Source organism: Lathyrus oleraceus, chromosome 4 (genome assembly GCF_024323335.1).
Source record: "Lathyrus oleraceus cultivar Zhongwan6 chromosome 4, CAAS_Psat_ZW6_1.0, whole genome shotgun sequence".
Classification (NCBI taxonomy): Eukaryota; Viridiplantae; Streptophyta; class Magnoliopsida; order Fabales; family Fabaceae; genus Lathyrus; species Lathyrus oleraceus.
In genome coordinates, this window is record NC_066582.1 from 497,874,562 (window position 1) to 497,946,650 (window position 72,089).

Sequence of the window (72,089 nt, forward strand, 5' to 3'; positions counted from 1 at the left end):
ACCGCCATCTCAGAACTTCCAACACAGACAAGACAGGTCGAGAAGACAGTTTACCAAGATCAATATGACTTTAACCCAAGCACTGCAGAGTATGTTAAAGGCCAATTTGATTACCCTCAGAGGCCCTCCTGCAAATCCCAACACTACTTCTCCTCGTTATAATCCCAACGCCAGGTGTGCCTATCACTCCGATAGCCCCGGGCATGATACGAATGATTGCTGGTTGTTGAAGAACAAGATTCAGGATATGATCGACGCTGGAGAAATTGAATTTGATCCTCCGGCGACCCCCAATGTCATCACAGCACCTATGCCTAATCATGACCAGAATGTTAATGTTGTGGACGACAATTCTCACGTTACTGACGTTGCTGATTTAGCATCTCCTCTCCTGATCGTTAAGAAGAATTTATTGCAAGCTGGTTTATTTCCAGGTTGTGCTGAAGATTGCGATCTCTGTGTACTCCGACCCAATGATTGTTTGAAGTTGAAGAACGGCATTCAACGGCTGATGGATGATCGTACAATTCTATTTGAAAGGGTTCCTAAGGTGGACAACTCTATTGAAGAGGTATCTGTGATTGCTAGGTCCAAAGCTCCAGTGAAGATTACCGCTACTAGAGTGCCTGTGAAGATTACCGCTGAGCCCAAAGTGGCTCCCCTGATTATTACCGCACCTGGCCCCGTGCCATATTCCTCCAGCAAAGCTATTCCGTGGAACTATGGAGGCGACGTTTACATCCATGGCATAAAGCAAGTTGGTAGTTCTGCTAATCCTAATGATATTGTGGGGACTAGTAAAGTTACTCGAAGTGGAAGGATCTACTCCCCAGAAATCTCACCTCCCGCTCCCGAAATTCGAGGAAAAAGACCAGTCAATCCTCCTCAGTCAGAGACATCGGTCGAAGTTACTTCTGAAGATGTTGCCAAACAGGAAATGGAAGAGATGCTGAAAATCATCCGTAAGAGCGATTTTGATGTAGTGGAACAATTGGGGCATACTCCGTCTAAAATCTCAATGTTGTCTTTATTGTTATCCTCTGAATCCCATGCCAATGCATTGATGAAATTCTTGAAGACCGCTCATGTGCCTCAAGAAACATCCGTCGATCAATTCGAACATTATGTTGCTAATTTGACTGTTGACAATGGCCTAGGCTTTTCCGATGCTGACCTGACGCCAGCAGGAAAGAATCACAATAAAGCTCTGCATATCTCCATCGAGTGTGAGGGGATCACCCTGGCTCACGTGTTGATCGACAACGGCTCTTCCTTGAATGTGCTCCCGAAAGCTGTACTCGATAAATTTGACTACAAAGGCATTGAACTGAAACCTAGTGATGTTGTGGTGCGTGCTTACGATGGTGCGAAGAGTGTTGTCTATGGTGAAGTGGTTCTCCCTATCAAGATAGGACCTCAAGTCTTCAGCACTACCTTTCACGTGATGGACATTCGTCCCGCCTACTCCTGCTTGTTGGGGCGCCCTTGGATCCATGGGGCAGGTGCGGTAGCTTCGTCGCTTCATCAAAAGCTGAAGTATCCAATAGCAGGCATGGTCGTCACTGTATGTGGAGAAGAAGAGTATATTGTCAGTAGTGTGCAAGCCTTCAAATACGTCGAGATGGATGGTGAATTCTTTGAGACTCCTTCTCAGTCATTTGAAGTGGTTCCTCCACCCAGTCCTGTCCTTAAGCCAACTCCCCTTGTGCCCAAGGTTGTTCGTGCTCCCCCTGTCATGATCTCTCTGAAAGATGCTCAAGCCGCGATTGAAAATGGTGATCGTGCTGGTTGGGGTCAACTGATCAATGTACCGTACAAGTCTGATAAAGCTGGCCTGGGGTTTAACTCTGGAAAGATAGTCAAAAATCAGATTAATGCTATGGAAGATGCTGATAGTGATTGCGACTTGGATAGCTGGATTTTCCCAACAATTGGTGACGGACTCAACAATTGGAAGACTGAAGACATTATCCCGATTTCCTTTAGTCAGGAGTAATTGTTATTGTTTATTCTAGAATTGCAAATTTTAATTTTCTTTTACAATCAAACTTCTTAAAGCATTGTGTCTATGCCCGAGGCACAATGGCTAATTTGTTAGGGGTTTTGTCATTTTCATAAGCATATTTATATTCAATAAATCAATGGACGTTTTGCATTCAAATATTGCGCTCTTTGTCTTTCCTATTATCTTTCAAACAAGCTATGTTTTCTTACACACACGCACGTAACGAATTGCAGATCCCTATCCACTCTGGATCCTGTTGATAATAGTTCTACTACTGTTCATTATGACTTTGAAAATCCGATCTACCGAGCCGAAGATGGAAGTGAGGAAGATTGTGAAGTACCTGAAGAACTTGCCAGACTGTTACTGCAAGAAGAAAGGACTATACAGCCGCATGAGGAGTCAGTTGAGACTGTAAATCTGGGTACCGAGGTGGACAAGAAAGAAGTCAAAATAGGAGCAGGCTTGGAAATCAGTGTCAAAAGAAGATTGATTCAAATGCTACATGACTATGTGGAGATTTTTGCTTGGTCTTACGAAGACATGCCAGGGCTGGATACCGATATAGTAGTGCATCGTTTGCCGACGAAGGAAGATTGTCGTCCTGTTAAGCAAAAGGTTCGTCGCATGCGTCCTGAAATGTCCGAGAAAATCAAAGCCGAGGTGATGAAACAATTTGACGCTGGTTTTCTGGCTGTTACTTCTTATCCTCAATGGGTTGCTAATGTGGTACCAGTGCCAAAGAAGGATGGTAAGGTGCGAATGTGTGTGGATTACAGAGATTTGAATAGAGCGAGTCCCAAGGATGATTTCCCACTGCCACACATTGATGTTCTGGTAGACAACACCGCTCAACACAAGGTATTCTCCTTCATGGATGGATTCTCGGGTTATAACCAGATCAAAATGGCACCTGAGGACATGGAGAAGACTACGTTTGTGACGCAATGGGGCACCTTCTGTTATAAAGTAATGTCGTTTGGTTTAAAGAACGCAGGAGCAACGTACCAGCGTGCTATGGTGGTTTTGTTCCATGACATGATCCATCATGAAATAGAAGTATATGTGGACGATATGATAGCCAGGTCTCATACTGAAGAAGAACATCTCGATCATTTATACAAACTGTTTGAGAGGCTGAAGAAATACAAGTTGAGATTGAACCCGAACAAATGCACCTTTGGAGTAAGATCTGGTAAACTCTTGGGCTTTATTGTCAGTGGTAAAGGTATTGAGGTTGACCCGGCCAAGGTGAGAGCTATTCAAGAAATGCCAGTTCCCCGTACGGATAAAGAAGTCAGAGGTTTCTTGGGACGTTTGAATTACATTGCCCATTTATTTCCCATTTGACCGCTACTTGCAAACCCATCTTCAAGTTACTGAGAAAAAATCAAGAGATGATATGGAATGATGAATGTCAAGAAGCTTTCGACAAAATCAAGAAGTACCTCCAAGAACCTCCAATTCTGGTGCCACCAGTTGAGGGAAGACCTCTAATCATGTATTTAACCGTTTTAGAAAACTCAATGGGGTGCGTGTTGGGACAACATGACGAGTCCGGTCGAAAAGAGTATGCCATATACTACCTTAGCAAAAAGTTTACCGACTGTGAAACAAGATACTCACTGCTCGAGAAAACTTGCTGTGCTTTGGCCTGGGCTGCTCGCCGACTAAGACAGTATATGTTGAATCACACCACTTTGTTGATTTCTAAGATGGATCCTATCAAATACATATTTGAGAAACCCGCCCTCTCCGGAAGAATAGCAAGATGGCAGATGATTTTAACAGAGTATGATATCCAGTATACCACCCAAAAAGCAATCAAAGGAAGCGTGCTAGCTGATCATTTGGCTCATCAGGCAGTGAATGATTATCAGTCTATGAATTTTGAGTTCCCAGATGAGGATGTCATGCTTGTTACTGATTATGAAGAACCTGGACCAGAGGAAGGACCCGAAGTGGGATCCCGATGGACTATGGTTTTTGATGGATCGTCTAACGCATTGGGCAACGGTATTGGCGTCGTGATCATTTCCCCCAAGGGTGGCCATACGCCTTTCACCGCTAGACTATGTTTTGAGTGTACCAACAATATGGCTGAGTATGAAGCATGTATTTTGGGACTCAGAGCTGCTATAGACCTGAGAATCAAGTTTTTGAGGGTGTATGGAGACTCAGCCTTAGTAATCAGTCAGGTCAAAGGAGAATGGGACACTAAACATCCGAACCTCATCCCCTATCGAGAGCAGGTGTTGACATTAATCCCATACTTTGAAGAGATCACATTCGAACATATTCCACGAGAGGAGAACCAGTTGGCAGACGCATTAGCTACCATGTCATCTATGTTCAGAGTCAGATGGGACAATGAAGCTCCCCGGATTACCATTGAACGACTAGACGAACCAGCATATTGTTATGAACTTAACGCTGATGAAGTAGAAGAGAAGCCTTGGTACCACGAGATAAAAAGATATTTAGAAGCTCAAGAATACCCTGAAGGGACATCCATCAATGACAGGAAATTTCTGAGGAAGTTCTCCGCTAAATTCTTTTTGAGTAATGGAATATTGTACAAACGTAACCATGATTCGACTTTGCTTCGCTGTGTGGATAGAAAGGAATCAGAGAAGATTATGGAAGACATGCACGACGGTATCTTTGGGACTCATTCTAGTGGACATACGATGGCCAAGAAGATTCTGAGATCAGGGTATTATTGGTCTACCATGGAAACTGATTGCCACCATCACTCCAGAACTTGTCATAAGTGCCAGATCTATGCGGATAAAGTACATGTGCCTCCTGCTCCATTAAACGTGTTGACAGCGCCTTGGCCCTTTGCAATGTGGGGCATTGATATGATTGGCGAGATTAAACCTACCGCCTCTAATGGACATCGTTTCATCCTTGTTGCTATTGATTACTTCACAAAGTGGGTGGAGGCAGCCTCATTTGCTTCTGTTACTAAGAATGTGGTGGCACGATTCATCAAGAACAGCCTCATCTGCCGATACGGCGTCCCTGAGAGAATTATCACTGACAATGGCACTAATTTGAACAACAAGATGATTACTGAACTCTGCACGCAGTTCAAAATAAAACACCATAACTCTTCTCCGTACCGGCCAAAGATGAACGGCGCTGTAGAAGCGGCTAATAAGAATATTAAGAAGATTATACAAAAGATGACGGTAACATACAAAGACTGGCATGAGATGTTACCATTTGCTCTTCATGGTTATCGTACTTCCGTGCGAACTTCGACAGGGGCAACTCCTTTCTCTTTAGTCTACGGAATGGAAGCCGTTTTACCAGTGGAAGTTCAGATTCCCTCTCTAAGGATCATGAAAGAGGCGGGCTTAGACGAGGACGAATGGATTCAGACTCGACTCGATCAGATAAATTTGATGGATGAGAAGAGACTTGCGGCTGTATGTCACGGGCAGATATATCAGAAGCGCATGACCAGGGCATTCAACAAAAAGGTCAAGAGACAAGTGTATCAAATTGGCGACTTGGTAATCAAACGCATCATCCTACCACAAACTGACCCCAGAGGCAAATGGACTCCCACATACGAAGGGCCATTTGTAGTTAAGAAGGTATTCTCAGGTGGAGCCATGATACTCGCTACAATGGATGGTGAAGACTTCCCACATCCCGTGAACGCGGACATAGTTAAAAAATACTACGCATAAAAGAGACCCGCTAGATCGACGTATCTAGGCAAAAGTAAGGGCATCCCGGCGAACCAAAAGGGTTCGGGCAAAAATTAGGGATATATAAAAAAAAATGTACACCCGGCAAGTCGAAAACCTGAAAAGGCGGCTTGGGCAAAAAAGGGTATCCTGGTGGACTGAAAACCTGAAAAGGCGGTCCAGGCAAAAATTAGGGATTAAAGCGTATGACTATGTCCCGTTCTCAGTCAACTTTCATCCAAGTTCGAGGGACTGACCAAGCCAATCACTTCTATCCGACAGCAAGGGATGAGATGCTCGAAGACATAATGACAGTAGTAGGCTTAAAATCAATAGGACTTCTTCCACATAGCTTTCTCTTTGTTTTCGACAATTTCCTCTTACTAGGATTTCTGTCTCCTTGTACACAAATTGCCTGTTTATAGGCCTCCTTTCAAAATCAATACAACCCTCTTTCAAAAAAAAGATGCTTTTGTTTTTACTTTTCTGTTTTGGTTGCGTAAATGTCCATTGATTTAATTTGAATTAATATGTGCATTTGAATATGACTGATGTTTACCAAAAATACATGCATAGAATAGCAATAGCAATTACTACCCGACTTCAGGATCAAGGAAAAGGTCTAATCATGCTTCCAATGAATCCGCTACCAATTCTCTTCCCCGGCAAGCCTTTTTTTTTCCTCAGAAAATGGCAGTATCCCCAGGCACAGCCAGTTACTCCCCAACAGAGGTCGGCATCATCAGACAGATTGATCATCTCATCCATCCTCAGCCAAGATCTGTGGAATATTTCTACCATCAGACAGAATCAAGAACCCCCTGCCGAGAAAGGGTCATCGTTACAAATATCTCCAATCAGTAGATGGGGATTTATTTTCCCCAGTAGAGTCCCCAAGCAGAACTTCTCATACGCATAACTCATTCATTACATCATTTCACAGCATACGCATGCATACAACATTCGCATTTATTTTAGCATAACACGAAACATCTCATACATCATGACATAGCATGAAGCTAACTTTTCTTTGCAGGTTATTTATCCTCCTGATATAGTCAAAATAAAAGGTTCATTCAGACAGACACCTTTATCAATCACATTCAAGATTCAGATACATATTTCAAATACAGTTCATGGGAACATTCATTCTGACAACACTTCGATATCCTCCTAACGATGGCATCTCTAAGCCCATCCTAGACATTTATTGAAAGTACAACATATACAGGTTATCAGATACAGCCTAACGTACGGTTCATTCTGATTCAGCCCAACATATGACTTCTTCAGCAACTCCAATGCGGTCTAACGTACGACCCATTTGGACCTTCAAATCCTCAGATGCTGCCTAGCGTACGGTACATTCAGGGGTGTAGTCTAGCGTACGACTACTTTCTTCTTCGGATATAGCCTAACGTACGGCTCATTCTGCAACTCAGATACGATCTAGCGTACGATCCATTCTGAACTCCAGCAACTCCAACGCGGTCTAACGTACGACCCGTTTGGATCTTACAACCCTCAGATGCTACCTAACGTACGGTACATTTCTGAAGTGTAGTCTGGCGTACGACTACCGCTTTCATCATCAGATGCGGCCTAACAGACGACTCATTCTGCGACGGTCTAACGTACGACCCGTTCGGATGTCCATCCCCTCAGATGCTACCTAACATACGGTACATTTCTGAAGTGTAGTCTAACGTACGACTACCCCTTTCGTCATCAGATTCATCCTAACGTACGGCTCATTCTGCAACTCAGATACGATCTAGCGTATGGTCCATTCTGATCCTTTATCCCCAACAGCATATGACACACTCCGACTCCCCAGCGAAGTCGGCAGCCTAATGGATGACTCATTATTCGGTCTAATGTACGACCCAGTGTGGCACCCATGTCTTCAAATTGGCCTAATGTACGACTCGATCTGAAGCTTTCGTCATCAAACCTCCCGGATGGCATCTTTAAGCCCATCTCCATCAAGACCAACTGTCGATTCTCAAGTGCAAATTTTTGGGGCATTCTAGTGTTCAATAATCTTCCACCTCCAGACCACGAATGGCATACACGCCATCCTAACTCTCTCGGTTCAAGAATATTGAACAGGGGCAGCTGTCATACCCCAAAAATTACCCATCATTTTTCCTAAAAAAAAAAAAAAAAAAAAAAAAAAAAAAAAAAACGAAAAAAAAAAAATAAATTTAATTAATTAATTAATTAATTAATTAAATAATTAAAATAAATAAATAAATAAAATATAACAAATTATTTTGGACTTGGGTCTCCCTCATTCCAAGCCCATTACCCACGAAATTAGTCTATAAATACTGAAGTTTCAGTAGCGGGAGTTGGACTGGGAGTTTACACTGGGAGATTCACTGGAGAAAGAAGGAAGAGAAGCAAAACACTATGAGGTTTCCTTGAAACAAAACCTTGAGGAAAAAGAAAGAGAGAGAACAGAGAAGGACGGATAGAAACTTTGGCATAGGAACCCTGCCTACCCGGAGAATTCAGAGTAAAGAAACCCTGAAGGCAGCCCATCTGCACCGAAGCCATCGCCGTCCAATTCCCGCTGCCTAACTTATTCCGATACTACAAGTGGTCAATCCCTTCAGCCTTGAATTGGCAAACAGGTTTGCGTATCTCTATTGTTTATACTTTCAATTGGCCATATCTACATATATAATGCATCATGATTAAATGTTGATATATAATTTGCTTTCGTATGGGAATTTAAATATGCCTGAATACCCTGAATGTTTGACCATGTTATTCCTGTGATAAAATGCCATAAAATTCAAAGTTCCTAACATGGGGCTGTTTTCAAATTCAAAATCCGTGGCCTTCGCTAGGCGAGGCAGAGGCGAACGAGACAGTACCTGATTCTTCTAGTCTGTTTTTTTTTTATGTTTTTATCATAGCCATGCATTATTCATCCTATCCTATTTATTGTTGTGATATTTCTCCGGTGTAATCTTCGAAGACCCTGATTTGGTGTTCTGACATGTTTCTTTTTTTTGAGTTTCGTAAAGGTTCACATATCCCAGGAAAAGGTTATTGGCTAGGTATTCCACTTTATTTGTGGGATACCCTTGTGGAGTTTCACCCTAAATTAATTTTTAATGTATTAATTTCTAATGTATTAATTTTTTAATATATTATTTTTAATAATTTTAATGTGGAGTTTCATCCTAATTATATAATTAATTGTAAAACTTCGCCTTTGAATAAGTGATCTTGGACCTCTCTTTGTTGCCTTACGATTACGATATTACGGTCATGTCCCGCGAACGTGGGGATACCCTTAGCAAAGACCCTTCGGTTAAATCATCATAAAATAAATTATAGTCCCTCGGATGTTGCCTTCGAATATACAACTTTGTCCCTCGATGACCCTCCGATGTTGCCTACGGTTAAATGATGATAGTCCCTTCGAATGCTAAGGTATCCTCATAACTGTTGCCTTCAATGACCAATCGATGACCCTACGATGACCCTTTTACATCCAAAGGATAAAACTACTTATTTCTCAATAATAAGGACAGTTTTACCCTCATAAGGATAGGAAATACTCATAAAGACCTTGGGTCGGTATAACTCTTAATTGCTGGCTCACAACCTAAAACATTTTTTCACACCTCACACCTTTCAAAATATCTTTAGAAAATCACCACTTGGTATACATTCATACTAGAATCATTACCGAGTTATATTTTTCTAAACAATTTTCAAAACTAAACGAGATAATCACTTTGTATACATTCATACAAGAATCATTACAAAGTTAAATTCTCTTTTCAAAACAATTTTTCTAAACAATTCACAAACACTTTTTTTCAGACAAAAATAATATAAGTGATCGAGCAATTAAGAGCCCATGGATAACCATGGATACAAAGGGTGCTAACACCTTCCCTTTGTATAATGTACCTCCCGAACCCAAAATCTAAATTAAGGTCTTTCCTGTTCTTTTCCACCTTTCCTTATTGGATAAAAGAAAAGTCGGTGGCGACTCTTGCTAACCGCGACATTGCGATAAAAAACACAAAAAGTCCAGTTCACCATATGACACAACCCATGCGTTTGATTTCTAATTTATTTCATTCTTTTTCTTTGTGTGTGCTAAAATTTTGTTGTAGGTGAGAAGGAGAATTAGAAGGTCAAAGTCACAAACACCTCGAAATGGAAGGAAACCGCACAAGTGCAGTAAAATAACAAAACAATTTTCAAATATTGAGGGAGCCAGATCAGCAACACGGGTGCCCGTGTTGATCAACACGACCTGTGTTGATTGCCCTGAACCAAAGAGGTGGGCGTGTGCAGAAAGGAAAAAAACAGATCACCAACACGGGTACCCGTGTAGATGCACACGACCCGTGTTGTTTTGTACGGGATGGTTTTTTGTTTTTTTTTTGTTTTAAGTGGTGGGACCCACTTGACTTATAACTCATCTCCACCACTTATCCTTCATTATTCTGGTTTTACAAGACTCTCGTCCTCCCTTCCTCCATTGTTAACCTAGCCTCCACCACCAAAAGCTTCACTTTTCACCACTATAAACTCCATAAAACCACATCTCCCTTTCACAAAAACTGTTCTACTCTCCGTCCTCTACGTAGTGACGGTGATCGTTTTTACTAATTCGTTATTTGGGTTTTGAGATATTTTGTAGGTACCCATTATGCCCCCGAAGAGAGCAAGCAAAGGAAAGGTTGTGGCAACATCTTCCAGGCCAAAGCAACGTGCGAGACGCAACCCGAATGCACATGGCATTCTGTTTGAGGAACCAGATCACCATGAAAGGTATGCGATACTTGCTCAAGGAAGACTCATTCCTACAAGATATGTGTGTGATGCAACACTAGATGAGCTAGGATTAAAGGAAGAAGTGCATCGAATGTTTCACAATATAGGTATGCTAGAATTTATGCAATTTGAAGCACCGACTTTTGCACGCATCACTCTTGAATTTTTTAGCACTGTTGAGTTTAAGATGAGACGCATGTGGACTGGTTCCGAAATGGAGTTTTATGGTCAATTGACTTTCAGATTGTTTGATGATGACCATGAGTTGTCTGTGGAGGAACTTGGGGGGATTCTGAGACTTCCAGTATCTGGACCCGAAGCACCCCCAGACACTTTTTCAGCGGTTGATTTCTAGAGGGTCATTACTGGTAAAAATGGTTACAACCCGAGTTCTGGCAAGACTTCTGGGATTCATAACCCTTGTTTCAGGTATGCACATAAGGGGTTAGCTTACACCTTGTTTGGACGGGGTGATAGCACCGGGGTGGCCGCAAAGAGAGAGCTGTTTTTCTTACATTGCATGGCCAACAATGAGAGAGTCAATGCAGCCGCTTTTGCTGCTAATCATTTGAAACAAGTTGGCTATGCAAGTACATGTGATATTTCTGTGGGTGGCATGATCACTCAGATTGCAGACCACTTTGGTTATGGTCAGCTCTTGATGGAAGAATCAACAGTGGCAGGTAAGACAAAGATCGACATGAACACTCTTGTCAATCAATAAATGATTGCAATCATGCCGAATTATTATTCTCTGGTAATTAATAATATGGAAGTACTTGCGTTACCAGCACCTGATTCTATTAGTATTGCAAATGTTGCTAACTGGCTTTATGCAGCTTCTGCCCCATCTGTAGGGGACAATGTTCAGAATGACCAGGATTTTTCAGGTGATGAGATGGAGGAAGATGATATACCAGAGGAGCAATTTGTGCCACCCCTATAAGATTCGAACCGACAAGGTGAAGGATCCTCTTATATGTCTCAGGACCTATGGGGTTGGATAAAAAACTGAGATGGGTGTCCTCCGCACCGAGCAAACTAGACAAGGTGTGTAATTGTTCCGACAAGGGACGGTTATGGATGACATGCAAGCTATAATGCAACGTCTAATGTTGCATTTCCCGCATGATCCTCCACCTCCTCCACAACAGTAGTCGTTGTGAGTCCCCTTTGTATCTGGATTTAAACATTGAGGTCAATGTTTAGTTCATGTGTGTGTGTGGGGGGGGGGGGGTTCCTTTCATGTTTTATTTCGTTTTCATTTTGTTCATGTTTTCCTTCATCGTTTTTGCTTCTGTTGTCGTAGCATTTTATTTTTATTGTTTATCTGTGTGTACAGAGTGATAAGAAATTGTTGGACGAATCCGGGATCGATTGTAGTGGATGAAAGACACTCCTCATACTTGTTCTGTTAAGGAACCCCGAAAGTTGATGCAACCGTGAGAAAGTAAAAGTCGGATACAATTTGGTGACACTGGACCGAGAGAGCGGTATGGTAGAACCGAATCGGAAAAGAAACCACATGACACTATGAGGCTTCAGAGCTTGTAAGTTTAACCAACATGGTGAGAATACAAAGGCCAAACACTAAATATCAGCATGAGAGTTCAGCCAGGTATGACTCTATCACTCTGACTTTGCGTATGTTCTTTGACATTTCACAGCATGACAACACACACTGAGGCAAGTTGTTTGTTTAGCCCAGAGTCTTTCTAGCCATCCCTATTTGTATGTTTACCCTTCGTGAACCCCGTTGAGCCTTAGCCTTTTTGTTCGTAATAAACCCCATATTAACCATTAATCATTCATTTCTTCCATTAATCGGCATGATTGTTGTAAGTTACAAAATGTGCAAAAAACTAAGTTTGGGGTGGTAATCTTGAAAGAAAGGGCAAGTGCATAAGAAGAGATCTAAAAATAATGCAAAAAGAAGAGACGTGTGTATGTCCTAAAAGAAAAAAAAAAGAAATGCACTTGCCAAGACTTAAGACTCTAACACCTGTAAAACGCTCACAGAGAATTGAGTTAAAAAGAGTCAAAAGTGAATAAACCCCCAGAGTTATGAGTTAAGCACGGAAATAAAATAAAATCAAACAACATGAATGTCGAGTTCAAAACCATTTGTTATCCATTTCTGTGTCTATCCTACCGTACCCAAGCCCTGTTACAACTGAAAAGACCTCATAAAGTGTGTAGAATCTGTTGTTGTAGTGAAATTAGAATGTATTCAAATATAAGAGTTCGGTATTGCATGATGTGATGTGAGTGTAAACACCCTAACCATGAGAGATGTTGTGAGTATGTGAAAAAACTTGCAGGTAACGAGGCTTCTGATGTGGAAAGGTGGTGAACAGTTTGAGTCGGGAAAACTGGAAACTTGATTGGAAAGGAAGAACACAAGTTGTGAAGGACAAGGTTGCATTGTGGAAAATGAATTCGTGGGTGACCTTTGTTTGGACTCAATACATCACTTGAGGACAAACAATTAAACAAGTTTGAGGTTGTGATCGGTCACCATTTTCATTGAATTCCCACCTTTTATCCGACATATTCTCATCACTTTGGTAAGATTTGTGGTTGTTTTTAGTTGTTTTAAAGTCATTTAACATGTTTCGTTAGTTTATTATTGCATTGCATTTGGTTACATGTTTGTGTCAAAAAGTCTCTTTTATGCTTCGATTTGGTAGTGTTAGTGTTGCAGGTTGTTGCATAGGTTCAAAAGGACTAATAGCTGAGTGTTGGATACTCCGGAAGGCCAAAATATGAAGATGCAGCAGGTCAACACGGGCTCCTGTGTACATCAACATGACCCATGTTGTTTTCCAGGAAGGAGCACTCAAAGAGGTAAAACAGAGGGTTAACACGGGCACCCGTGTACATCAACACGGCTCGTGTTGATGCCTCTGTAGCTTGCTATAAAAATACAACTTTTGAAGAGCAACACGGGCACCCGTTTGAACCCATATAGCCCGTGTTGATGGGCGCGGCTGGGAAATTCTACTTTATGTTGTGTGGATCTGCCCTGTTCATTAAGGGTATTTTGAACTTTTTGCTGGGAGAAAAAACCATCTGAGGCTATTAGAAGACTTTGGAGAGAAAGAGAAGGGTACTTTTTGACGTACGAGAAAAAAACATTGCACTGGAGAATAGAGCTACTACGGAGGATTTGAAGACGACGAGATTCAAGGGCATCAACCATTGAAGATCAAAATCTCCTAATTCTTTGTAATGTTTAATTTCCACACTATGATTTCTTTGAATACTATGAGAGACTAAACCCCCCAATGCTAGGGGGTGGTCCTGATTTGATCTGATGTTATGAATTCTAACCATGGATTTTCTTATTACTATGTTACGTATTTCAATTCAATTGTGTGATGTTATTATGCTTTTGTATCGGAAATACAATTAGATCTATGACTATCAATAACAGGATTGTGATTGTTAGGGTTTTCACACAATTGGGTTTATAATTGCACCACCTAGGACTAGGAACTTTTGTAAATCACCATAAACCTTGATATTATTTATGATTAAAACCAATGATTAGTTGAATGAACATTTGAGTAAGAATTGGTAGTTTAATAGTTTCTTCATTAAGGACTTAAGGAATAACATTCTGAGGTTAGGTAATTGAATGTTTCATGTGTATTGAGGAAATCTTGACTTGAATTCATAACTAGTTAAATACACCACTCACCATAGCATGTTTCATCTTAATTAATTATTCTTTACTATCTTTTTGTGTTCATTATTATAAATTCCCAAAACCAACCAAACCATTGTGTTTTTGTTCAAATAGAATCAGAAGTAAAATAAGTATTTCCTACGCAATCCCTGAGATCAATACTTGGGAATAAAACTCCTTATTACTACATCGGTAAAAATAACACACTTGCTATTTTTCCGATCAGGAGCCTTGTGTTAAGAAGTGCAAATTTTGGGGGCCCTATCTGATGAAGAAATTCACCAGACCTAAAATGCTGCTAAGCTTAAAATGTTTATAGATACTTTGTAAGCCAAAGTTGTAACTTGTAACACGATCAATACAACTTCATATTTTATTATCTACTATTTCCTTACTTTGCATTATTGACATGATTAAACAAATTCGTACAACGAGCTTAGAGAGGTAAAGCATACATCTGAAAGTGTACAAAGGAAAACACCCAAAAAACATCACTAAGATGGCATGAGAGCCTCGCTCGAGCAAGTTCACCGTCTATGAGATGAGAATTAGAGTTTGTCTTAACTCATCTCTACAAAACTAACTTGTAAGGCAAGAGGTGTGTTAAGGGTCAAGTTGTGTTGATTAATAGTATAATTTAAATGACTCTTATTAGCTTAATTCACTGGATTTGTATACCGATCCCTAAACTTTCGTGTAAATTTAGCTTTTTAGTTTAATCATGTAGGTATTATAAAGAATAATCATTTTGCATCGAAATATGTAATTTTGTTGCATTGGAGCAACTTTGGATGTTAAGAGGCAAGACAAGTGCTTATACATGCACTTTTGGATCAAATGCATGCCAAAAGATGGCGCTTAGCACTGTCAAAGCGCCATGAAATGTTCCAAGGCAATGACTTTCATGCTAAGCGCGGTCTGGTGGCGTTAAGCGTAACTTAAGACAGTTTGATGGGTTTTGTCCTTTAGTCGCGCTAAGCACAATCTAATGGGGCTTAACGCAGTCTACTTTTTTAGATTTGTATAAATAGCTCTGCAGTTCAGATTTTTAGATATATTATATTTTGGACAAAGAGAAACTTAGAAAACAACAGGAAATTGTGCTTCTTGAAGATCAGAAGTTGGGTTCACATCAATAATTGGGAAATCATTATTGATGCATGTTCATCTTCATTATTCTCTTTGTATCAAGCTACTATGAGTAGCTAAATCGCTTTCTTGTTAAGATTGGATGTAGTTCACCGTTACAGTATGTATTTTTATTGATCATGAGGTGATTTACAGTCTATTCATGCGTTAGTAGTGATGTTATCCTTGTTTAATTGTTTTACATATTGATTGGAACTGTTTTGTTTTACATATTGATTGGAACTGTTATTGAGAAATACTCTTTAAATATCGATAGAGGATAATCATCTGTTAGATACGAAACTCTAGACATGAATTTAGTTTTAACATTCACTTTAGTATAAAGTCTTAATGATATCGTATTGTTTAATAGGTTGAGAGATTGTCGATTCAACAATACAATTGAACTCTTGTCAGAAGTTTAAACATAAACACTGTTGTTGAGCGATACAAGATGATATTGATAAATGTTTAGGTTGTGTATAACTGATTGGTAAATTACATATTTTATCGATGGATGAAATTCAATCCTGGCAAGCTCTCATCTCTCTGAAATTTTATTTATCATTCATCCGTTTTAAATTTTGTAGCTTTAAAATATCAAACATCTTGCAAACTTACCCTTTAAATCATAGTAACGATTGAACGATATTAATACCGCACCAATTATGTGAATACGATAAAACAAATACTTACCCTTGATAGAAATGCTGCAATCAATAGGGTGTCACTCTATATAAACCTTTTTTCATTCTACATGTCTAACCAATGTGGGACTTGATATTTTCTCAATACACCATTTCACACCAACATTATATGGCTTCAGGCATGGATATAAATTATGGGTGGGCTATTGTCTGATCGATAGACTCTAATACCATTTTAGAAAATAGAATTTGTCCTAACCCATCTGTCGCACCTTGATAAATAAGAACACGACTTAGCGAAGCGCAATTGCATGCTTGCCACTGAACTTTATTTAGTCCTAAAAAGAAAAAGGGAAATATCGATAAAACCTAAGAAAACATGATAATGATTATGGTCGTCGCAACCAAATCAGGGTTCGGGAGTCAATTACGCAAGGGGATGGTACTAGCGCCCCTCACGTCTGTTGTGCTCAACGGAAACCATTAGGTTTATTGTGCGCGTTAGTGTTAGCTTAGAAATGTTAGGATTTCTCAAGTTATTATGAGGGAAAGAATAATAGAATCAAAAGAAAAGAGAAGATGTTTTTGGATTTTTTTGCAACGAAGGAGACTAAACCTAAGTTTTTTATTAATGGGTCTGACAAGATTTACAAATCCCGCTCCTACGTATCTCCGGGTGCAATAGAGAACTCAAGACTTACGTAGTTATGGGTAGAAAAATGTTTCTTTGTTGGTCGATTTTAGCGAAATCTATATTGTATTAATCGATGAAAAACATTGTTTTACCCAAAACAGATGAGGAGCGGACGTATATCACACATCGAATGGATTTACAAATTAACATTCGGAAAAGCGTCACTTATCTTAACTCAACAATTGTGACCGAAGCATTGCTTTACATCACCTTAAGACAAGGTGTCTTTCGTTTATGAAAAGGTTTTTCTGATCAATCACACGACGGCGAAAAAAGAGTTTGATTGGTTGAATGTATTTTTGGACTTGAAAGACGAGTATTTATGACTTGCAAGTGTAACACCTCAAAATTTGCCCTCCTCTCTTGGGACTAGCTTAACATATTGCATTGCATTTCATAGGTCATTAGGCATTGCATAATTGCATATCATGTGGTAACATAGAGCAAGTCCTCCTCCCAAGTCTTGATCAGAGGATGAAGAGGTTGAAAGATGCAAGCTAGGGTTTCATTGGACTGGATCATTAGCCATCTGAGGGTGTGTGATTCAAATTAGGGTTTCATGTTCTTCAAGGAGATTGATCTTCATCTTGGGTGCAATGGTACATCATCATCATCATGGTCTTGATATCATCCAAGAGGTTAAAGAGATTGATCAGATACTTTGAGATTAGGGTTTTGACCACTGGTCAACCCTAATCAGTTGAATCAGTTGCATTGGGCCAATCAGGGTTTGTGAAGGAGATGGGGTCTACAATGGATATGGGGATCATCATATGATTATATCGAGCTTATGGAAGCTAGGGTTTCATCCTTGAGCCATTTCATCAGGAGTTTGGGGCTTAACTTGATCAGTGCATTGCCAAATTCATCTATCAGTTGAAAAAGTCAATTGTGGTCAACTGTGCTTGATTTGATGGATTTGGAGGTGGGAGAGGGTTGGATACACTTCATTCATGTTGAAACAAGTTTCATTTGACATTTCAAACATTAAGAATGAAGAAAATAATGTCAGGAGAAAAGATTCCAAAAATGGAAAGTGACTTGTAATGAAAGTTTCCAAAAATGGAAAGTTTTTCACCTCAAAATTACATGTCCAAAAATGCTTCAAATGAAATTTTGTTCAACATGAAAGTTGTAGATCTTGCTCTCACCTTTCCAAAAAGTCCAAGAACACTTATTTCTCATGCATGGTTGACAAGTTATGGTCCAATCATTTTCCAAAAATGCCTAAATTCAAAGTGGCATAACTTTCACATGGAATGGCCAATTTGGTTGATTTTCCTTTGAGCAAACCCCATTTCACATGTACTTTCATGATGTGTGGTCAAAATTCATCAAAAATAAGCATGGCAAAAAGTCATTTTTCAAGTGATCACTTTGAAAATTGGTGGGAAAATAAGTGACTTTGTGAAATACAAGGATTTTGCACACAAGGCCTTTTCTAACACTTCACAAATACCATTTAGAAGTTGTGTGGACTGTCATGTGCTGTCATATTGACCTAAAATGCAAAAGGACTTTTTGGACTTTCACTTGAAAACTCATTTTTGCTAATCACTTTGATTTTGATAATTTGGATTAAGAAGTTGATTAAGCAGTGGTATAAAGCCTTAACTGTAACAGAAATTGCTAATTAGATTTCATTTTTCAAGATTGCAACAACTTTTCCCTCCAAATTCTCTCCAAATTCTCCAAAGCTTCTTCAACATTTTTCATCATTTCTTCAAGAGTTCTTCATCAATCTTGTTGATTCTTGCTTGATCCATGCTCCATAAGCCTTGGTGAAGGACTGTTTCATTGAATTCGTGGCCAAAGCTTGCTGAATTGGATTGTTGAAAAGCTTGATCTACCATGGTGTTTTGCTAATTCTTGCATCTGGAGCTGTTTTGAGCTGAGCTGATCATTCTAATCAACTTCCATAGCTTGGATCTTCATCTGTTTTTGCTTCTTTCACGTGGAAACATCCAAATCACGAATTGCCATCTCCAAGAGGTAAATTCTCGATCTCCTTAATTGCTTAAATTGAGATGTGGTTTTGATAGGTCTTTGATTGTAGATCATCATGATACTCGTGGTTTTTTATTTGATTAAGTATTGAGAGAGAAATCTGAGATTGAAGTTTGATGCTCATTTCTTTTTTTGATCGATCCGGTTAACATGTTTAGAATTAGGTTAAAATAATTACATATTCGTGATGTGCATGCTTAGACGGTTCCAATGATATAGAGTTTGTTCATTTTGGTGAGAAATTGTTCTTCATGATTTTCTGGAAGTGTGTTTGCTGTAAATGGTGAAGCAACACGCTTTTGATCTTCGTTGCCTTGGCTTCATTTTCAAATTCTGTTTACCGCGCAGCCTAGGCCAATTGAAACGCGCCACTGAATTAATACCAACGACGTCGTGTTGTGCTTGTGGTTAAAATTTACGCTTATGCCATTATTTCAATATTAATTCAATTTCATTTCATTTTCTTTTTCATTTCCATTTCACTTTGATACATGAACTTAGAAAATTCATAGGAGATTCATTTCTTGTCAAAATTTTGTGAGATTTTTTGCATGATTCTCCTTATGATGTGTAGTTTTTAATGGTGATTTTTGTGATTTTTGTGCACGTGTGAAAATTAAAAATGCCTAGGGATTGTTTGGATGTATGCAATTTGTACATGCTTTGCCATTTCATTCATAACATGATGACGCTTCCATAGAAATGCTTGAAATTTTTTGTGCTTATTCTGGACTCTTTGCTGGTGATTTTGATGTGTAGTTTGTAATTTTTGGATCCCTGGTTGATGAGATATGAATTTTTGATTAGAGGTGTGACAATTTGTGTCACACCAAGCATTGTGAACTTCATGATTTTATTTGGTGTGCTTAGGGACATTGGATTGAGCCAATTTTTTGCATGATTGAGCATATGTATGTTGAGATCACATGTGAATATTTCTGGATTTATTTATGACATTTCCTATTTGATTGGAATTTTTCCCTCTGCTTGGTCATTTGCTGATTTTTTGTGACACATGTTGGCATTTGATTTGTGAAATTCTGGTTGTTGATTGTATGAGTGTGAAATTTGGTATGAGCATTGTAGACACATTATAGGTCATTATGGTTTTGATCCCATTCATTTATCATATTTCATTTCTTCTTTATGATTGATGGAAGTTGATGATTGTTTTGATGCTTTGTGTTGGCTTGCTTGAACTTGTCTGAACTTTATGAATTTAGTTTCCATACTTCCATTGATCCAAATGAGCGGAAAATTGATATGCTACTCATTGAATGTGTTATGTTTAGGCTGGAATTTTTGTGGAATTTATTGAGCTGTTTTGATATGGATTTGATTGTGATCATTCTGTTTTGTCTTTTGAGGTTGCAAATGGCATGCTTTGTGATATTTTGTTTATGAAATGATGATAATGAATGATATGAGCATGGGACCAATGGGATTTGTTTCTAATTTGTTGGATTGTGATTTTGATTAATTTTCACTTGCTGTTTTGGATTTTTCATCTCCTTTGGACCCTAGGCTTGGCCTAGTGGTCTTGTTTCTCACTTTTGAATTGTGTTTCAGGTTGAGATGCAAATGCCTTAAAGGAGAAAAAATGCAAGTTGATTAAATTGAGTTTGGTTGCTTGTTGTGAACTAACTTGTTTTATTTTGTAGGATGCTTGGCTCACTTGAGTTGATTGTGCTTTGCACATTGCATTGTTTGATTACATTGACTGTTGATTCTTAATTTGTCTGTTTTGACTTTGTGACTTGAATACTGACTGTGCTTGATTGATTCCAGGTACCATAGTCGCTTTAGTTCTTTAAGAACTTGCTGTGCTGCTGCTTGGTTGTATAAACCAGTTGAGGTAGACTCTCTTGTCTCCATGTAGTCTGGAAGACCTGGCCTGTTACTTGGCCAGGCAACTGTCTGAAGTCCTCCTTAAGAGGCGATGTTTGTGATTGTTTACTTTTGTCCCCAAGCAGGTAAAGACCTCTATGAGGCAATTGGCGGAACCCAAGGGATGTGCAATCCATCCCTCGCTATTCTTGTTAAGTCGTCCCTCTGCTCACACCACTGTGTTGACGCATTGAGACATTAACCCAAGATCGTGTACATTTGTACAGTTGAGTCAGAGTCTTGAGTGTAGAAGGGTTCCTCCATTCTGAACCCACGCTCCTTTGTCTGAAGCTCTCCCTGGCCAGGGATAAGAGATGTGAAGTCTAATCTTCACTCACCTTTCATTTGCTTCACCCTGACTCTCAATGTCAGGGTTAAGAGCAAACACTACCCTGTACAGATGACTTGCCTCGGCAGTCCACCATTGTTTGAGCCTCACTTGACTGGATATAGTGTGTGCTATGTGAATGTTTGCTTTATTTTGATTGAGCATGTGTGTTTGCTTTTCCTGGTTAGGATTAGCTTGCTGTTGAGCAAGTTAGGATAGAAACCATAACATAGGGCAATGATGCATGATAACACTAGGCTCGAGTACAGCTCCCTAGTAATGTGTCTCCCTTTGTATCTGGTTAGAATTTCTTTCCCGTGCAGGGGAACTACGTCGCCCTGATCCTCATACCAGATGAGGTACGTAGGCAGGAGACCGTGCGAGGTCTCTCCGGGCACTTTTTTTCTTTTTTGTGTGTGTTTGCTCGACGGTTGCTAGGCTCGAGTTCCCGACTCCTTAGCGACTTGTCGTTTGTTTCTTCTTGTGTGTCAGGATATGGATGTAAGCCCAGCGATTGGCTGTCCGTATCCTGATTGTGTTTGTTTGGTTCGGAAGCCGATGTAAGTCCAGCGATTGGCATTCGGGTTCCAGGTTTGCCTGCGTTTGTGTGTGTCCTGTTTGGCGTGCGTGAGCCGAACTACGGCAACTCTGATTCTCGTTCCAGACGAGATACGTAGGCATAGGACGCGATGTCCTAGCGAGCCCCCTCCTCTTTTACCCCACCTGTGTGGTCTTCAGTGTGTGTGTGTGTGATGTTTGTTTAGCAACCTTTTTTTTCTTTAGAGCGTGGATCCCGTCGAGTACGACGGACGTGAGGGGTGCTAATACCTTCCCCTTGCGTAACCGACTCCCATACCCTTTCTCTTTGGTCGCGAGACCATGCTTTTTCCAGGTTTACTCTGAGCATTTCCTTTCCCTCTTTTGGGATAAATAACGCACGGTGGCGGCTCTGTGTTGTTTTTGTTTCAGCCCGCCGGTTGTTTTTCGCGGATGCGACAACAAGCTCTTACAACTTCGGTCTAATACTCGAGACTACGTCTGGACCTTTCACCCAGGTAATATTTTTCTTCCAATTTTATTGAGAAAAGAAGTTTGAATAATTACGAGTGTTTTGAAAAGAAGACGAATACATAGGGCTTACAAGCTCTTACAACTTGGGCCTAATATTCAGGATTATGACTGAATATTCCATCCAGGTAATCTTTTTCTTCAGATTCACTTATGAAAATGAATTGAATATTAAAGCGTTTTGAAGAGAAGACGAATACTTATGGTTTATAAGCTCTTACAACTTGGGCCTAATATTCGGGATTACGACTGGATATTCCATCCAGGATAATCTTTTTCTTCAGATTCACTTATGAAAATGATTTGAATATTGAAGTGTTTTGAAGAGAAGACGAATACTTATGACTTACAAGCACTTATAACTTGGGCCTAATATTCGGGACTACATCTAGACCTTTCACCCAGGTAGTATTTTTCTTCCAATTTAGTTATGAAAATGGTTTGAAGAGATTTGAATTGATAATGGTTTGAAGTGATTTGAGGGTAATTGAAATACAAACAAGTAAGTATGAGCATGCAAAAAGAAAAGAGTTCATTGTAAGAAGGCCAAAGAGTAAGCCACGAGACTGAAAGCCAACCGAAATCGAGAGCAAACTTAATTTAGTTTTAAGCTAACTTAGAGTGGATTCATGTAAGAACCACTCTATAAGAAGTTGAGTCAACTAAATCTATGCGTCAAAACAATTTTCGAAAGTTAAATTGAATTTTAACTCTGAAATCGTAACACAATAAGAGGCGATTGATCAAACAATCACTTAGAAAATTAAAAGCGGTTAATTAAATCTAAAAATCAACTAATTATTTAAAATCTAAACAACTAATCAACTACTAATTTATTAATAAATAAAAAAAGAAATAGATTAGAATAAACAACACAAGAGTGTAACATAAATACGAGGCTGTAAACAAAACTAGGTCCAACCCAACACCAAAACTAACCTAATTAACTATTAATAATAATTGATAATACAAAAAAGTAAAAATAAAAAAAAAATAAAATAATAATAATGACAAGGGGCTGCGCCCCATTCTCTAAACCCATGACCAATATTTCTCAAAATTTGACGATAGACTATCATCTTCAAACACATGGCGTGGCAAAAATAATAATAAAATAAAAATGACATGATATCATAAAAGCCACCCTCACTTTTTTTCTACATAAAACACATTTTCTTTTCTCAAATGCAAAAAAGGTAGTTTCTCTTCCATGTCACTTACCCATGTTGACTCCATATCTCATATAATCATTTATATATACTAATCCAAAACAAGTCAATGTATGGTATACATAAACCTCACATATATGTTAATCACATTTCACATTTTCATATATCTATGTAGTAAAAGATTATCATAATGAAACATGAGAGTCCAAAATTGACTCTAACTCAATTTCTATAGATGGAAATGAGATGCTTAATGGTGAGAAAATAGTTAAAAAGATAAAAATATCATTATGTACATACCTAAAAATAAAATATGGATTAAGCTATGGAGGGGTGTGTTTGAAGAGATTTATTGGAGGTCATTTGGAACATGAAAGGAGGAGGTTAAAAAAAATGAAAAAAAGAAGTAATACTTCATTTCTGTTTGTCAGAGACAAAGTGAGCTCAAAGTGACATTAAATAGTGAAGATTCAAAAGAAATAGAAAAAAGTAGCATGTTTTCTATGTTCACCCTTTTTTTTCTTTATGGATCCAAAATTAAAATGAAAAAAGTAGAGAAAAAATGCACTACTGTGCCGCATGGATACTTCTTTATGAACATCCCCCTTTAACTTTCAGCAAACCCATTATATATATGGATAGGTTATGGTTCTTATAATTTAAATAGTACTAAAATGCCCTTAATGAGTTGATTAGTATAAAAACGAGTTAGAAATAAATTAAATTAAATAAAATTACATTAGTTTAAATAATCGAAATTAATTCGAAACAAAAACATCGAAAATTTTATTTATTTATTTCAAACATTTTGACAAAGAAATAAAAATAAAAGGTTTCAAAATGAATAAAAATCGGGCGCGAAAGTGCTCAAAAAATTAAAATGAACGCACAAAAATGACCAGTGCGAAATAAATTTATTGAAAAAATATAGCATTTCTTTTAATTTTGAAATAAATTTTGATTGGTTAAACAGACTCGAGTTGATCAAAAAGTGGCCAAAAAATTAGCTGGAAAATAAATCGAGTATACCAGATTAAACTACGCGAAACGTAGATTAATAAAGCTGATGTTTGGAAGCTTGATTTTAAAAATTTTCGTCCACTGATTTGACGCACATTTGATAATTGATTCAACCAGTTTGTCTGTAAATCCGAAAATTTATTTCGACTGACATTCTATGTATTATGTAGTATGGAATGCATGTTATGATATGCAAAGATGTAACGACTATGACAAATATGTTAATTGGTGATTTAGTGTCAAAATTGGGGTGTGATACCATCCCTACAAAATCGATAGCACCCATGGGTTTTAAGACGAGCGTCAACTGTTTTGGTTGTTCCTCGATTTGTTGCAATGTGCATTTGCATTTTTGTGCCATAAAAAGCGGACAAAGTATAAATTAGAACATCAAAAGTATAATAGCTATGTATATACATACATTGATCATGTTCGAACTATAATTATCTTTGAATTTAATGAGACCCGAACGGAGGTGTGCTTGGCGAGATTGGACCTGTGACATCGCTTGGCAAAGGGCGACATAACACCAGACCGACCCAGGATTTGCAAATATGAATCTGGATCTGAAGGCGTACACTGAACGACTTCCCCCAATGTTTGAGGTTGATTCCATAAGTCGACAGGGATGTTCCCATATGGGATCTCGATCCGAGGCTTCCGTTGTCGTAGTTTTGAGGTGGCTCAGAATCTACGTAATTGCTTGTTCGGTGTCGAGACGGAGCTCAGTGGATCCAAACAACACATATTTGAGATTTTTGCTTCGTGAAACTTCAACTTCTTCATTGGAGATCTCTTCGAAGCTTATATCTGGGGATCGATCGTGAAAGTATGGAAATCGTGAGAATCAGAAGTCGATTCCCACTAACTACACCATTGTTTCATTGCACAATTAGAAATGATGTTGATTATTGAAACTACGGTAGAACGGAAATTTATTTGCACTACGTCGATGTGACACAGTGGATCGAAGGTCACGATCATAAAGCTTCTTGAACTAGAGATACCGATCTTGATGCAGTGTCGTTAATTAGTGTTGTTATCTCCGATGTGGTGGACTCAAAAGGGATATCTACATGATTAACACTCTAACATCAAAATCAGTTTAGGGTTCAAGACAGTGAGAGTGGAAATGAAGTTTAGAGATTGTGTACCTTAGAATCCTTTACAAAGGTATTTATACATTGGGTTTTACGGAGTAATCTATATAATGGGCCTCGTCTTACTGAGCTTATGACCAACGCAGAGTAGTGGGTCCCAGATCTTTGATCGACACATAACTAATATGTTAGAATACTGAGTATCTTGTTGTTGTTTTTATGCATATAATATTTTATTATTACAATTAAGTGTTTGTTTATGTTGTTATTATTGTTAACTAATAATGCAAGTGAGTCTAATGAGAATAATCTAGTGTAAGAAATATTGATTTTTTTTCATGTTTATTTATTTAAATATTTTAACAATGCAATTTAACAATGCAATTATCTTAATGAAGTATGTTTTATTATTTATTTATCTATATAGTATGTTTTATCTTAATGAATACATTTAACAATGCAATTATTTTGATAAACCCCATATATTTTACAAATTTGCGAGAAGGGGCTTGAAACCCCCCATAAAACTCTCAATTATTTGAACAATGTACCAATAATCACTCAAATCCCACAAATAGATTATGTCAATCATATAAGTGACAATTTTCATAACTCATACAAAATAGCTCATGTCAATTAATAACCATCGTAAAATGACTTAAAATCCTTGCAATTTAAGGGCGTTGTTGTAGTGTTGTGTCACCACCTTTAATCATTTGTACTATTATTTATTTTGAAAAAATATTTATTACATAAAATATTCACATGTTCGGCTGATTCTACTTTAAAAGTATATATATTTGTAATTAAAACTCACTTATGATGAATTAATAAATTTTTAATTTGATCATACATTGTTGTTGTTGTGTATCATGTTGACGTTAACATCTTCAAATAGTCGCATTGAATTCAAACATAAGAAAATAATACTCTCATTTGTTATAACTTTTACCTCTCACATAATACATTACATCTTCCTCAAATTCCATCTATAATTCAAATATTCTTCCATCCATATAACTATAACACAACGATATGCATAATAAAAGAACGTGTACCTCCATATCCAAATCATTATATGCTAATAAAATATTCATTGGAGAAAAAAATAAAATATGATTTTTATGTTTCTGCTATTAAATACTCCCTCCGTTCTTTTTTAAGTGTCATTTTTTGACTTTTTACACATACCAAGAAAGTTAATCATTATTGTTACTTTTTAAACAATAATTCTCCTTTTACCTATAATATCCTTAATTATATATTACATTCATTTTACTTTTTCTCTCTCTATAATAATTACATAGGGGTAATTTTGACAAAAGTACATTTAATACTACCTTGAATTTTGCAAGTGATAATTAAAAAGAAACAAAAATTTATCAAAAAAGTAATACTTAAAAAGGAACGGAGGGAGTATATGATTTGAGACGAAAAAGAAAAAGAAATACCCAAATTTCTATTTTTTTATAAACAAAAAATGAAAAGTGGTTCAACCCCTTGAACCAAATTAACTATTGACTTTCTTGGTTATCGTTGTTTACACAGAGTTTTCCTTTGGTACCTTTACTCTATTGCAATGCAATATTATGGTTAATTGAATTAGGCACACACCTAATTCTCGATTAAATCAATTGATTCAATTTTTATTATAATATTTATAACATTATTTACTCAAATAATTGTATACATGACTATATAATGCTATATGATTAAATGTGTATGTAAAATTACTTAGTGTCAGTTTGCTTTTGCATTATCCATGGATAAAACCTACACTATGACACAAGAAATGATACAATAAACCGATATCCAAACAGACTATTAGATAAAATAAAAAATCAATAATATTCGCGCTTTACTAAATACTTAATATGTTAATTGTTTCTTAATCAATTTTTTAAATTAATGTTAAATAATTGTTAACAACACATAAATTATATAAGTATTTAATTAAATTCAAGTGTCATATCTTTATTATTTATTTCTTCAGATTTTAAAACATCATTAAAATCATCAAACATACTAGTTAAATATGATCAAATTGACTCCTAGAAGAGCATTAATTCTTAAACAAAAACATCATGCGTCTATTATTAGTTATATAATCTAATCGTATACACACATTATATACCCTTTTCAAGCAATCTTCCATCCAAATACATCTCTCAACCTTAAACCTATTTAATTATAACACAACGATGTGCATAATAAAAGAAGGTGTACCTCCCTATCAAATCATCTTATGCTAATAAAATATTCATTGAAGAAAAAAATAAAATAGAATTTTTATGTTTCTGCTATTGAATATATAATTTGAGAAGGAAAAAGAAAAAGAAATACATAAATTTCTATTTTTTTATAAACAGAAAATGAATAGTGGTTCAATCCTCTGAACCGAACGAACTATTTACTTTCTTGATTATCGTTGTTTACATAATTAAATGAGATCAAATCGAATCCTTGAAGACCATTAATTCTTAAATAAAAACATCCCACATCTATTATTCGTTAACTAATCTAATCGTATACACACGTCGATACCTTTTTCAAGCAATCTTCGATCCAAATACATTTCTCAACCTCAAACCTATTTAATTACGAGAAATAAATATAAATCCAAATTAGAAACATTGCCACAATTCTATTCTTTCGCCACAAAAACATATTTTCATTACAGAGTAAGCGTCCATAATCTAGATAATTTATCATCATCAACTACTTTATTTTTACAAGTGTTTATATGAAATGATAAATTTAAGTCAACACACACTATGATAAAAATATAAGAAAGGAATATGATAATCTAATGTGATAATAAAGTATTGCATTGCATGTAGTAAGAATGAATTGGAAGGTTAGAATAGTATGATATTGCACAATAATAATACCAATTGAAAAAGGCCCAATCTTAATGCCAAAAATAAAATAAAATAAAAAGGCTAACAGAATCCATTTTCAGACCCAAATCTTGACTGAAATCTCTCTCTCTCTCTCTCTCTCCTCTCTCCTCTCTCTCACTTCCGATCGCTTCCTCTGATGACTCCCGGTTCCTCGCGAATCATGGCCAATTTTTCCTCCACAGCTTCCAATCAGATTCGGTTCCTGCTCAACTCCTTGAACGAAGTCAACTTTGACTCCGTTCTCCAGCAACTTTCTCAGGTTATTTCATCTCTTTTTTTCTTCATTCTATTTTTCTTTTCTTGTAACCCTATTTTTTTTGATTATGCGTTCGCGTTCAGATTTTAGAAATTCAAATGCTTGTGTTTGCCGTTGTTTTGTTTTTGATCGGTAAAATTTCTTCTTTGTTAATGTGGTGGGGTTTCAGAAATTGCGATTTTAGATACAATTCAATTCTGGGTTTGTGTTATATATTAGGGAGTGTGTGTTTGAAATGTGTTTGTGTTAGTTTTATGCTTTAATTTTGTGATTGTTTAGTATAATTGGTCAAGATTTAATTGTGACATGGGATTAGGAGCAAACCATTTCCTGTTGTTTGGGAGGTGATGATGGAGACGTTCTTCTGTTTCATGTCAAGTTATTTGCTATTGTGTTATATAAAAGGCTAGACTTAGTGTCAAACAGATCATGGTGGATTTTCTTTGCTGTGCTATTTAATTTTATTTTGACTGGGTTGTTTATCAATATTGACAGTTCACTGAATTTGGAACCGTTGGATGCATTTTGCTGCTCCAAACTTGCTTGGATCACTTAAATTATGTCAGAAGAGATAGAAAAGATATGCAGCATGAGCCAATTCTTGGGGCAGTAGTTAAGTACCTCTTGGACAAACCAAACTTCAGCACAGTATTTTCTGAGTCAATGAAGAATGTAGACATTAATGAAAGCTTTCTCGAAAGCTTTTGTAATGGATTACAGCTGTCTTTACTGGAGAAAATTGCCATCAGTCTTGCTTTATCTGATTCTGAAAATCCCGATGCCAGGCTATGTGGTGTGTATTAAATCAATTTCTCCATCTATTATTGCTTAATGTTATTCTTACATCCATTTTAACTTGACAAATAACGTTAACTTCTTCTTGCACGTTTAGTTCTATGTCAATTTTCATATTCTCAAATGCCTCAACTTTGTCAAGCAATGCTACTACTATATATTTGACCTGAATTATCACTGTGTTGTAGGCAAGAATTTTTGCATGGCTCAGATTGAAGAGTTGTGTACGAATCCTGGTTCTCTGAGTTTCCATGAGCAAATTCACAGTGTTATCATGTTCCTCAAGCAGTCTGAGGGTCTCTCTGAGCATGTAGATTCCTTTATGCAGATAATATCGCTGGTGCAGTTCAATGACACACCACCTTTTGTTTTGACCCCGATGCTACCTGACGAGATGCATGGGGCTGATTTTTTGAGGTGGTAAGTAATTTAGTTATCCTAGTCGTGTGCTTGCCTAGAAGACAATTGAGGAAAAAGTTTTGTAATCACTACATACTTACTGCTTACCTTTTATTAAGTCAACTAGTTCATTAATCTATCCTAACAAATGGAATAATTGGCTAAGATGAAGCCTCTGAATTGTTCATTAAATTTGAAGTGCAGGTGAATTAAACCTAGTATCATAACCACTTTGAATATTATTGTATGTTTTTGTATTAATTGAAGCATTATATTAGATTACTAAGGTGCTGCATCTGCTGTTGGTGTATTAATTACATGTCTGCTTAGTTGCTTTTCCTTTCTTGTACAGGAATATGGAGTTCATCCATGAGAGTGAAGAAAATGATTTTGATGCTATTTTGGCAGACATACAGAAGGAAATGAACATGGGGGATCTTGTGAAGGAACTAGGTTATGGATGCACAGTTGATGTCTCACAGTGCAAGGAAGTATTGTCACTCTTCTTACCTTTAACGGATAATATGCTCTCTAAATTACTTGGTGCTATTGCACACTCTCATGCTGGGCTGGAGGATAACCAGAGCACATTCTTAACTTTCGGCGCAGCCCTTGGATACAATAACTTGTCCGAGTTACCACCACTTAACTCTTGGAATATTGATGTGTTGATAGATACGGTCAAGAGTCTCGTGAGTTTTCTTGAATAAAAGTGCCTATTACTTTGCAAGGTTTTATTTCAGTTATTGGAATTGGAATCAAAGAAGTGAACGTTTTCTTTTTCCCATGCTTTTTCATATCTTATACAGGCACCACAAACCAGTTGGGTCCGTGTTATTGAAAATCTTGATCATGAAGGATTTTACCTTCCCAGTGAAGAAGCATTCTCTTTTCTTATGTCTGTTTATAAACATGCCTGTAAGGTAATATATTAGAATTGTAAATATGATTTTCCTGGTGCTTAACTGATGAACATGCAACCTATATGACATGAAATTTGGAATGTTTGTAATTGCGCCTTGCAGGAACCATTTCCGCTCCGCGCTGTCTGCGGGTCTGTCTGGAAGAATACCGAGGGTCAGCTGTCTTTCCTTAAATATGCTGTAACCGCACCGCCAGAAATGTTTACATTTGCACACTCTGCGAGGCAACTGGTATTATTCTCATTCTTTGCATCTGTCTTTTCTTTCTCTTTCCATTCAAACTCCAAATTTTTACTTTAAATTTCTATGCAGGCATATGCTGATGCAATTCATGGCCACAAGCTTCAAAATGGACATGCAAATCATGCCTGGCTGTGTATCGACCTTTTGGATGTCCTCTGCCAGCTAGCTGAGAAGGGTCATGCCAGTGTTGTTTGGTCAATCCTGGATTATCCCCTAAAACACTGTCCAGAAATATTGCTTCTTGGGATGTCACATGTTAATGTAAGAGTTCATAGATTCATATTCATTGCTCTTTCATAGTGTGCCTTTTCCATGTCTTTTCTTGTAATGAAGTTTGCATTTGTTCTTGCAGACTACTTACAACCTCTTCCAGCGAGAAGTATCTCTGATTGTTTTTCCCATGATAGTAAAAAGTGATGTTGGTAGTGGAATGATTCTACACCTTTGGCACATAAATCCCAATCTGGTCCTGCGAGGCTTTATGGATTCTCAAAACGATGATGTAGGCAGCATTGTGAGAATTGTAGACATCTGCCAAGAGCTTAAGGTGGTTCTCATATTAAGTTTGAACTTTTCATCTGGGCCATTTTTGTAATAGATAGTTTGCTGTCATGATTTTTCCTCTTGGAACTTAAATTATGCTAAAATGAGTAATTCTTACTTTCATCCAGTTACCTTTGCAGTAATCTTTCAAACTTGTCCTTTTGGATGCTGCCTATCTACTGACTTTGTTGTTGTTTTCCTTTTGAACTGTTTGTTTTTACAGATTCTATTACCGGTGGTGGAAGTTATTCCCTATTATTATAGTATAAGGTTAGCGTCTGTTGCTTCAAGAAAAGATATTCTTGATCTTGAGAAGTGGTTGAGTAACAATTTAACTACATACAAGGATGCCTTCTTTGAGGTAATTTTGCTACCCTGTTACTGTGATTTCTAATTTTTATAGACACTAGCAGGACAAATTTAAGCAGTCATCTCATGTTGTGCTATTAAGTTATACTCCATACTCATGTATAAACAAAATACTCATTTTTACGAATATTAAGTGGATGGTAGTTACGTGCATCTTCTCCTCACAACATAAGAGTTAATTTAACAATATTTTTGAAATAGTAACATTAAATGTTGATAGATCAGTTGCCATTTGCTTATATTTCAGTCCAACTATTCAATCATTTTTTTGGCTTATAATCAAGTCCAGAGTAGTCCTCAGGATTTATATAAGCAGAGTAGTGGCTGACATAGATAGGCTTACTTTGCAGGAATGCCTAAAGTTTTTGAAGGAAGTTCAATCTGTGGGATCACATAATCTATCTGACCAATCTTTTCATCTGTCTGGTGGTGTTCTGAATTTCTTTACCGAAACAACTGCTACATTTTTGAAGGTTCTACTTGGATCAATTGGTTTTTATTCCTATGATGGCTCCAACAAACTTCACTTTTATTCGGGATCTAACTTTGTCAAAATACAGGTTCTCAAATCTCATACTGACTTGGTTACCTCTGGACTACTTTCTGAGGAGCTGGAGAGTTTGCATATATCTATTATAGATTCAAATCCAAGGCTTCAAAATAGCGAGACTACTGATTCACCTACTTCTACACAATTTCCGAATGATGTTGAAGATAAAGCAAATGCGATCTTCCAAGAGATGTTTCATGATAAGATATCTGTACCTTCAGTGGTGCAAACACTAATCCGATTCAGCGGGTCTTCTGTGAAGAGGTGATGTCTTTTAAACGTTTTGCACGTGACCTATTTGGTATTGTAAGCAATGTTCTAGTGTTTCATATTTGTAAGCTAACTCATCCAGGTGTTTTGTGAGCTTTTTTTTTTTGGATTCAAACCCTGCCTTTTTTCTTATTTGTACTTTATTTTTTGGAGATTAGACACATTTTATCAAATCTGCAATAGCCTTAAACCTTTCAATTGCCATAGGTAAGAGAAATGACTAGTTTTCAATTTTCAAGGTTAGAGATTAAGATTATGTTGTCCCTGATTTGAAACCTTTCTCAGTGACAACTTGTACCCTGTTATCTCATGGCTACAACTTAGGTTATTTATATCTATTAATGTTTAAAGGAAAGTTTGCACTTTGCAAGAACTTATACTTGACGAAAATATGTGAGGAATGATTATCTGGTCTATCTGTTCTTATGTGCCTGATCTGAAAAACTATTATGTGATCTATGGCTAAATCTTAATATCCCACTAACATTTGTCTGTTTTAACAGAGACAATATGATTTTTGAATGCATGATTGCAAACTTGTTTGAGGAGTATAAGTTTTACCCAAGGTATCCAGAAATGCAACTCAAAATTGCCGGACTTATCTTTGGTAAGTTTTTCTTTTGGTACTGTAAATGATGAAATTTGATTCAGTATTATTTATCGACTATATGGGTTTCCATTAGACAACATTATATCTGGGTAGTAAGTTGCATATTATATGGAAAGCATGGGTGAACAACAAATTATACTTGATATTGAGGCCGAGCTAGAATTACTGAATGAATTTGAGCTCGGGATTGGTTTCTAGCTCAACTCTGATTTCACAATGGAGCTGCATTTGAATTTGAGATTTTCCTATAGGTCAAGCTAATTTAAGATGTTTCACTGAGGTCGCGTCTGCTTCTCTACTTGTGAATCATATCATATAATTTATATATTTTTACCAAATTATATAATTTTTTTTGTTTGTTTTTCGGGTATATAATTAAGAAGATTTCGCAAACTCTTCATGATTCTGGTGTATATTTATAAAACTTCAAAATGATGTTTTTGAGTGTGCACAAATTTGAAACTATATGGTAACATATTGTTTTATGACAATTACAATGTTTTTTTAATGTATCAGGTTCTGTGATTAAGCATCATCTTGTGACACATCTCTCGCTTGGGATAGCTCTTCGATATGTTCTTGATGCATTGCGCAAGCCTGCAGATTCTAAAGTTTGTGTTGTTTTGAAGACTGGATTTCTTTTAAGGTCCATTTGATGTTTTGCTTAACTGTGCCTTCATATCTTACAGATGTTTATGTTTGGAAGTTTGGCACTGGAGCAATTTGTGGATCGTCTTATTGAGTGGCCTCAGTATTGCAATCACATTTTGCAAATTTCCCATTTGCGCAGCACACATTCCGAAATAGTTGCTTTCATCGAACAGGCTCTTGCTAGGATATCCTCTGGTCATACAGATGTAGATGGGACGACTCATGCTTCCGCTGTTATCAGTAACCATAGTTCTGCACAAGCTACATTAGGTCATGTAGAGGTAAAAATAAAACTGTTTCCCATCATTTTGTTATAGCTATGCTATGGCTTGGATTTATTTATGGAATGTCAGTGCAGTTAATATGAGCCAGACAATTATAGCTATATTTTAACTCTTTTTGTGATGACAAGCTATTTATTGTTAGTTTAACATGTAGCCACACGTCAATACAGTTGCCTAAGTTGGTTGTTCTTGACCTGCTTGTTTTATTCTGAACTTTCCTATGTCTTAATATGATCTTACTTTTGGCTGTACTTAGGTTATATCTATTTTAGTTGGGCAGTCAGCAACAAATTTTATTGAAAGTGTAGGATCATAGTATCTCCTGCAAAACATCAAATTTAGATAAACAAGCAATCTGAGAAAAATCAGAATGCACACTAAAGTCTTAGTCTTGTCCTTTCAATCTTTTATCTGTTTTGAAATAATGGTTGTTATATGCCCTGTCCCAATAACAGCTCAGCGGCTCCAGCATCATACAACCTGGGCAGCAGCATTTGTCAATGCAGCTTCAACAGAGACGTGATAATTCTCTGGATGATTCTCACAAGACCTCTGTTGGTTCTTCGACTGATATGAAACCTCCGTTAGCTTCTCTAGGGCAATCTTCAGTGATTATACCGGCTGATACTTCTAGTGGCAATAAGGTACCTGTACTTTCCGTGTTTCTAGAGCATGATGTGAATGGTGTGATGTCCCCCCTTCTCTATTTTTGTGTTTTGATGTTGTTACTCTAATGTTTTATTTTCTTGCTACTGTTGCAGTTACATAACCCAGTCAGTGCCTCATCAATGTTATCTTCTTCTCCTGGTTTTGTCCGTCCGTCTCGCGGAACCACTTCTACCAGTATATTTCTGTTACTTGTGAACAGTTCCTGTTGATTACTTGGCATAAGTATTAGGGCTTATTTCTGTTCGCATTTTCTAACATTTTGCTGTATTTCTTTGATCTGCCAATTGTTGTAGGGTTTGGATCTGCCTTGAATATTGAAACTTTGGTCGCTGCTGCAGAGAAAAGAGAAACTCCTATTGAGGTACTCAAACCATTTACAAGAAATTGATCAGATTTTCCGTTTTCTTGAGTTTTGTTTATAATTATGTTCAGTAGTTTAGACCATCAACCATTTTAATTTTGTTCTTGTGCAGAGTGTAGTAGTATGTTCATTTTGTGTTTCACCCTCTGCCTATGTCCGTTTAATTGGTTGTGTAAATGTTACTAACTTTTATTCTATTTATGTTCACTTATTCGTTTTTCTTTTCTATTAATAGGCTCCAGGGTCAGAGGTTCAGGACAAGATATCATTCCTAATTAATAATATATCTTCTACTAATACCGAAGCCAAAGCAAAAGAGCTCACTGAAATTTTGAAAGAGCAGTACTATCCATGGTTTGCTCAGTATATGGTCATGAAAAGGTATGCATAGTTCGTAATTGAATCATGTAATTGCTTTTAAAAGCTTTATCCACGTAAACTTATGTACATTGGGGTGTAATATACTGGCAATGATTATAGTTGGGGCCTTAGAAATTAAGTTCAGCAAGGAAGCTAAAGATTAACTGTTGATGTAACAGAAGTATCTTAGAAACTCTTATTTGGTTTTGGATAAGTTTTATGTTATGCTGTAGTGTTCATCAGTGTTTGATTTGGGGATACAAAACTCATTTCTTGTATGTTTAAAATAAATTATGTTGAACCTGTAAGTATTTACGACGTAGTCAATTTTACCTACAAAATTAATTGAACTGATGATCAATAACTGATCTGTTGACTTAGCTCAAACATTGAATTAGGAGGTTTTGCATGGCTTTTTTGTGCATGCATATTATTCTTTTTTTTGTTCTTTTTATCATATTTAATGATATATTTTTTATTTACTTTCTCTTGTACAAATTTATTATTTTTGGTAGAGCAAGCATTGAGCCAAATTTCCATGACATGTACCTGAAATTCTTAGACAAAGTTAATTCAAAGGCTTTGAACAGAGCAATTATCCTGGCAACATATGAAAATTGCAAGGTTTGAGTCTTGTTACTGTTCTCTGCTTGATTGAAGTGAATATGTGCAAAAAAATTTGAAATGATACATGGTGTACTCTTCAGGTTCTTTTAGGATCTGAACTTATAAAGTCAAGTTCTGAAGAGCGCTCTTTGCTTAAAAATCTGGGTAGCTGGCTTGGAAAGTTGACAATTGGACGGAATCAAGTTTTGAGGGCTCGTGAAATAGATCCGAAATCTTTGATTATAGAGGTAATATCCACAGTGAATATATGTTAAGAAATAATGGAATTTCAATTTATATTGTACTTTATGTTATTGTATTCCATTTTGTAGGCATATGAGAAGGGGCTGATGATTGCTGTTATTCCATTTACTTCAAAGGTAGAAATTCTTGGTTGTTATAATATCTACTTTGATGATTATGTTTAATTTTGTGCTGTATGTATCATTCAATTTCATGTAGGTCCTTGAACCATGCCAAAACAGTCTTGCATATCAGCCCCCTAATCCTTGGACCATGGGCATTTTAGGATTGCTTGCTGAAATTTATTCAATGCCAAACTTGAAAATGAACCTCAAGTTTGACATAGAGGTCACTATCTATCCTTCTTAAAGTGGCGTTTTCATACTTACTTTTCTCTTTTACCTATTTATTCAAATCCTTATGTTATACAGGTTTTATACAAAAATCTCGGCGTAGATATGAAGGATGTCACACCAACTTCTCTCCTGAAGGATTGTAAAAGAGAAATTGAAGGAAACCCTGATTTCTCTAATAAAGATGTTGGAGCATCATCACAGATGATTTCTGATATAAAATCCAGCCTTGTTCCTCCAGTAAATCAAGTAGAGCTACCACTTGAAGTCACCAATCCATCCAATAGCGGGGCTCATCCACATATAGTATCTCAGGTTTGTTTTCCTACCTTTATCTGGGCCTTTGGCTACTGTTTTTGTTAATTTATAAATTGTTTTTCTGAATGTTTCATGGGTGGATAGTATGCTGGCCCAATTCATATTCCCTCTGGAACATTGATGGAAGATGAGAAAGTAGCACCTCTGAGCTTATCTGATCAATTACCTTCTGCTCAAGGACTGTTACAGGCAAATACTGCTCCAGCACCTTTCCAGGTTAACATCCAAACTTGTTTCCCTTCTTTCTTGGACCATGTATATCCCCCTAATGGCCCTGTATTTTATGCATAATTGATGTTTTTTTTAAAATGTTAATAGCTCCCAACACAGATACATACTATTGGAACTCATGTTATTATAAATCCAAAGCTCAGTGGTTTTGGGTTACAGATGCATTTTCAAAGGTATGGTGTTCTTGCTATATTCTTCTGGTTCCAGTCCGTTTTTTTGTGATGGTCTAACTTTATGTATCTATTACAGAGCGGTACCTATTGCAATGGACAGAGCCATCAAAGAAATAGTGTCCAGTATTGTGCAGCGTAGCGTTTCCATAGCAACCCAGACAACAAAGGAACTTGTTTTAAAGGTTGACATTTCAGTAGAACCTTGCTTCTCGAGCCATAGTAGATAGTAAAGTGGGAAAATCAATGGTTGTTATTTCAACTAACTCATGATTTCCTACTATGTGCCTTAAAATAGCGGAGCCATGGCGGTATGGCGGATATACATGGCGGTTTTTGGGCTTGCCATAATGGTAAATATCGTCCGATTTGCGGGTTTTTCCGCCATAATCCGCTATAACGGCGTCACAAAGCAGCTGGTATGGCGGGATTTTGGCTCTCCGCCAGGGATCGCCATCCGCCATGGACAACACTGTATATTACTTTAGACTCAAAAGTTATCTGCTCGCTTTAGAGCAGCTGGATCCTTACTTCCCACTGCTTGGTTTTGCAAATCTATTTTTCGCATTTCCTAATTTAATATTTTCTACAATGGAATGTTGTGACTTGTTATTTATATTTCTAATTATGTTAATAGCTTTCTTTTTATAGACATTTGGTGAGTGAGGTGGAAATATGTTAGCTGGAAGTTAAGAATTCTTGTAATGCATCATTTTCATGGGTTGAGTGCTGGCATATAGAAACAGCTTTTGTCTTGTTTCAAGTTCTAACTGATTGCTTTAATCTCAGAAATATCTTGTACTCAAATTGATCTTTGTTGTTTTAATTTATGCATTTGCAGGATTATGCTATGGAATCAGAGGAGAAACGTATTAAAAATGCCGCACACTTGATGGTTGCTAGTCTGGCTGGGAGTTTGGCTCACGTGACGTGCAAAGTAATGCACTGAAATATGGCCATTATCCAACCCTTTTTTTTATTTTTATATGTCGAGCAATTTCTGTTGGGATGATTTCTTTTATAGGCTCCTTATTGGTTTTTATTTTCTGCTACTTGTTGAATCTATTTCTTCTAGGAACCTTTACGGACATCAATATCAAATCAACTGAAGACTTCACTTCAGAGTTTAAATATTGGAAACGAAATTTTGGATCAAGCTGTGCAACTTGTTACCAATGATAATCTAGATCTTGGTTGTGCAGTAATTGAACATGCCGCCACTGACAAGGTTAGCTCTTCTTGATGGCTTTTCCTGTAGTTGTAGTTATTTGTGGCAATGCCGGTAGTAAGGAAAATTATGCTTATATTGGTTATCTGATATATCCATGATTATTTAATTAGTGAAACTTACGGTAGTAGTACCACTAATTGGTCACACAGACATACATGTCGCTGTTACGGAGAAGGAAATACACGTTATACGGTAATGTATATAACATTGTTTTTTTGTGACTTCATGGAGGGCAAGCCTAGGTGAATTGTTAAGGTTGCTTCCTTATGATTTGGAGGTCAGGTTCAAATCTTGGAAAAATCCTCTGCTTATCTGTGGGAGGTGGATACACGGCTACGTAAATGTACCCTCCCCTGATCTTGCCTTGTGTGAGTGTACCCTCCCCTGATTTCGCCTTGTGCGAGTGTACCCTCCCCTGATCTCGCCTTGTGCGAGTGTCGCTGGGGGATAAAACTTGTAACTTCATAGTTTGGTTAAATTACTTACGGAGTTAGTAATTAGTTAATACTAGCTATGATAAAAAAAGGTTAATTGTAATCATTTCTAGGAAATTCACACGTCTTTGTCTGCTTACTGCTTGTTGACTTCGACGCTGCATGCTATTTGTAGGCAATTAACACCATCGATACAGAGATTAGTCAACAACTTTCTTTGAGAAAGAAGCAGCGAGAAGGTATGGGTTCTACATTTTTTGATGCAAACTTGTATCCACAAGGTTCTATGGGTGGTGTTCCAGAGCCCCTTCGCCCTAAGCCTGGTCAGTTGTCCCTGTCACAACAGCGTGTCTATGAGGTATTCCGTTCTTCCTTGTGTGTTCAAATATTTGATGAGATATAGATGCTTGAAGAACACTACACAGTTTAACCGCTTTTCATTTATATTAGGACTTTGTTCGGCTTCCTTGGCAAAACCAGTCTAGCCAGAGTTCACATTCAATGTCCGCGAGTGTTTCTGTTCAATCTGCTAATAGTGGTATTACTGGCACCAGTGCTCCTGCATCTGGACAGATAAACCCTGGCTACTCTCTAACCACAGGATATGAGGGACTCTCTCGACCAATAGATGATATGCCAGAACCTAATTTTACTCCACATTATAGGTGCCCAATTTTGTTCAGCATGGTGATTTATTTAAAACTCTACAAGTCTAATTTTATTTACACTCTGCATTTAATATTTCAGTGCTTCCTCAATTAACATTAGAGCAGCCGACAATGTTTCCCAACATAGTATGGAGAAAGACTCTGTTGCCTCGTTCCCTTCAACTGCTTCCACCCCTGAGTTGCACGCAGTGGATTCTTCAGATGCTGTGAAAGTGAGAATTTTATATACGCATTGCAATTGCATCTATTCGTAATGTATCATAAATGACGTCTAAATCTGCTTTTGTGTTATTGCAAGGAATCTGGATCTTCTTCCCAGCCACTGGTTTCATCAGGTGCCGTGGAGCGCATTGGAAGTAGCTTCTTGGAATCATCTCTCTCTACAAGGGATGCTCTGGATAAATACCAGATTGTTGCACAAAAGGTTGTTCCTGATCTTCATAGCTGGCTGTTTCTATCCTATTTGAGGTGTTTTATATAGCTAATATAATTCATCTCCATCTAACTTTACACACTATGGAAATAATTGTTTAGACTTATACTCCTTTTTTTGGCAGATGGTTCACTTTTTCTGATTGTGCTTTTGGTAGTTTGGGTCTGTTAAGTTTTTGTTTTGTTGCCGTATACATTATCACAGTACCCCACTTAGTCGGATAAGGCTTGGTTGTTGTTGTTGTATACATTATCACAGTATATCGTCCAGAACATTAATTTGAAAAGACTGATAGCATACTGTTTTGTTACTGACACTGTACGAGGGAAGAGATGTCCTAGCTAGCCAGGATTTTAAAATTATGTAGTTTAGAATTTTAGTTTGAGTCCTAGCTGCATTTACTATTTTTGTATAATTTTAGATCTCTATCTTTTTTTTTATTTCTTTTATAATTTGGTATGTTTTCAAATTCAAAAGAATGTGCAGCGTAGGTTTATTGAGATTTATTCTGTATTTGTTTTTCTGTAATTTTTTGTCGATGAGGATAAAGTTGTTATGCATCCATGGGGAGGTTTGCTGGGCATCTTCCAGTAGGGCCTTGAAGTTAATCCTATAGGTTTTTATGCAGTATTATAAAATAATATATGAAACAGAATCTTCTCATCAGTTATGCCATGAATTGTTGGTTGTTTCTTTTGTGTGACTATTTTCATATCGAGTTTGTTATAGATGTTGATTAACAGCATGTGTTTGGTTGTCAGTTGGAGGCTCTGGTCAACAATGATTCGAGGGAGGCAGAAATACAGGTATATTGTTTTGTTTCGCTTTTGGTACTTTCTTAATTATACATTACTTTTGAGCTAATATGTAATTACGTAAAGGTACCACTGCTATAATTTTTCTTGTTCTGCCTGGATTGTTTCTGATTCTTTCTAGGCAGGTCTTTTCCCCAAGTTTTAATATTTGTTTTGGTTCTACTTATATTTAGGGAGTCATTTCTGAGGTGCCTGAAATCATACTCAGATGTGTTAGTCGAGATGAGGCAGCTTTAGCTGTGGCTCAAAAGGTGTGTTTTCTTCTGCAGAGTTCTGTGTTTCATGAATTATACTGAATGCATGATGGGAGATATATTATCCATTAATCAGTATTTGGTTCTTCTGTAGTTGTGTATTAATTGTGTGCCTTGTGCATAACATCCCACTTTCAGTTGAATTACCAAGAATGATCATCAAAGTGTTTTCTATTTGAAAATTACCATTTATTATTTATCAATTTTCTTATATTAAAACAGGTTTTCAAGGGTTTATATGACAATGCTTCGAACAACGTTCATGTTTATGCATATCTTGCAATCCTGACTGCCATTCGTGATGTTTGCAAGCTTGCTGTCAAAGAGCTTACTAGTTGGGTATGTTTCGTTCACTGAAAGTTGCCATCAGTCAAGTAGATTTACTGGAATTTTATGTGTCAAAAGCTTAATTTTTGTCATTGCTTTCTATTTTATTTTTTAGTTATATGTACCATACACTAGTAGTTTGCATAATGAAAATTCCATGCGCTGATAATTTGTTTTGAATTTCATTCTATAATTTTGGTGGTTTAGGTTTCTTCTAATGCTACCAGTAAAAGAAGCAAAGTAAAGTTTAAGAAATTAACAACATAAATTGCAGTTACAATTTACAAATAACATTTTCTTTTGGCCCTAAACCATTCAATGCACAGTTTTAGAGACACTGATAGTACAACCAATAACCAAGGAGCTAATTACTAGTTAATTTACAGAAATAGAATAAAATACAGCTGACTTAAGGCATATATTCCAACCGAGGTCTTGTGTATAATTTATTTGCACATGTGTTGTATGATTCTTGCAGGTAATTTACTCGGATGAAGAGAGGAAATACAATAAAGATATTACTGTTGGTCTCATCCGCAGTGAACTACTAAATCTAACAGAGTACAATGTTCACATGGCAAAACTTATTGACGGGGGAAGAAACAGTATGTCCAAAAAATACCTTCCATTGTTTTACCCTTTTTATATTTTTATAATCTAACAACTTCACTGGCTAAACGCACAGAGGCTGCTACGGAGTTTTCAATCTCTCTTCTTCAAACCCTGGTCATTGACGAACCAAAAGTTGTTTCAGAACTTCACAATCTTATCGATGCTTTGGCAAAGGTTTGTATTTATAAATCTGAGTGGCTTTGTTTTTTGCCATCATCCAATATTTTACCATGTTTTAATTTCAGCTTACTACAAAGCCTGGATACCCCGAATCGTTGCAACAACTCATTGAGATGATCAAGAATCCTGTTGCTTTATCTGCTAGTAATGCTGGAAAGGAAGATAAATTGAGGCTATCTAGAGACAATAAGGTTATATGAGATTAATATTTTAACGGCTCCATTGTTTCATGTGTTTTTTTTACTTTTATTATTGTGAAACATGATATTTTCTCCATCCCCTCGTCAAAAACAGGGTCCTAGTCTGCTAGTTGGAAACCGGGAAGAGTTAAACATTGTAGATTCTGCCAAACCTGATCCTGCTGGATTCCGTGAGCAGGTATATTTGAAATTATTTGTCATGTCTTTATGTTGTGTGATAGAAATTAACACCGACAAAAGGAAATACTCCATTGATTTATGAAGTAGAGAATCTTTACTGAAACAGTGACTACAAGCCAAATTGGCTGAACAAATAACAAGTTCTATCCCTTCCTTTTCTCTCCACTCACCCTCTTTCTAGAACTACTGTTGTCCCCTCTTAATCCTAATTTCCCACCTTCCATTCCCATAAGAGACACCTTTTTCAACTTCTCTGTAAGATGAAACAGGAGAATGAAGAAGATAACTGAGAGTTCAATTTGTCTGAATTTCTGTTGCATTGAAAACTAATGAAAAGTGAACTGGCTCATCTCGAGCATAAGAATTGCAATATGGAACCAAATATTTCTGAATTTTTGGTAGTAGCTGAATTTTTTCCACTGCTAAAGACACTTGAGAAAGAGGGAAAACCTAATATTTTATATTGTTGCTTCTCGTACTGCGTCACCGTCCATATAATCCATAGATGCAATCTGGATCATCTTCAAACGGGATCACATCCTGTTGGTAATAGAGTATATTAGTGAAGTGAGTATGCATGCTTAATTGTCCTTGTAACTTGTATTATGTTTTTTTTTTGTATATAAATATCATTCAGCTCGGTTCTTAAGTCCTATTCCATCTTATTATATAATATATAATCTGTCATTTGGTATTAGAGAGATCCTAATGCCAAAGGTTTATATAGAACCAAAGAACTAGCTAAACTTGAAGCTTCTAATGATTACTTGTTATGTATTTGTTGTAGGTGTCCAAGTTGTTTGCTGAATGGTATAGGATATGTGAACTTCCTGGTGCCATTGATACATCTGCTACCCACTTCATCGTACAGTTGCATCAGAGTGGGCTGCTTAAGGGGGATGATATGACAGATCGCTTTTTCCGTCTGTTGATGGTGGCATTTCTTTCTCTATACAGCTAACTTTTTCATACAAGGCTAGGATTTTCAATTTGACTTGTACTCTTTTTTATCTTTCCAGGAAATCGCAGTTGCACATTGCTTATCCACTGAGGGGATTAATTCAGGGGCACTGCAATCTCCTCAACAAATGCTGTCAATGTCATTTATCGCAATTGATGTTTATGCAAAGCTTGTCTTCTCAATCTTGAAGGTTGTCAACTTTACACTACTTTTCTTTTTTCTTCTCTTGAGTAGTTATCTTATTAGCAGTTTGGTGGGTGTTTGTGACAGGGATCAAGCAAACTCTTTCTTCTCTCCAAGGTATGTAATAAACTAAAACATCAAATGCTGTCTGTCTCCCTTTATTAATTCTGTTACGGTGGTCTAAAACCCCATATTGCTTTCTTGCAGATTCTAGCAGTTACTGTCAGATTCATTGTAAAAGATGCAGAGGAGAAGAAGGTCTCTTTTAATCCAAGACCATTTTTCAGACTGTTCATCAACTGGCTTCTAGATCTTGGCTCACTTGAGCCTGTTACTGATGGTGCAAATCTCCAGGTGTTTGTGACTTTCATTTATCCTTTTCTCCATTAGTTTATATTTTAGAATGGTCATAATTTTGGTCTAGGTGTTGACTGTGTTGTTTGTTAAAAAACTGAAATTTATAGAAAAATCTGTGTGAATAATGGTCAAGTGTGAAATAATGCATCACATTGATGTGAATCTTACATATATTTAATTTGTTTTGATTGTCAACTGTGAAAGATATATAAACTTAGTATAAGGCAGGGACACATTCTCTAAAACACACATCTTCACACACACTCTTCTATTGGTTAAAAATTATGTGTCTCCCGCCACATTATGCAGGTCCCATGTAAAATTGGCGGGTTCCATATGAGTTTACTCAATAGAAGAGAGTGTGTTGGGATGTGTGTTAGAGAGTTTGTTGATTGCATTCTATATAAACTTAATTGGAAGATCAGAGAGTCTCAGTTCAGAAACGTTGGTAATATTTCAAAGATATTTGAGGGATAATAATACTTAGAGTGGTGAATTGAATAAATTTAAACTTGTAAATCTCATGTTATTGAAACTTGCAATCTGGAATTATGATATAGAAAATGTCATAATATACACTTGATTTTCACATGTGACTGTGGTCCTTCATTACTTTTTGATAAAATGTAATCTAATATTATTGATTTGTTGCAATCAAATTCTGCCAATTTTATTTGCTATCTAAAGCCTTCATTTTGATTTTCTACCCAAATTTGGCGGTTTATAAAATTGACATGAAATGATTTTGAAGATTGTTGCCTTCAACTCCTGTCAATTTCTATCAAAATTTAGCAGTTTATAGGATTAGTGATATAAAGTAAATTTGTATATTTAGAAGCTAGGAATTGGGTTAAATTTTGTTAAGTTTGATGGATTTTAAGATGAGGCAAGTGTTTTAAGAGAGAAAATTTATTGCAGTTTTTAGTGAAATTTGATAATTTGGTTTGGTAAGTTGAGTCATTGTTATAGATAATGGATGACTGACCATGGTGAAATGCCACTGCTATCATCCTTGACAAATTGGTCATAGCACTAGCAAAACTTAGCCTCCTCAATCTGCCACTGCTATTTGACTAATAATACTATTGCATATATTGCAGATTTTGACTGGGTTTGCCAATGCATTTCATGCTCTGCAGCCACTCAAAGTTCCTGGATTCAGGTAACATATAATTGTTTAGTTATGGTTGATAGTTGGCTGATTTGTAGTTTAATGGTAATTTTATCATTAAACTATTTGTGTTTCTGGTATGGAAATGCTGATATGGTGGAATTTATTAAGAATTCTCGTTTGGGGAAAATGGTCAAGTGAACAATTGTTTTTGAAACCTATGCATCATTCTGTCTCACTCTTTCTCTCTCTCTCTCTCTCTCTCTCCCTCTCACACACACACACACACACACACACACACAAACACATTTTTCTTCTCTTATACTCTTGTTTAACTTGTTTAATTTTATATTTAATCATACACTTCTATAGTTTTACGATATAGTTAGTTCTTACAAGGACTTTTTCTTCAGTTTTGCTTGGCTGGAGTTGGTTAGTCACCGGAGCTTCATGCCAAAAATGCTGACTGGTAACCTTCAAAAAGGTTGGCCTTATATCCAAAGGTTGCTTGTAGATTTGTTCCAATTTATGGAGCCTTTTCTGAGGCATGCCGAGCTAGGAGATCCGGTTTGTCTCTGTCTCTTGATCAGTTATTTGCTCTCAATTTGGTCTCATGTCCAATATTTCTTACTCATGCACATTTGTTTGTTATAATTAGGTCCGTGTTCTCTACAAGGGAACACTTAGGGTGCTCTTGGTGCTACTTCATGACTTCCCAGAGTTCCTTTGTGACTATCACTTTACCTTTTGTGATGTGATACCTCCAAGTTGCATACAGATGCGAAATATTATTCTAAGTGCATTTCCGCGTAGTATGAGGCTGCCAGACCCTTCAACTCCAAATTTGAAGGTCTTGGAATCCTACATATCTCTTAAAATTTGTGTTGAGGTTCAGGATAATAAAATGTCATTGCTTCATTGACATGTGTTTTTTGTATGCAGATTGATTTGCTTCAGGAAATAACTCAATCCCCTCGCATTCTTTCTGAGGTTGATGCAGCATTGAAAGCAAAGCAGATGAAGGCTGACATAGATGAATACCTTCAGGTCTCTTGTCTCGTTCTCTTTAATTAACCATGATTGATTCACTAGTTGCATTTCTCTTTAGTTTCCCTGATTTATTTCTGTATTCCTTTACTGCTATCTATTTTTTTCTCTTATAGATAAGGCTGCACAAGTGCAAATAACTATTAATTTAAAATTTATTACTATATTATAATTATTCATCCAAACTTTCTGCAGACAAGGGAACAACCTTCTCCACTTTTATCTGAATTAAAAGAGAAGCTGCTACTCTCACCAAATGAAGCTGCCTCTGCCGGCACTCGTTACAATGTGCCATTAATCAACTCCCTTGTACTGCATGTTGGAATGCAGGTGCTGTAAATTTATAACTTATATATTTGCAACCCGTTTATGATTACATATTCTCCGCTGAGATTGAACTGTTGGAATGCATGTTGACTGTGAAACATAAAACACAACGCCAGTTATTCATACTTGTAATTTTCTTCTCTTATTACATAAAACTTGGTCATAATCCTAATATAGATTAGAAATGATAATATTGGAGAGAATGCTGCGTTATAACATATAGTAGAGAAGATGGTGGAAAGTAGACGGTGGTTTGGGCATGTAGAGAAAAGATCCTTAGATTCTAAAGAGAGTAGATCAGACGGAGAGAAGTCAAGCAAAATCAGAGGTAGAGGAAGACCTAGAAAAACTATAAGAGAAGTTATTAAGAATAGAACATTAATGTGAAAGTTGATTCATGGAGCCGGCTCCACTTAGTGGGATAAACATTGGTTGTTGACGTTGTTGTTGAAGCTTAGTTATAATGATCTGATCATTCTGTAACATGGAGTTTTTTTTCTTTTACATAATCGTAGTATTAATGATCTTAATGATCTGAACATTCCGTAACATGGAATTTTTTTTAAATGTACAATGTTTTGGGCTATTAATTTACAGGCAATTGAGCAACTCAAGTCTCGAGCTCCCCATGCACAATCACCACAAACTACATACGGGCTGGCTGTATTTTCTGTTGGAGCTGCTTTGGATATTTTCCAGACTTTAATCGTTGACTTGGATACGGAAGGGCGATACCTTTTCCTAAATGCTGTTGCTAACCAACTGCGTTATCCCAATACTCACACACACTACTTTTCCTTCGTCATCCTTTACTTGTTTGCAGAATCAAACCAGGTCAGGTTCACATAGATTTTTGATCTTGCAATAAACTTCTATTTCCAATCTCTCATATATCATCTGACATGAGCCAATTGTATTGATAATAACACTTGATTTATTGGCATGACAGGAAATTATCCAAGAACAAATTACAAGAGTCTTGCTAGAACGCCTTATTGTAAATCGACCTCATCCATGGGGCCTCCTTATTACTTTCATTGAGCTGATTAAGGTATTCTTTTTTATTGGGTTGCTTGTTTAATACTTCTCTTATGAGTAGCTTTTTTATTTAACAGAATCTGTGTTTTCTTGTCATTGCCAGAATCTAAGGTATAATTTCTGGAACCGGTCATTCATAAGATGCGCACCAGAGATTGAAAAACTTTTTGAATCAGTCTCAAGATCTTGTGGAGGTCCAAAACCAGTGGAAGAGAGTATGGTTTCGGGCTGGGTCTAACTGTCCACAAAGTCTCTTTCTTGTTAACTTTATTTAGGCTAGCTATCTCTTAACTAATCATTTTAGGCTACTTGCGCACTGTCCATGATTATCTAAAATACACTGTCTGATTGTAAATGATATATTTTGTTGTAAGTTTTATACTGTCCGAACAATTAGCTATTATCAAATTTCTCTAGACCATATGATAGAAAAGAGTAGAATAGAAGATTAGTAAAATTGTGTGATATTATTAGTTGAAATGAGAATGAAATCACTATTACAATTTTAGAGCTAAGAGCTCCTCTCAAATAAAGAAGAAAACAGTTTTCTTTAACTCCAAATCTCGGGCTTATCATATTTAAAGTGTCACCCTCTATTGTGGTGGGCTTATCATATTCATTCCTGTTGAATATCTCAAAATCAAATCCCAATAATTTAGCTATTCATTCCTGTTGATTAATTTAGCTATCCATTCTTGTTGATTTGTTGTAGTAATTATTGTTGAATCAGATGACATAGACTTTTTGATCAGAGTAGACAATGAATTTCCTACCCAGAAGATAGTGCCGCCAATGTTGGATGGCCAATGTTTGATGGCCAAGACCAACACCATTAATTTCTTGTCGTTAGCAGACTTACAAAGTTCACTTCCCGAAAAAGCCTTGTTAAAGTAGGCAATCAGGTGCTTAGATTGCATCAACACTGTCCCACTCCCTTGCTCGAAGCATCCCAAATCTCAAACGAAACGTCAAAATTTGGGAGAGCCAACACCTGGGATGTAGTGACTGCCACTTTCAGCCTCCAAATTCCAATTGAAATTGTCTTTTTTTTTTATTAACTCTGTAAGTTTTGCAATCCTCCCTTAATTAGCAATGAACTTTCTATAATATCATGTCAACCCAAGAAAACCACGATCACCTTTTAAATTGGTTAGAATTGGCCAATTGATCACACTACTCCTTGTTAGGATCCACGGCCACCCCTTGTTTAGAAATCACGTGGCCTAAGTATTCAATATTTTGCTGTCCAAAGACATGATGCTTCAATACTTGCAAAATAACCTTGCAAAATAACCTATAAATGTTTCAAATGAGTGCTCCAATATGTGCTATAAACTAGAATATCATAAAAAAACACTAGCACATATTTGCGTAAGAATGGTTTAAAAATAACATTCATTAACTTGGGTGCAGTATAGGGTTGTGCCTTTTGACTTGGGATTCAACAAGTTCAAGATAAGTAGTTGGGATTAGAGGTGTACATGTATACCATTTAATATGAATCAAATTTTTATAATGGGCAGCGGTTTATATTTGGATAACAAAATGGATATCCAAAATTTTATTTTAGGATTTGGTTTGATTTTTTAAAAGTGGAACAATTTAGATACCAATTTGGTTATGAATAACCGTTTTTTTCTTCACACCCCTAGTTGGGACATTCACTAATCTAAAAGGCACAACCATATACTCATACTAATCCTCGTGAGTATGAAAAACAACCATATACTCATACCGATCCTCGTGAGTATGAAAAATTGTCTTATTGATATCTTCTTCCTTCTGGAAAATTTGGTGATATCCCAATTTAAGATCGATTTCAGAAAAGTACTCCGCACCAAAAAGTTCATCTAATAACTCATCCACCACATAAATAGGATACTTATGTTGAACCGTTACCTTATTTAAGGTCCTGATAATCGACACACATCTGCCACAAATTGTCTTTCTACTTCACTAGAATAATTGGACTTGAGAAAGTGCTGACACTATTTCTTATTACCCCTCGATGCAACAAATTTTTAACTTGGGATTTAATCTCGGTTTCTAAAGTAATTAGGGTATCTATCAGGGCACAGACTAACAGGGCCATCCCCGTGCAATAAGGGAATAGAATGAGAAACATTTCTAGTGGGTGGTAACCCCCGATTTTCCTTAAAAGTAATGGCAAACTTACTTAAAAGTGTGTTCATATGTGTGTCTCTAGGTTGCTGCAGGTATTCGGGAAACTCTACACTTGTAGGCCAACAATATCCATCCAAAGACACATAATGAGATGCATTGATCACTAAACTGCAAAGAGGAACTGAAGCATCACGATTAGATTGACCTAGCAAGGTAATGAAGGCACCAAAGATAATAAAAACTCATAGACATCTTCTTCGAATCAATAATAACCTTACCCAATGTTTAAAGCCAAACAACCACAAGAATCATATCCGCACCACCCAATTCTAAAACATAAGCATCATGCTTCATATTTAAGTCACCAATAATCAATAACTTGTCCTCACAAGTACCCAAAGTTAAAGAGAATGTGATTGAGAAAGTAGAAGATGTGATTGAAAAAGAGGGGAGTGGAAATCAATGTGACAAATAGGAAAGAGGAGTCACCATTGATCAACTAATAGATAAAACTCCCATTGAAGGAGAACAAATAAGTAGGTCTTGATCGATTCAAATCCAGAATTACCGGATTACATAAAATCGTTGTACCCCACCATTAAGAAGAAACTGGTACATGAAGATGGGGCGTGAATGTTTGAAAAATTTAAAGAAATATTGAAATCATTTAAGGTAAGTATCTCGTTTCATGTGGTTTTAGAACTAATTCCCAAGTTTGCTAAGTTTCAACAGGCATTGGTAAAGGGTACAAAGCAGAAGTTGACAAAAGAATAGGTGAACATGACAGAGAAATAGGAGATGTCAGCAACTTAGGCATTGCAACCAAAGATGAAGGATCCAAGAAAGTTCACCAACACTTGTATCATTGGTGGGGCGAATATTCCATATGCTTTATGTGATTTAGTGCCGAGCATTAATGTCATGCCGCTGGAAAAAAATTAGGGTATTGAAGATTGGAGAGATCATACAGAAAAATATGACTCTCACCTTATCCGATTCATATGTTACGCATCCGCTTGGTATTGTACAAGACATGTTAGTTCATGTCGATGGTTTGACCTTCCCTGCATATTTTTTGGTGATTGACATGAAAGGAGATTCAGGAGGGTCAGTTATTCTCGAACGCCCATTCTTGGCAACCGGGAAGGCAAAAATAGATGTAGAGATATGTGAACTTGTTTTGAAGTTCAATAGTGAAAATTTGGCGTTTAATGCGTATGAATGAACACCATATATGGAGGATTTAAAGATATGCTACCAATTGGGAGAAAAAGGTAGTAAAGTTTATAAAGGAATGACAACAAGAGCTTTGATCGGCATAAGGGTATCCTTTATGCCTATCATGTTTTAGGCATGAGACGTTAAGCTAATGACGGAAAAGAAACACTGGATGAGAGGTAACCCATCGGTTATAACCAGTTTTTTTTTTGTTTTCTTTTTGTAGGATTTACGTTATTATTATTTGAGTCCTTCCAAGAGAGGAATTATCTACTCGAGCATACCCATTCCATGACTACTTATGTTGTTTTTAATGAACAAGTTTGTAGTTGTGTTTTTTTTCTTGAGATTTGCAAGTTTAGCACTTTAGCATTGAACAAATGATCCAAAAGAAACTTGATCATCAGAATAGAAACTTGCTACTTGAAGGCAAAGGATGAGAAAGGAATCAACTGACTTCTACTCAACCTACAAATACCTCAACTAGTAAGATTTGAGTCAAATAAATTTCATTGTTCACTTTTCTTTCTTTTTGAGTGTATCCATGCATTATTATTTTATCTGGTTTGATCTATTTTCGATTAACTTCATCTGGTTTGACTGACACACACTGAGGCATTTTTTTTGTTTATAACTTTGAGCCTTTAAAACCACCATGCAGTAATAGGTATATCCATTGCTAACCACTTTGAGCTTAGCCTTTCTTACGGTAACGTAGCCTAAAATTCTTAGCCATCTGACTTGAAAGATGTTTGCTTTCCACCATCTCTTTGGAGTTAGGTAGAAGTATAGTTCCTAAATTGTATGAAAAAGATTAAGTTTAGGGTTGCTCTTGGAAGTGAGCAAAGTTTTAAGTTTGGGGTCGGGGTACTAGAGAAAATAGGCCAAATTTTAAAAAATGATGCGGAAATAAGAAGTGGAAAAAGACATTTCTTCAAAAAAAGAAAAAAGAAAAAAAAGGAATGTAAGTATAAGAAGGACTAAAGATCTCTAGCACAATAAAAAAGAAACAAATATGTATGATGATAGAAGGAGAACTAGGCACCTAACTCCAAAGGTTTAAACCTACTTTCCAAAATATATCCTACCTAAACATAAACCATGTTACAATTGAAAAAGACCTCTAACGTGTGTGTTTTGATTTTTGTGATGAACTATATTAGAATATGATCAAGCTAAGCATAATTGATTTTGCATGTTGATTGAGAGATAACCCTATCAATTGAGTGTCAAAGTGAGTTGAGAGACAAGTTGAGTGCTCGTCAACGTTTGAGGACATTTTCCGAATTTTTCAGATAAAAGTTGGAAGTTAGAACGATGGTCAGGTAAAAGAAAAATTTAATATGGTGATGTTCGATTATTATTGTGCGACTTGTTTTCTGTTGAAATGTGCAGTTGCAAGTGAGTTACATGAGGACAAGCAACTATTCAAGTTTTGGGTTGTGATGACAGTCCGTCATTGCATGAATTTAGTCAAAAAATCGGATCAAAATAAGTGAAAGATGAGCTAAAATGAAGAAGAAATACCAAATAATGTAACTTGAGGAAAAATCACGTGCACCATCGCGTATCATCGTGTGCGCGATAGTGACATAAGGAAATCATTGTGCACGATGCAAGTCATTACGCACGTGATGACCCATTTTTCTGGCCTTTTTCTTACTCGTCTGATCCATTCTGAGCTCTTTTTAAGGGGAATTCTGCACTTTGGTAAGAGTTATGGATTTTGGAGAGCAAAGCATAATTTTTAGAGCACTAATGGTGAATTTTAGGGCATTGTTGGAAGCCATTGAAGGCCATTACTTTAAGGGAATTCGCATGCTATTTTCATCTATAGTTTTTGGTATTGAATCTTAATTATGAGTAGCTAAACTCCTCTAGGTTAGGTTGTGTTATGATGAACGTATTTCAATATTGTTGGGTAATATGTTGATTTGAATTTGTATGAACCTTTGAATCTATAATCCTATTCTATTGCTTATTGTTCTTTATGCTTTTTCTGTGAGATAATTTTTAAAATTGATTCTAAGCATATAAGGAATATTGATCAGTCTATGTGTTGGATCTAGTGCAATTGTTGTACTTACGCTGGTTGAATAGGAATAGGAGATTCCGAGTAGTGGCATAGAGAATTAACGTTCTATGCATCGCTCAATCCTGCTTACGCTGGTGGATTAGGGATATGAAGCTCCGAGTAGTGATTAGTGAGTTATTTCGCGAGGGATCAGCATAACAACTTTGTTAATTCGCAGTGGGGTTATAGTGGTAACATCATTCATAGAAGGCATCAAACATCAATAATAGAGAAATAAGAGATTCTAAACACAACCTGGCCATTTTCGTAATTCTGTTTAAACACTTATTTACATTTCACATTGCAAACTCGAACCCCCCATTTTTACTATTTTTTATACATTGCATACACTTTATCTTGTTAAAAAGCAGTCCATGTAGATTCGATCTTTTTATTACTGCGACACTACTGATACACTTATCGAGAAGTCATCCACAACTATGAATGATGAGTATAAAACTCTGCTGAATAATCAAACTTGGAAACTAACTCCATTACCCTACTGATAGGAAGGCTATATGATGTAAATGAGTGTTTAGAGTCAAGCAAAGCTCTGATGGAGCTCTAAATTAATACAAGGCCAGGCTGGTGGCAAATGGGTTTCACCAACAAGAGGGGTTTGATTTCACTGAAACTTTCCCCCTGTAGTTAAGCATGTCATAGTCAGAATTATTATTACCTTAGTTGTATCAAAAAGGTGACATATCACATAATTAGATGTAAACAATGCTTTCCTCAATGGCTTACTTCAAGAGGAAGTATATATGAAGCATCCTCCTGGTTTTGAGAGTAGTGACTCAACTCACCTGGTTTGCAAGCTCAATAAGGCCATTTATGGCATCAAACACACACCTAGAACATGGTTTGAAAGGTTAAATCTAGCTCTCATGAACTTTGGGTTTACCTCTAGTAGGTGTGATCCTTCTTTGTTCACTTTGGTCACATCCACATACACTATCATTATGTTAGTGTATGTTGATGATATCATTGTTACTAGAAATTCTCCATCTCACATCAAGTCACTGATCACAAAATTGAATTCTCAATTTGCTCTCAAGCAACTAAGTGAACTTGGTTATGTCTTAGGCATTGAGGTTTCTCATCAAAAGGATGGGTCTTTATTTTTATCCCAAACAAAATACATTAAAGATATCCTATCCAAGGCTAAGCTCAGTGATGAAAAAGGATTTCCTACACCTATGATCTCAAGTCTCAAACTCATCAAACATGACACTGATTTTCTTCAGGATACTACATACTACAGGTCCATAGTTGGTGTACTGCAGTATGCCACCATAACTAGACCTGAGATAAGCTCTGTTGTTAATAAAGCCTGCCAGTTCCTCTCTAATCCTTTAGAAAGTCATTGGGTAGCTGTAAAGAGAATCCACAAATATCTCAAACGGTCTCTCTATCATGGTATTCACTTGCAAGGTGCTACTACACAAGTCCCTTTATCTATAACAACTTTTTTTGATGCAAATTGGGGGGCTAATCTAGACGACAGAAAATCCACTTCTGGATCTTGTATATTTCTGGGTCCTAACCTTGTTTCTTGGTGGTCCAAGAAACAAACTTTGGTGGAAAGGTCTAGTACAAAAGTTGATTACATGAGCTTAGCTAACTCAACCTCATAAGTGTTATGGATCCAGTCTCTTCTGACTGAGTTAAAAATTCCTTTCAACACTCCAGTTCTGCTATGTGATAATCTTAGCGTAATGGTTTTGTCCCACAATCCCATCTTTCATGCCAAAACAAACATATGGAACATGATATCTTCTTTCTCAGGGAGAAAATGTTGAGCAAAAGTCTTATTGTCAAGCATATACCTGCTTTTGATCAGTATACATATCTCCTCACCAAGCCACTTTTTCCTCTCAAGTTTCTACAACTCAAGGACAAACTTAAAGTGTAAGACAAATCCTCTCTTGTTCAACAATGACCTTGGGCTTGAGGGGAATATATTAGAGTAATAGTAATGTAGAGAGTAAGGGTATATGTGTAAAATAATTATGCTGAGTCAGCACAGTTGAGCTTCATCTATATAAGTGATGACTTCTCGACAAATGTACCGATACTGTCGAAGTAATAAAAAGATCGAATCCACATGGACAACCTTCAAGCAAGACAAAGTGTGTGCAATTTATAGAAAACTAGTAAATCGGGGGGGGGGGGGGGTCGAGTTTCAGTGTGAAAAGCAAATAAACGTTTAAACAATATCACGAAAGCGGTCAGGTTGTGTTATGGAATCCCCTATTCCTCTACTATTTATGTTTGATGCCTTGTATGAATGGTGTTGTCACTATAACACCACGACGAATTAACAAAACTATTATAGTCGATCCCTCACGAAGTAAATCACTAACCATTACTCAAAGTTTTCTATCCCTAGTCCGCCATCGTAAGCAGTATTAGGCGATGTATAGAACGTTAATTCTTTATGCCACTACTCGGGGGTCTCCTATTCCTATTATACCAGCGTAAGTACAACAATTTCGCTAGGTCCAACATATAGACTAATTGTTAGTATTCCTTATGTTCCCAAAATCAGATTAAAAAAGTATCTCACATAAAAAATATTATGAATAAGAAGTAATTGAATGAATCAAAAGAGTCATACAACGTTCAAATCAATATAGAATCTAACAATATATAAATAGGTTCATCATAACACAACATAACCTAGAGGAGCTTAGCTAATCATAATGCAATTAACAATACCATAATTGATTAATGAAAATAACATGTGAAATCCCTTGAAGTAATGACCTCTAATGGTTTCCAATACGCTAAAAATCACCACTTATGCTCTCAAAATCGTGCCTTAATCTTCCAATTTCGTAATCCTTGTGAAAGTGCAGAAAATCCCATTATAAAGGCATCATAATGGAGTAGAACACGTCATAAAAGCCCATAAAAAGTACCTACTGCGTGCATGATGCAACTTTAAAGACCTTACCGCGTGCGCGATGGTGCTCACGATTATTCCAGTGGTTGCACGCTTTTGCTCCATTTTCACTCAAAATTTCACTAAGTACACAATTTTCACACTTGGCTATTTTTTCCTCATTCTTTGGTCATTCTTCTTCATTTTATCCAAACTTTCACTTGTTTTGCTTCTATTTTTCGACTATATATATGCAATGACAAACTGTCATCAATAGGCATATCCCTAACTGTTTGGTGTATTATCTTTCTCTTTCTGTTATGAAATGAAAGGAATTAGTTACAATACTCTCTACTATCTCTCTTCTTCTCTAATCTTCAACCCATGTTCAGTTTCTAACATGATTGAACTTGTTGTCCTGTGTGGTTCACCTTCCCGAGCAGCCATGGGCTTAGGTGAACGAGGCCCAAAAGCATTGAATCCAACTTTGACTCGTAACCCTCTATTTTGGCTTGAATTATCTATTCAGTAAACTCTGCCTCAAAATCACGTGCAAGTTGCATAACTTGGTAACAATTTCTTGGCTTGAACGTGCAAACACGACAGCAAATGTCGTGGCGTAATCCCCCAACAAAATATCCCAAAAATTACATCTTCGGAAACCTACCACACTGTGATGAGTAGAGCTCGAATTCAGAGATGTAATCTTCAATGGAACTAGATTGTTTGAGTTCCTCAAACGGGTTGTCCAAGCGACCGACGCTAAAACAAATGATTAAAGACTCCTTGAGGTTTTCCCATAACAAACACTCGGTTGAATCCCTCTAAAGGTTAAACTAGTGGATAATTTAAACTTTCATATTGAGTTGGGTGAGTTGAATACACACACCTTCAAAAACACGTTGAAAGTCGAAGTAGGTCACCGCTCTACTGATCCGTGCAACTAGATCATCGTCGTTAAAAGGTGGAAACTCCACCTTCTCAGCGGAAAGGAAATAATTGTAACACCCTAAAACCCCAACTCATATTTGAAAGGATAAATAATTGCCACTCAAAATAAAATAGGCATACTTCCCAATTAGTTTCAAAACTCGTAGCAGAACTCAAAATAAACAACATAAACTTCAATTATCTCATCCAACTTAGATACTCAATAAAGTTAACATAATCCAATTATTAACTCAAAACAAATAAAGCGCCCCCTTCCCGACGTTATAGACCAGAGCATTAAACCAACTAAATAACGATAAACAGTAAAATAGACGAAGAAAATCTCCAAGGCTATCCTCTAACTCATCTCAACACTTACTCCTCATGAGTATATGTGTGATAATGTACAAAGCAACACAAAACAATAAGAAATGGGTGAGAATACACTTTAATATATTAACGCTGTAAAATAATGTAAGGGTAGTTTAAATCACATAATACATAATGCTTATTCCATCTACACAACAACACACAATCAAATTCACATAGCCTTATGTATGCAATGTGAGTCACAACTCGACGCAATGCATGTGGCACCAGAATCATACCAACATAAAGGTATCATATGTAACACCCTAAATTCGACTAATTATTTTAATTAGACTATTTAGAATTTTATTTGATTAATTGGTGTTTTAATTATTTGTTGTGTGGTGGTGAGGGTAAGTGTCCTTGAAGTAGAAGTATAGAGAGATAAGAGTTTGGCGTGATTGTTTAGAATTAACTAGAATTTTATTAATTATTAGAATAAATAGTATTTTATTTGAATTAATTAAATAAAATTGCAAATATGGAGAATTTGGAGAAATAAAGGGGAGCAAGGAGTTAGGAAGTTGGGGCAATAATGTGAATTAATAAAATTGAGAGTTAATGAGGTTATTGGGAAAAGGTGTGTAGAAAACCCTAAGTTATATTTGAAGGAAGAGAGTTTGGAAAGTTTTACGTATAAATAAATTTTGTGGTGAGAAGAGGAAAATGTTAGGGCTAAAGGAAGACTCCATTGAAGAGCTTTAAGGAACTTTTGTTGGGAAATCAAGGTAAGGAGGGAGAAAGGGCTACTAATTAGGTGTATTGCATGATGGGGTAGTAATGAGGAGTCTTTAACCTCATTAGGGTTCATAGTTTTTTCTTATTATTAATGATTTATGATGAATTTATGAAAATTGTTGATGAATCTTGTATTTATATGTGTTGCCATGATAAATCCATGATGAATTGAGTGAATTGTATGTTAATTATAGATAAATGTTGTATTGTTGAGTTAGATGTTAAGAGATGATGAATAATTGATGACTATTTGATGTTGATTCGGTATATTTGACATTGTTTGATGTTAAAATCATATTATAATTATTATATAATTAATTATGAGCCTTATGGTTTTTACGGAATCAAAATATGAGCTCCGGAAGTGCTCCAATGGGGAAAATTTGCAAAAAAAAATGTTTTTGGGTTCTGGGTACAACTACGGGGCGTAACAGTTCCTTGAATTTTGTACTGAGTGAGACGTTTTCGAGCATAACTTGAGTTTCATGACTCCAAATGAGACGACATTTGAAGTGTTAGCAGCTCCTTTAGTGGTAATACCTGTTATCGAGAGTCATGCATCTTGGTGTACAGACTTCGATTCAATTTTGGTGTGCTCTGGTCTGATGGTGTGGATCAGGAGTGAATAGCTAATTCTAACGAAGAGTTAGTGAATCATTACCTATGGTAATGGTAACGAACTTAGGTGTGCCCTGGTCTTATGGTGGAAATCGGGAGCTAGATAAACCTGAGTGTTCATGAATGGTACCACATGTATAATGAGTCAGCTGTGGAGTACATTTGCATATGTGATTGCATATGTAGTTAATTGTTCATGATGTGTTAATTGGATGTGAATGTGTAATTTTGTCATGATTTGGGTGTGAGAACATGTTGTTGATGGATGTGTAATGAATGTGTGTTTATTGTGTAATGTCTACCTTAGCATTATTTACACTGTTTATATTGGTTTGTTGTTTCTCATCCACTTTGCTTTGATGTTGTATACCATGGACATCTTGCAGATACTCAATAGTAAATTTTGCTGCAGTAAGTGGAAGTTGGCTCCCGGAGTTACTTCATTTTGTTCATCATTAGTTTAGAAGTCTTTCTATGATCCTGTAACACCGAGGTTAGGAATGTTTGATTGTTTTATTCAGTTTGTGTTTTTCTAACAAAGAGTCGTATGTTCTGCTCTTGACGTATTGAGCTTATGTTATAATGGAGATTTTTGCCATATTGTTTTAATTGAAATAAGGTGTTTTACTGAGACTTAATTATTGTGAAGCATGCTTGTTTAATTATTTTCGTTGCGATGACAAGTGTATTAGAATAGTTTACCTTATTTGACATGTGTATGGAGTAGGTGTTGTTTTATGAAGAGTAGAATCTTAAACGTGTGCATTATGATCAATGCTTGATTTATTTTATGATTTATCTGTTTCGGGGTTTAGGGTGTTACATCATATACCTTCTATCATACAAAGCCTCAAACAGTGTTATTCTAATACTAGAATGGAAATTGTTGTTATAGGTAAACTCAATCAACGATAAGTAAGTATCCCAATTACTTCCTTGCTCCAACACACAAGCTCTTAGCAAATCTTCCAACGACTGGATGATCCTCTCGGTCTGAACGCACGTCTAGGGGTGATAAGCAGAACTCAACCATAATCTGGTTCTTAAGGCTTCCTACAAACTCTCCCAAAACCTCAAAGTGAACCTCATATCTATCTCTGAAACAATACTCGCAAGAATACCATGGAAATTGGCAATCCTCACAATATACACCTCTGTTAACTTCTGCAACAGATAACTGAGCTTTATCAGAATGAAATAAGCTGATTTAGTCATCCAATCCACCACAACCCAAATGGAATCACTTCCTTTAGAAGTGTTAGACAAACTCATCACAAAATTCATAAATTTTTTATCCCACTTCCACTCCAGAATACTCAATGGTTGCATCAATCCATAGGGTTTCTGATGCTTAATCTTCGACTTGCAAGTCGATTAAGAATAAACGAACTCAACAACATCCTTCTTCATACATGGCCACCAAAACATCTTCTTCATATCTTGATACATCTTGGTTGCATCGGGATGAATGCTCAAACCAATCTTATGACCTTCCTCAAGAATTCTCTTCTTAAGCTCTGGAAAATCTGGCACAAAAACCTTGTTGTGGAATCTCATAACCCCACTCCCGTAAAGTCTGAAATCTACCAGTTTGCCTTGATTGATCAACACTAACCGGTCAATCAATCTCAAGTCGACTTTCTGACCCTCTCTGATCTATTCAAGAATATCACTCGTCATCTCCAACATACCCAACTTCACACCGTTACGAGTCATCTCACACACTAAGCTAAGATCTCAAGACTATTAAATCAAATCAAATTCTCTAACCATCATTGTCGACACATGCAAGGACTTCCTGCTCAATGCGTCTGTGTCACATTAGCCTTACCAGGATGGTAACGCAAACCAAAATCATAATCCTTCAGAAATTCAAGCCATGTCCTCTGTTTCATATTCAGTTCCTTCTAATTGAACAAATACTTTACACTCTTATGATCGTCGAACACTTCAAATCTATACCCATACATATAATGTCTTCAAACTTTAAGCACAAATGCCACCACTACTAACTCCAAATCATAGGTACGATAATTTCTCTCATAAACCTTCAGTTTTCTCGAAGCATAAGCCATAACCTGTCCATTCTGCATAAGAACTACACCTAAACCCATCATAGATGTATCACAATAAACCATAAACAATTCGCTTGGACTCTCTTTACACTGAATATCCCATACATAAGCTTGACCCTTTTGAATTAACTGAGTCAAAGGAAACGCTAACTTTGAAAAGCCTTTAATAAACCTTATATAGTAACCAGCCAAGCCCATAAAACTTCTGATCTCAGTAACAGACTTCAGAGTCTCCCACTACAACATAACGTTAACCTTAGACGGATCGACTAATATACTACCAATAGAAATCACGTGACCAATAAAACTCACTTAACGTAACCAAAATTTACACTTGATTAACTTCACATATAACTTCTTCTCTTGCAAGTTTTGTAGCACAACTCTCAAATGTTCTGCATGATCTTCATCTATCTTGGAATACACTAAGATATCGTCGATGAAGGTCTGTGGCATAAATTGATCAAAGTAAGGATGTAAGATCTTATTCATATACTCCATGAATACATCTGACACATTAGACACACCAAATGGAATCATTGAATACTCGTAGTGTCCATATCGAGTTCTAAACATAGTCTTTAGAATATCTTATGGCTTCACACGAATCTGATGAAAACACGATCGCAAATCAATCTTACCGAACACACAAGCACCAACTAACTGATTCATCAGATCATCAATTCTCGGAAGAGGATACTTATTCTTGATAGTAACCTTATTCATATGTCGATAATCAACACAAAACCTCATGCTACCATCTTTCTTCTTGACCAAAAACACTGACGCTCCCCATGATGAAACACTAGGTCAAATAAACTTCCTCTCAAGCAGATCCTCTAGCTGTTTCTTCATCTCATTCAACTCTAAAGTTGACCTTCTATAAGGTACCATCGATATAAGACTAGTACCAGGTACTAAGTCTATGGCGAAATCACTGTTGCACTATAGCGACAAATCACTAATGTCATATGGGAACACATCTGGAAAATCATACACTACTGGTAGATCACCAATCACAACTTTACTTTCAACCTTTAAAAAATAAAACATCATATACACGCGAGCATCATCCGTAAAGGACTTCTTCACTTTCTTAGCATACATAAACATCACATCTTCATCTTCTTCTAACTCTGAAAACATTAGGAACTTGTCAAAATAGTTGATATGAACATGGTTGAACTCCAACTAGTTCATTCCCATGATATCATCAAGTTGACTTAACGGTAAGCAGGCTAAGTCTATATCAAAGTTCTTACCAAAATGAGTCAAATGGTAATTTAAACAAACCCATAAAGTATTCACCGAACCATTAACTGAGGTATCATTGACCATACTCCCAACCATATAAGACCTTTCAAGATTCAACTTTCTAGCACAATCGTAGAAAGCATATACCATGAATCAAGTTATTAGATCTAGTAGTCTATGCTACACTAAAAGCAAAAACCTTCCCTTTAGACTGAGCTTTATTTGGTTTCTGGCATTGAGTACTAATGTGACCTGATCCCCCATAATCGAAGCAAGTTAGCATATTACTCTTACAATCAGCAATACAATGTGTTGGCATCCCACACTTGAAGCATTGATTAACATGATAACCCATACCTCAAAAACTAAAACATCTGACAGAAGCAGGAGTGCCTCTCCCACTTGTCTCTTTCCCACTTGAAGCCTTCCACTTCCCTTTATCAGCTGGAGACCCATAAGGTTTTCCACAGTTTTAATTTTCACCTTTCTTCTCACTAATACTCTTATAGTAAGAAGATCTAGAACGACTATTCTCATCGTAGATCCTACACTTATTAACCAACATAGAGAATTGACGAATCTCCTGGTACCTGATGAAGTACTTAATCTTTGGACGCAGGCCACTGTCATACTTGATACACTTGGAACCCTCAGCTCCTACCCCATTGTAATGCTGGAAAAATCTAGAAAACTCCATAAATTTCGCAGCATAATCAACGACAATAATGTTTCCTTGCTTCAGTTCAAGGAACTCGATCTTATTCTTCCTACGAACATCAGCAGGAAAGTACTTCTCAAGGAACTCAGTTTTGAAATTCTCCTAAGTGATTGCAATACCTGTAGCCTCGAGCCTCTGACGAACATTATCCCATATATACTGTACTTTCTCAACCAACATATGAGTACCAAACATAACCTTATACTCATCTGAATAAGCCATCACCCTAAAGATCTTCTCAATCTCTTACAACCAAACCTGAGAACCCTCCAGGTCGTACCTCCTCTTAAAAGTTGGTAGATTGTTCCTCTAGAACTTTCCCAGCCCTCTGAACTCATTCACCATCCCATTCTAATTCTGCAGCACCTAATTCACCTGACCCATCACATGAGCCATAACCTACACTCGTCGCATCTAGGGACCATATAACATCACAAAATCAGGTCGGATGGACCGATCTGCTTTGATAACACTATTGTGTCATCCTTAAAAAACCAAATCGTAAGGTAAAAGGTGTTACTCTTTATAAACTCTTTAGAGACTCCGTGTCTAACCAATGTGGAACTTTGAATCTTTCTAATAAAGTAGGATTATATCATCTACAAAAAGCATGCATCTCGATACTCATTTTGGGATGTGTTTCGTGAGTATATATAAAATTAAGGTAAAAAGAATTTTATTCATGTCATAAAATCACGTTCAGTGTCTTAAAGAATTACCATATGATAATATTACGTGTTAGCTTTCCATCGCTTCGAACCACACTTCAAATGGAGTCACGAATATCAAGTTATGCCATTTTTAATTTTACTTTAAAATATTTCCCTGCCAGCCTGTAGTAATCGATTACAAATAGGTGGTAATCGATTACCGACCCTGAAAATTTTATAAAACTTAATTTTTAAGCTAGTAATCGATTACTATTACGTGGTAATCGATTACCACAGAACCCATGACGAAAATACTTAGTTTCCGCAATCTATATCTCTTACAAAACCCATCCAAACATACCCTAATATACCCCAAATATCTTATATCAACAATCCAACATTACATATCATTCACATATCACTAATCCAACATATATGCATCAGTCATCATACAAGTTCACCAATTTTTTCCCATGTATTCAAGCTTTCATTCATAACGCCAAACACACAACAATGGAGATCACAACATTCAGATGCAATTGCATTTGTCATGCATAAATATCTGCAATATAAGGACACAAATTTACACATCAATTATCACAATTATCATCTAATATTCATAATCACATATAAAACTTAAGAAACACAACAATGGAGGAAAAACCTAGAGGAGGGTGAAAATCCTTATCTACCCTTCATGCAATAACACCTATAATATAGTACTTTTTCCTCTTACCTGAACTTTCAGCAATCCAAAAAGATTGCTGAAGAATTTTTATAAAGTGACACCTCTTACCTTACAAGTCGGTTTTTTAAGAATGAGTTAAGTCAAACTCTAATATGAGATAGACCAAAAATTCTAATATACTTGAAGAGTCAAAGGATGATTTAAATGAGATGTTAGAAACTTGGAGACGAGTTTTAGAAACACATGGTTTTCGTAAGAAGTAAGACGAAATGTATGAAATGTAAGTTCAACAAAAGAAGAAGCGATGAATGTGAAAGTTTGAGACTATATCATCCCTCAAGTCACATGTTTTAAATATCTTGGGTCCGTAATTTAAAATGATGGAAAAATAGAAGGGGATGTAAATCATCAAATTTAAGTTGAGTGACTAAAATGAAGGAGAGATTTTGTGAAACAAAGTTACTACTTAAGTTAAAGAAAAATTATTATCGGACTACAGTAAGATCTGCGATATTGTAAGTGACAAAATGTTGGATGATTAAGAATAAACACAAATATAAATTAAACGTAGAAGATACGAGGATGTTGCGTTGAATGTGTGGTAAGATCAAACATGATAAGATTATATATTATTTTTCAAAATAACATATAATTAATAATTGATGACTCCAAAACACATTTTTGTCAATGTGGTCCATGGACAAGAATATAGGTATAAAAATTGTAGTTAGTAAGACCTAACCTCTACAAATGATTAATAACTTGTGCAAGTCCCTTTGCAACCAAACCAAGAGAGCCTTGAATTTGTAACTAAACCAACTAAGTTTTGCAAATTTTGATGTAAACTTAACAATAACTCCCATGTTACAATACATTAACACTCTAATAGACTATTTCCCATGTCACAATACAATGAACAAAAATATTTTTATTCTAATACAAATGCAAGCGTGAGTCCCATGAAGTATCTGAAGAGGAATGAGTTTCTTGTATTTGAAGTTGTTTAAACTTTTTCATTGTTGATTGCCTCAACTTCAGCTTCTGCTTCTCTGCCTTTTCCCTCACTGACCTTATTTTCTTTTGAGTCTTTGCTGATGCCATCACTTGCTTTCTTTCAAGCTCATTCTGCAACCAACAAACAACACTATTAGTGTCTATCATCCATGGCTTTTCAGAAAGCTACATAATATAATGTTTCCATACCTGAATTTTATCCATGTGATCCATGGCTTTTCTCGTTTGGTGCAATTCCCAGTTTTTTATAGCTTCTTCTTTCCTTCTCAACCTATCAAATCAAAACCTATCTTGTTAGTGTCTAAACTATAAAACCTGACACGAACACGGGCACGTGTCAGACACCAGACGCATATAAGTGCTAAATAGGTTTTGAGTGTGACCTTTGCGTAAGTTGAAGATGTTTGGCCTTGTTACGTACATCTTTATAAGCTTCAAGTTTCCTCCTTCTGTCTTCATTCAATAATCCATCATAAGGTTGATATCTGCTATCTCCTCTTCCTCCAACCCCATGTCTGTTAATGCATGAAGTAATATTTTGTGGAAGAGGAGTTTCTTCTCTCACACATGGTAACATTATGTTGTAAAGTTCGTGTTCTTGAGCTATTAAGAAATTGTTGCATACTGCTGAGATTCTCAAGTCATGTTGTTGTTCTGATCAAACACAATCATCATGACTTACATGAGTCATATGAATTTATAATAACGATCATAATGATGACGATAAACTAGTTAACTAACCTGCATGATTATCCTCATTGTGATGGTTGAAGGTTTTACAGAACTTGTTTGCATGTTCTAACCATTCATCAATATCAGAGAAGCAATTGTTTTCTATGTAGGTCATGCCTAATCTCTGACATTTCAACATTCGTTCATTCATTCATATAAAACAATCAGTTATTCAACATATATATACATTTTCAAGAAGCATGGTTCTTGAGCCACCAAGAAAGCATGCATGCATGTATGCAATAATGAACAGAAAGAGTGTGTGAATGAAAGAATAAAGTAAAAAAAAGTGATTATTTGTAGGAATGAATTAATTGGAAAAGGAATAATTATGCTATACCTGGTTTCTTGGAGTGGAGAAGTGAGTGGCATTGTCTTCGGGAGGAGGAGGAGGAGGAGATGATGGATATTGTGGCAATGCTGTGATCATGGAACTCATGCTCCATGTTGCAGGTTGATGATGAAGATTCTTGCCACGTTTAGTTTTCAAGGTTCTTGCTAAATAACAAGAAGATGAAGAAGAAGAATCTATTTGGTTTGAAAGAAAATTAGACATAATTGGCAATGCAAACTATTCACAATGCGCTTCACTTACATATAACTAAATATTTCTACCTGTTACAAAAAGTATATGCAACAAAATTCAAAACGTTTTATTTCTATTTATTTTTCTACTACGAGTTTTCATCATTATAATGTGAGTTCTAACAACATGGTCACACAAGAAGGAGACCTAGTGCTCCTAACACTATTTGTTAAAGCAACCAAAATAAAGGGGTGGAAGAAGGTTATGGTGGAAGAGATTTAAGCCATAAAAAGAATCAAACTTAAACTCTAGTTTCATTACCAACAAATTAAAAGCCAATCGGAATTGTTGTAAAAATTAAAAATGTAATTTATAGTTATATTTTATTTTAGTAGGATGAGATTAGGGGTGAGAATTTGAGGGGTGGGCTTAAGGTCTAGTCTATACAAGTTTAGGTTAGATTAGTATTATTTTTAAAAGTTAGAAAAGGTAGACTTAAAAGTCATCAAAATATTTTTTTTTTAAAGTTTATTAAGTCAATTTATTCAAATAAATATAAATAACTTTGTTATTATATTATTATTATTATTATTATTATTATTATTATTATTATTATTATTATTATTATTATTATTATTATTATATTGTGTGTTGTATTTTGAATAAATATATCAAAATTTATCTTGAATAATTTATGAAAATTAGTTCAAAAATATTTTATAAATAATGTTATAAGTTGTTTTTATAAGATTTTCTAAAGAAATAAAATTTTTATGCTAGATAAGTTAATCTAAATAAACTTTTAAAATCATTAATCTTTTAGTTGTCTAGCCTATATAAAATTAATAAAAAAATTTAAGGAGATTATCAGACTGAGCCCTAAAAATAAGTCTTTGATAGGCTATAGACCATACTTAGTTTTGATATTTTTAACATACGAGACTTAGGATCGACAAAGCCTATCTCGACCCAGCTTATTCCCAACCCTATATGAGACGTATTAAATAATTTCATTAGATTTAAATTTATATCTGTTTAACTTAATTTATTCCCCTATTGTAAATTATAATTTTAAAATATAAATACTTTTTCAATTTGGTATAACGAGTTCTTGATTTTAGAGTCTTGCTCCCACTAAAACCTTAGCCATCATCATTCTAATTTATTTTATTTTCGTCTTAGTTATGGGATAATTGAAGTTTCAAAACAATGTTGGAACAACCAACTGCAAAATTGGTGAAAAATTGAATGTGACGAGGGAGAAAGAGAGATAGAATGAAAATGAGTGATAGTTGAGGGTGAAAATGAATATTTTTCTATTAAGATATCCAAAGGGTATATATACAACTACAGTAGATAAGATACAATTATCAAACAGGAAACTAAAAACTAACTGATGTAACGTGTTGACATAATACTGCAACCGGTTATGTTTAGCCATTGTCCTAGAATTTAGAGGAAATATAACAAATATAACTTTTTGACATAATATGTCAACCGATTACATTTATGGTTCTGTTTGACAAATATAACACTGCATAACCTGATGTAACCTGTTGCCTTTTTTCTACAACCTATTACACTAACTTGAATTATATTAATTTCTCAACACACCGCCTTAATTCAAGTCCTCAAAGTCTTCCATACCCATTAACTTCTTCAATCTCTAGAATATTTCAATCGAGACTCCTTTAGTCAGCAAATCAGCCAATTGGTTTTCACTTCTACAATACCTCAACCTCAATCTTCCTTCATTAACAAGCTCTCTAAAGTAGTGAAACTTCATCTCAATATGTTTGCTTCTCCCATACGCAATGAGATTCTTAACAAGGTTTATAGCGTAAACTTTATCAACCATGAGCGTTACAACCTTACCCTCTTCGCTGTCGAAATCCTTCAACAAACTCTTCAACCACAAGACTTAACACACACACACACACACACACACACACACACACAAAGAAGTTACAATATACTCGATCTCACAAGAAGAGAGCGCCACTGTCGATTCCTTCTTTGAACACCAAGAGATTTGTGTTTCTTTGAACATAAAGATGTATCAAGCTGTAAATTTTCTATCATATTTATCTCTACACTAGTTAGAATCGATATATCCGAGTAAATTGTACCTTTTTCCATTTTTCACTGCAGAAAACAATAGATCCTTTGACGTATCATAAAATCCTCTTGATTGTTGCCAAGTGAGACACCTCTGGTCTCTCTATAAATCTACTCACAATACCGACACTAAATGTCAAATCTGGTCGCGTATTGCACAAGTAACGTAAGGATCCAATTAGCCTCCGATATTGAGTTGGATTAACATATTGCTCATGCTCATGCTTCGACAACTGCATCCTTGGTTCATCAGGAGTAATGGCATCCGATATTGAGTTGGATTAACATATTACAATGCTCCATTTTAAATTGCATCAAAATCTTAAGCACATACCTTCTTTGGTGCATGAGCATTCCCTTCTTGGACTTGTAAAACTCAATACCAAGGAAGTATGTCATGAGGCCTAGGTCGGTCATCTCAAACTCCTTCATAAACTCACCCTTGAACTTAGTAATGCAACCTTCATCACTCCCCTTAATCAACAAATCGTCTACGTGTAGACAAAGGATTATCACTCATTCATTTGTATCCTTCTTCACATACACACCATGTTCAAATACACACTTCTTGAAGCCTATCTCTTTTAGGAAACCATGTTCCAAGCTCTTGGAGCATAATTCAATTTGTACAATGCCTTCTTCAATCTATAGAACTTTGACTCTTGGTTTTTCACAACAAAACTAGGGAGTTGTTTTACACAAAGTTCTTATTCCAACGGTCCGTTCAAAAACACATATTTGACATCCATTTGATAAATGGACGAATTATTGTTGTTTGCAACTCCAACAAACAATCAGACGGTTTCAATCCTTTCTACCGGTGCAAATAATTCATCAAAGTTTATACCCTCCTTTTGCAAAAATGCCTTAGCTACAACCCTAGCTTTGTGTTTCACAACCTCTCCTTTAAGGTTTGCTTTGACCTTGTACACCAATTTCACACCTATAAGCTTTTTTTTCTTTAGGAAAATCAACAAACTCCCAAGTCTTGTTTTTCTCTATCGATTTCAGCTCCTCTTTTGCAAGGGCGATATGATAACCATCTTGTTCCTTTGCAAGGCATTGAGATATCCAAAGTTAATATGTCCAACTCTATAATTCCATAATTACTCTTCTTTACTAGTTTCAATAGTAAGACATCTATAGTCCAGAACCTTCAATTCAAATTTTAAGGTTCTATTTAAATCCATAGGAGCCTTGAGGACTAAGATTCCATTTGAGTCCACCACCCTCATAACCTTGTTATTCATGTGGATTGTGTATTTCTTCTCAAGTAATTTTCCTATAATTAGAAGATTGCATTTGATTCCGGGAATATAAATAACGTCTTTGATCAAGGAGTATTCACCAACTTTCCTCGTGATCAAGCCAATGTGGTATCATCCGACACTCCACTTTGTTCTTCATAGCGGGATTGATTGTCATAAGCCAATCTTTTCTTCCTGTCACGTGCATAGGAAAACCAGAATCAAGATACGACTAATTTCCCTCTACAGCCTCCTTTGTGGTCACCATGGCACTTTCAGCATGTGACAACTAGTTGTACTTCTGAAGCAATCAGTTGCTCATTGTTTCTGCAGAATTTTTTAAACTACTATAGTTGTCTTGCATTATGCTACAATTGCATTCTCCTTTTGTAATCATAACCAAGAGAGTGTTCTCATCATCAAACTCTTATCTTGCAACATTGATTTCATTCAGTTAAGGTCAATTCTTGTTCGCCTTGCACTCACTTGCAAAATGACCGAACCTTTGACAATTACAGCATTGCACAACGATTTTGTCACTTCTACCTCTTCCTCATCTACCTCTAGTATTTCTACCTCTAAAGTTGCTATGTCCACCATTTCTATTGAGACTTCTCTCACCCTTTTGATAAGTCGAGTTCTTAGAATTTTGAAATTCTCTTCTACCATAATTTCAAAGTTCCATCTACTATTCATGGGTCACTTTCCTTTTGCCTTCTTGTCTTTCTCATTGCCACGAGCTTGCAAAGCGATCACTGAGTTTTCCTTATAACCATTCCTCTCCTCGATTATTTATTCATGGGCTTCGAGAGAACTTTTAAGCTCCTCATTGCTCATGGTCGCAAGATCTTCGATTCTTCAATCGCAACCACCACATTGTCAAATCTTGACGTCAAAAAACACATGATTTTCACGACAACATACTAGTATGTGATCGTTTCTCCACGTGTCTTCACTTGGTATACCAGTCTTGCAATTCTCGTTGTGAATTCACAATCTATTTCCTTCTCTTCCATTTGAATAAACTACAAATGCCTCTTGTGAGTTTGTAACCTCACAACCTTTGCCTTGTCATCTCCTGCATATGTTTTCTTCAAGATTTCCCATGTTTGCTTTGAAGTTGTGCAATCACCAAGTTTCTCGAAATTATCCGCATCAAGACATTGATAGATAAAAAACAACGCCTTGTAATCTTTCTTTTTTTCTTCCTTATGCATATACCTTTATGCATTCGTTGCTCCTTCTACAAGTGGAGTAACTCCATTCTTGATTACGTCAAGAACATCTTGATAACCAAACGACACCTTCATCTGTTTGTACCACTTGTCATAATTCTTTGCATCGAGAATAGGGAGATTCGTAAGGATTCATTCATTGGAAACATAATGATTTTTTTGCAGACTAGGTGTTTGATGGATTGAACTATACTCTTGATGCCAAATATTAGAACAAAAAACCATAAGAAAATACCCAGAGAGTATATATACAACTACATGAAATGAGGTACAATTATCAAACTGAAAACTGAAAAACTAACCAATATAATCCGTTGACATAATACTGCAACAAGTTATACTTATCTACTATCCAAGAATTTAGAGGAAATATAACATGGTAAATTGTTGATATAATATGTGAATCAGTTACATTATGATTTTGTTTGACAAATCAAAATCAACACTACATAACAGGATGCAACTTGTTACCTTTTTTCTACAAACTATTTCACTTATTTGAATTATATTAATTTCTCAACACAAAGTACCGCTCAATATGGAGACACTATTCACATGTCGAGACAGTTCATCTTGAAAATACCGTTCATGTGCCAATACTGTTCATCATCCCCCACTATCCATGTGTCCATACTATTCACTCCGACAACACTATTCGTGCAATGATAATGTTCATCACAAAAGTAATGATCATTCCAGCGACATAGTTTATATTCCATATTCTTCATCCATTTTTTCTTTAAATTACATTGGGTCCATTGCAAAACATAAGCAAAGACTTGCAAAGGGAATTTCGCAAAAGTCTGACATTGATTTCACGAGTGGCAAGAATTAAAACAGTAAGATTAATAATAGTTATGGCCAAGTTCATGCAATAAAAATTTGTTCAACTTAACATTATCTGCATTTCTTAATGACAGTTTTGAGGCGGAAGACTATGTGAAAAATCTTAGGGATTCATTGTAAAAGTATTGAAATTTAATAAGGGACTATTTGAAATAGATTCTAAAAGCTTGGAACAAGGAACTATATTGAGAATGGTCTTCTCAATATAGTGTGACATTGTCATCATGTGAGGTTGAACGCGTCTCGGCCTGTCAAGGTGTTTGTTTGCAGCATTAGGAGATGTAGAATAGCTTAATTTCGTAT

At 36.2% G+C, this 72,089-nt stretch overlaps 3 protein-coding genes across 4 annotated transcripts in view; 1 reads left to right on the top strand and 2 right to left on the bottom strand.

The window, feature by feature from the left end:
• The first annotated feature begins 28,213 nt into the window (after positions 1–28,213).
• Positions 28,214–48,240, top strand: LOC127076779 (uncharacterized). 2 transcript variants are annotated; one of them, XM_051018571.1, is made up of 51 exons: positions 28,214–28,422; positions 28,915–29,212; positions 29,403–29,634; positions 29,966–30,305; positions 30,423–30,536; positions 30,639–30,767; positions 30,849–31,040; positions 31,132–31,326; positions 31,546–31,683; positions 32,042–32,164; positions 32,252–32,505; positions 33,015–33,118; positions 33,638–33,732; positions 33,811–34,053; positions 34,512–34,700; positions 34,818–34,899; positions 35,019–35,086; positions 35,322–35,467; positions 35,962–36,070; positions 36,154–36,300; positions 36,385–36,432; positions 36,515–36,643; positions 36,727–36,963; positions 37,051–37,182; positions 37,285–37,370; positions 37,447–37,552; positions 38,209–38,304; positions 38,443–38,595; positions 39,208–39,390; positions 39,483–39,697; positions 39,780–39,912; positions 39,999–40,124; positions 40,895–40,939; positions 41,122–41,199; positions 41,425–41,541; positions 42,008–42,134; positions 42,215–42,315; positions 42,387–42,512; positions 42,616–42,699; positions 43,489–43,635; positions 43,721–43,852; positions 43,933–43,962; positions 44,053–44,199; positions 45,303–45,364; positions 45,727–45,880; positions 45,972–46,163; positions 46,256–46,360; positions 46,556–46,690; positions 47,285–47,521; positions 47,637–47,738; positions 47,829–48,240. In XM_051018571.1, the coding sequence occupies exons 1-51, from the start codon at positions 28,300–28,302 to the stop codon at positions 47,961–47,963; spliced, it is 7,221 nt and encodes a 2,406-aa protein (XP_050874528.1). In that variant the 5' UTR covers positions 28,214–28,299; the 3' UTR covers positions 47,964–48,240. The 2 variants fall into 2 exon arrangements, with proteins under 2 accessions (XP_050874528.1, XP_050874529.1); XM_051018572.1 differs by having other exon boundaries at positions 37,297–37,370.
• Positions 48,241–64,961: 16,721 nt separating this feature from the next.
• LOC127076780 (uncharacterized) lies at positions 64,962–66,380 on the bottom strand. The gene is made up of 5 exons (XM_051018573.1): positions 66,155–66,380; positions 65,824–65,938; positions 65,466–65,736; positions 65,272–65,353; positions 64,962–65,193 (listed from the first exon to the last, which is right to left on the bottom strand). Exons 1-5 carry the CDS (start codon positions 66,368–66,370, stop codon positions 65,002–65,004), a joined length of 876 nt encoding a protein of 291 aa, XP_050874530.1. The 5' UTR covers positions 66,371–66,380; the 3' UTR covers positions 64,962–65,001.
• Positions 66,381–72,066: 5,686 nt separating this feature from the next.
• Positions 72,067–72,089, bottom strand: part of LOC127076781 (vacuolar-sorting receptor 1) — a 4,301-nt gene continuing 4,278 nt past the window's right edge. The window contains exon 12 of the mRNA XM_051018574.1: positions 72,067–72,089. This exon is cut by the window's right edge and continues 229 nt beyond it. The gene's annotated coding sequence lies outside the window, so the exon portion shown is untranslated.

What these genes read in the sequence shown, in the direction of transcription:
- LOC127076779 (XM_051018571.1), top strand. Translation starts at nt 28,300, where the DNA reads ATGACTCCCGGTTCCTCGCGAATCATGGCCAATTTTTCCTCCACAGCT. An exon ending in ACATCTGCCAAGAGCTTAAG is followed by an intron (nt 31,327 to 31,545) that starts GTGGTTCTCATA and finishes TTGTTTTTACAG; the next exon opens with ATTCTATTACCGGTGGTGGA. An exon ending in CGAAATCTTTGATTATAGAG is followed by an intron (nt 36,301 to 36,384) that starts GTAATATCCACA and finishes TCCATTTTGTAG; the next exon opens with GCATATGAGAAGGGGCTGAT.
- LOC127076780 (XM_051018573.1), bottom strand. Translation starts at nt 66,370, where the DNA reads ATGTCTAATTTTCTTTCAAACCAAATAGATTCTTCTTCTTCATCTTCT. An exon ending in TCTCCACTCCAAGAAACCAG is followed by an intron (nt 65,939 to 66,154) that starts GTATAGCATAAT and finishes TTGAAATGTCAG; the next exon opens with AGATTAGGCATGACCTACAT. An exon ending in CATCTTCAACTTACGCAAAG is followed by an intron (nt 65,354 to 65,465) that starts GTCACACTCAAA and finishes TTGATTTGATAG; the next exon opens with GTTGAGAAGGAAAGAAGAAG.